Below are 72,089 nucleotides of genomic sequence, written 5' to 3' on the forward strand. Positions count from 1 at the left end.
TTATGCAAAAATGTGTAGAACAGGTGAATATGCATGTGACACCTGTTCTACACAATTTTACATAAAAGCATGAAGTGAAGGGATGTTCCTTTGTCTACCTGAGGAACTTTATATTTTGTCCTCTTTCTTTGTCCGTCATGTTCATAGTGATTCATGACTTTAAATACATTTACTTGATAAATGTCTTCACATAGAACGTCACGTTATCCAAAAAATGGCGTTGCCCATCCAGTGCTCAGAAACTGTACATTACTCTTGCTTTATGCCTCTCTCATACACTTTGGTGAGGAATCTTGTAGATTGATTGGCAAGAATTTAATACATCTCTTAGAATAAGTTAAGTTATTTCTTGGGGTGAGGTTTTTTTTTCAGCACGCTTTTCCTCCATCATGATCACGCAATATTGCCGTCCGTACATTCAGACTCATTCTGGATCAACAAATAAAGCATTTCGATCATTACTATTAGGAAGTTTTTCTTATGATTCCCATTAAAAAAAGAATAAGAATGTATTTTGCAAATATGTTGTATATTACAAACTTAAGTATGGATTTGTGAAAATTTGCTTAGGCTTTTAAACGTATGTGAAAATGATTAAAGTAATTATATTCATAAAGGAGAGGAGTATGTTATGGACATATAATTCAAAGATATTCATTAGTGTGTGTAGGGGCAAAGAGTCACGCTCAGTACAAAGTTTCTTTCATTGCTGTTTGTATATTTAAAGAGAATGTTAAGTTCTGGGAAGAGGTGGAAATAATTTGTGAGCATTAATATTTGTATTATGTAAGTGTGGAAGAACGAGAGAAAAAAAAAAATTCCGTGAAAAGCATGGATCTTCAAACACCTTAATATTCTAAATATGGCATGTAACATCATACAAATCGGGACGAATTGTTATGCAACATGTTCATGTAGTCCCATATACATCTTTTTGTGTCAAGTGCTTGTAACTTTACCAAGACTGGGCCAATTTCTTATCATTTTGATGATTCCAGAACCTTGCAGTACGTACCGATACTTATATGCTAGATGATCAACCTGTTCTAATCGATTCCACAACGTTTCTGTCACAATGCAATCACATGACCAGGACTCAACTTTATCTTTAAGTTTATAAAGATAAAACAAAAGCTTCTTACTTCTGATGTGTGCTCAGTATCTTGAGTTGTTCTCTTGTGATTGGATCGACCTTCTTTCTTGAAGGCAGGCGGTTTCCCTCAACGATATTATCATTGATGCTTGTAGCCACTGGGCCTGGTACCACGCTAGTTAATCTAAGTTATACAAGGAAAATCAAGTCAACATCAGTTTAACCCTTTCAAGACAGCCATTCAACATTTGGATTGGTTTAGCTCAATAATATTGGTTTCGGCACACCCTATAACCATACTTGTTACAAAACCATAATGGCCCGAATTCACGAAGCAGGTTTGTCGACAAACCTAGGTTTATGTGCGTCATAGACGCTTTTCGCTGCGTTTCGACGCGTTTCAAACCAAGGTTTACAAATCATGGTTTGAAACGCGTCGAAACGCGTCATATGACGCACATAAACCTAGGTTCGTCGACAAACCTCCTTTGTGAATTCGGACCAATACGTTTGAAGCCAGGAATATTTCCGTCCTAAAGTTTATAAGGTTTAAAATCCTTAAATTGTCAATACGTTAAGAGGTTCAAGATTTAGCTTTCTTCTTCAAGTGAAGAACTGACAACAGACAATGATTGTCGACTCTTTACCAGAAGGTGGAATATGTCTTTGGACAGTGCGTTTTAAAACGTGTACCCAACTTTGGTAGCTTTTAAGTAAGAAATAATAACCTATGTGACCGTTAATCATATTTCATGATAAAGCAGAACTATTACCCTGTCTAATGATACCATTTTCATAGTTGGGCTGCCACGGATGACTGGGGGTAGGCTTTTCAAAAAGTAATGTTCAAATCCTCTGGTAGCAAGTTTAGGCTAAAGCCATGATTGTGGGTCAATTTTTTGTGCTATGTCATTCTAAAACAATTGCTCACACATTTACATCGACTATTTGGTAGTTGGAAGAAAAAAATGTGTTAATATCAATTCAAACTCAAGGAAATGCTTACTATAAGTAAAATTTATGGTAATCTCTTCGTTATGATGATTATAATCTTGACTCCATTTGCATATCTTGTTAACCCTTCTCATTGAGTAATACAAGATTTATAAAGTTTATTTGGGATGTTATCTTTTTTATGAAATCCTATTTTCAGAGTATGTAATACTTATCACCATAGGGTTCTTTCTTGCATTTGGTTTATTAGATACCCTTTGATTTTTCATTCGCTATTCGAGATAAACACCGTATGGTCATTACGTTAGAAGGCTATTCAAAATAATTAAAGGTTATTCTATGGATTGAAACGAGGTTTTGTGAAAGCCTAAATTCCATCATTCCATCATTTAAAAAAATGAAGCACTGAAGCATGATGCATGATTTAGCTTTTAAAATGATTTAAGACGAAAGATGCACATTCATATCGCATGATCCACGTTGAAACAAGGCGATTTTGGCAACACTTTTAAAAGACCCTGGTGGTCGGTCACCCGTGGGAAACATATTATTAATATGGTATAATTAGACAGAAAAGGGGTTACTCTTTATCATGAAATTGAAATGAAAGTCATATTGGCTATGCCTATATAATTAGAAGCTCCCAAATTTGGGCAGACTATTTTCTATACGCACAGTCATCTTGCAACATGGAGATTATTTCCATCATGTTAAAAATTAAATATATTTCGATATCCTCTTATCTTCCTCGTTTTCTGAACTGTGCACGCGTAGCAAATTTGCAACACATTTTCAAGTCTTGCATAAATTTGTCCTTATTTGACGAATACAAAGCCAACAATTAGTATATTTTGCAATTCCTACGGCTGTTTTATGATTTCTTCTTCACTTGCCCATCTTTCGTCAACCGCCGCAGGACTATTATCATTTTTATTTAATTTTAATTTTGTTATGTTTATAACATATATATATATATATATATATAAGTGCGAGAATTCTCAACTCCGACATGACAACGGGTGTTCCAGAATATGTAGGCGTGAAGAAAAAGGTCTAGGAACGTGAGACGTAGCTGTCTTGTAAAGTACAGCTACGTCTCACGTTCCTATACCTTTTTCTTCACGCCTATATATATAGTACAAGTATATAACGAGAGATGAGAAAGAGAAGGGGATTGGAATATAAACTAAAGACTTACTTGACGTTGAATGCTTTCATCCTGATTGCTAATGATTCAGTGAGTCCTTCCATGGCGTGCTTTGAGGAACTATATGTTTCATAGAAGGGATGACCTACAGACAGAAAATAGATTGTTTGATCTCGTTCCATTTCATTTCATTCAATTTCATCTCACTTCTTTTTATTTCATCTAATTTCCTTTGAGTCCATTTTGTTTCATTCCTTATCTTTGATTCAGTCCATTTCATTTTGTTCAATTCCATTTAATTTTAACATTTTGTTTCGTTTCATTTCATTTCACTTCATTTCATCTAATTTCAATTTAATTTAACCTATTCAATTCTACTTCATTGAATTAAATTTCAATTCGTTTAATTTAATTTTAATTTGGTTAAATATCATTTAATTTCATTAAAAAAGATTTGATTACATTTGATTTTTGATTTTTGATTTTTCTGTAGAGCGGCAATCTCACAAACCGGGAGTAGTAATGCATTAATTCTCATTACCAAGTACCTCGGAGAGGACCTATAACCTCTCAAACGTTGTCTAAGCAGTTAGGTAAAATAAACCAACCCTACCAAAACCAAACAAAATTGGTTTAGACCGTGTACCTAAGGATCCTCCGATGGAGCTGACGTTAATGATATGTCCTGATCGCTGTTCCTTCATGTGAGGTAAGACTGCTTGCATCATCCGAACAACCCCGAAGAAGTTTGTCTCGAACACATCCCGAACGTCAGCCAGTGGAGTGTACTCAAGAGGGCTGAATGTGGCGATACCAGCGTTGTTAACTACATAATATAATAATAACACAGCATTTGTTATGCGCCATCGATCTAGTAAACTATTCTGAGGCGCAGAGGGATAGAATTAGAATGAAATACATAGAGAAATGAGAAGTGGGGGGGGGGGGGGTGGGAGAGAAAAGAAAAAAATGCATAGATGTACATTCAACACATAATTAACTAAAATAACATGCGAACATATATGACTTTAGATTCTTTTAAAATGTTTCTAGGGATTCTAGTGGGGGAGAAAAAGCAAAAAGTGGACAGAAGAAGAGAGGGAGAGAGAGAGAGAGAGAGAGAGAGAAGAGACAAATATAGACAGGGGGAGGTAAAGAAACAAACAGAAGGACGAGGATATACTCTCTTAAATATCGATGTAGTTCAAGTCATTGGAGCAGGTGCTTAACCGTTACAGTTCAGCTTTAAAATCCCCTTTAAATTCGGAAAACAAAAATATTTCTCCAAATTTGGGGAGTCCATTTCCCAGCTTACCTGCCCCTCGTTATCTCGTTATCTTTCTCTCTCTAGTACTCTATTTCAATCTCTCTTTCTCTTTTTGAATCTCTCTTTCTCTCTCCCTCTCTCTAGTACGCTGTTCCTCCCCTCTCACTCTCTCACTCTCTCTCTCTCTCTTTTTCTCTCTCTCTCTCTCTTTCTTTCTAACGCTATTTTTATCTCCATTATTCGTGACCAAAGCAGGGGCGGCGATTTCTTTTCATGACCGGGGGGACGAAATGGGAGATTTTCCACAAATATGTACTTGTTCATTTTGAAGGATATTATGCGAGGGGGCGTAGCGACCGAGCGATAAGATTTTTGCATTTTTATTAGTCTAAACGCTGCACTTTTGGGCCCTCCAGAGCCTAAAAGTGTGTTGCATTCTTTAGTCAGTATTTGCTATACTTTATTGGTGCACTGTTTCAAATTTTCCAGGAGCCGGGGGGGGGGGAGGGACGATCCCCCTTAAAGAAATGAAGGGACCCCGTTCCCCGGGATGGCCGCCTCTGGACCAAAGTAATCGTTTTTGTATTGGCTTTCTCCATTCATTGATAAAGAGGCTAAATATTAACAACGTACTTGTATTATCTAAATATCTGGTTTTCTCCAACCACCTTTTACAAAAATAGATCTCATCGGTTTATATCAATAGCCTTTAAACCTGTTTTCAAACATTGAATATTTTGGCGCGACGTGTTATACTGTCCTACTTCTACCATTGTTAATAATAATTTCGATTGCTCAGTAGAGCTACAAATAGAAAGTACCATAGCACTTACAAATTCAAAGAATGTGAAGACAAACCTTAAAATTCACAGAGTCACTACTAAGGTAAATCACATATATTACTGAAGTAAGAAGTTTGGTTTAAGTAATCTTTTGAAAGTGGTAATTCTCTGATATATCTTTTAACCCCCGTATATACCGATGAAACTAGGGCTCATGTATATCAGGTACCCAATTTCACCTGGGTGGGGAGTGGCAAATGAAGATCAATGTCTTGCCAGACTGAGACGCCAGGCTGAATTCAAAGTCTGTACCTTAAGATGTGTACCGATGTATTATCCACTATACAAAACCAACCCTACATAGGAAAACCGATTTAAAGGCTGAATTAATTAGTTTCGCGAGTTAACTTTGTCATATGCGGTATCTTTATTTCTTTCTGTTATCTTTGTAGAGGTGATAGGTTCCAGTCACGGGACAGTGAACCATAAACTACGAGTTTGACTCCCTTTCACGACACTAACTTCATTTGGCAAGATATTAATCTACATTTGCCACACTCCACTTTGGTGGGGAATTACTTCCTTAAAATGATAGAGCGCTGTAATGGCTGCCGAACTAAGATGGTGTGATGATGATGGAGCGCAAGAAGTTACAAATATCTACCCATAAGCGCCAGACAATACTCAAATATTAATATCATTATCATCATCATCACTCTGGTTGTCGTTACTATAATAATCATTATTATCATTATTAATTGTAGTAGTATTATCAGTAGAAATATACTTCTTGACTTACTGACTAGGTCGATTCGACCATGTTTGTCGACGATTTCGTTGACGGCATTTGTCACCGAGTCATCTTTGACGACGTCAAGAGGACGGATAAAAATCGTGTCGTTGAGGGCGTCACCTGCGGCAGTCTCGAGGGGCTCTTTCTTCCCAAGGTTCCTCATGGTCGAGTAAACCATATACTTTTTCGCTGCGTCCTTCCCAAGTTTGACTGCTATATTGAGTCCGATACCTGTTGAGCATCCCGTTATCAGCGTAATTTTCTGCGCCATTTTTTTGATAAGTTTGTATGCGTCTGTTTTTTGTTTTTAAAAAAGAGGAAGAAAGAAAATAGATAATAATTGAATTCTTTTGTTGACAACACAGATCGCATAGAAGGTTATGAAGAAGAGCCTACACGAATACTGATAAGATATACGTTATACAGTTTAGGTTAGTTCCCTCACACATCATGTTTCGTAGTCTGGTAGTAATCGGAAAACGTTCGTATATTACAATATTTTGTTATTTTCGTAAAATCTACATGCCTGTATTTCTTTAGTTCAAGTACAATTTGCTAAACAGTACCAAAAGTAATATGTGTCTTTATTTAAAAAAAAAAATTCCTTTGTAAAATGTATTAATCTATCACTGTTTACCTAATTATATGAATGTAAGTGCATATCACATCAAAAGAGTTTGCACGCCTTTTGAACAAATACAGATCATCACTGTAAACTAAAGCAATTTTAACATTAAGGAAAACATATATTTTTTAATGTTAACATGATCACATAATTCAAGTCATGCGATAATCAGATATACATGATAGCATAAATCGACTATCTCTGACTCTCTTCTCTCTTCTACTTCTTCTATCTCTGTCTCTCTGTCTGTCTCTCTCTCGGTCTCTCTTCCCCCCTCTCTCTGTTTCTCGATTTACCGTTGCAATGATGTTCCCCATGACACTGAATAGTCGAGTATTTTTCTTGGGTGAATATTATTCTCCTAGTTGGGGTCTAGTATTGAACGTCATTTTCATTAACACATTATTCTACTAGATGTAATCCCTACTCTTAAAGATTCAGCAAAATGTATAGTGTATTTTACATCATCGCTACCCCTGCTGTAGTTCATTTTCAAGTGCGCTATCATTCCTGGGCTTAAAGGGACTTGGTTACATTGTTCAGATGAGAGAAAGTAGTGCTAAGGTAGTGACTTCAATGCTAGATGTACAATTAAAGATAATCTGAAAGCTTGAGTGAAAACGGATCATTATTAAGGACATAAATTCGGAAAAACTGATCAGATCAATTCCTTAATTCTCCAAACTATATTATTACAATTTAATTACATTTTAATTTTTAAATGTAAATCGTCACAAAGCAATGAATTGGCTACATATACCATTCCAGACATTTAAGTGTTGACAGATTTTGTACAGCCTGTTTATGTCTTTTTTGTTCATGAAACGGTTGGGAAAATTCAAAAATAGTTGGGAGAATTTACTGTTAATCACTGTTAGCGGGTGTTGCACAGTGACACCTTCAAAGAAAACCGTAGATATCTTTGTGGTTTGAGAATTTTTTTCAGGATTTGTTTGCATGTCAGAGGGTTAGTACAGTAAAAGGAATATAAAAAGTAACATTTTTTACAAAAATCATGCAATTTTCTTGTTAAACTTTCAACAATGTCACCGAGTCACTTTAAGCATCATCTCGCACGAGTCATGCAGTTGATGATAGATTGTGAGAAAGATTAATGACTATTCGGGACATTGTGAGCAGCTACAGCGGCAACAGCAAGTGGCAATTAACGTTAACTTGAAGTAGTGTCAGTAGAATACCCTATATTTAGAACGTATGTTTACTTTAGGTTAATAACAAACTATATGGGGTTCGTCAAAAACAAAGATATATAATTTTGCCATAAAGACTCAAAATCATTTTCCAAATGCGATATGAAATGAAAATGTTCGTGTAGATATGGACAAAGCCAATCAAATAATGCGATCACCTAAATTGTCAACATAACTATTGCAAAGTAGAAATATATAATTTTTTTATTGTACCAATAATCTTGTTAAATGTATCAAATAATAATAATAATAATGATAATAATAAATTGATTGCAATATAATAACTACCGTTTAACAGTACCTTTTTTAATGCATTAAATCATTTGCTGAGTTAAGATTTGTATTGACCTACTATGTTTCAATGGACATTTTATAAGCTTGTTTCATGTTTTCTTCCATTTCCTTGTTGATATGACCATGTTAGTTTTCCTGACTTTTGCCTTGTTCTTTTTTTCAAACAGTAAAACCGTGATTGAATTTAATAGAAAAAACCGGATAAGAATTAAGCTTCGAGGTAGAATTGAAGGTTTTCGCAGAAATAAAATCTTATTCTCTTGAATATTTCCCCAAAACAATGGTTTTAAAGAGAAAGGTGAACGCTGGATGCTCTATTGCTTTCGGAAGAAGGGTCAATTAAGGGAAAAGGGATAAAAGTGATAGGCCTATCAGGGAAAAGACCACGAGGATAATAATTAATGCACACCACAAAGTTTAAAAATAGAAGAACATATCAGTAAACCATGTATATCCCTCCAGAAATGGAGGGAATTGCTGAAAATGTGAAAATCATCATAATATTATGAGGAAATAAAGAAGACCAGTAGTTGTTATTTTACAAAACAAACAAAAAATACCAAAATTAACAAAAGTACCAAATTACTCTTACCTGTCAGGTAATAATTTACTCTTTAGGAGCCGGGAGACTTGAAAATAGATGTCTAATCCAATCAAGACGAATCCTAGAAGTGCTGTTCCTGTGCCTTCCGCGAGGATAAAGACAGTTATGTTAGGATATTTGTGTTTCGTGTTCTTTAGAAAGGGGTCATTGCTCCATTGTATGCTGACGTAGAGGAGGGGTCTGTGATGCTCTGTAATTGGTCAGAATGCCGATTATGGTAGTGCTATGCTATATTGTGATTGGTTAATACCACTGCTTGAACACCTCTTAATGGCTCGTGACTTTATCGGATCGCATTAACGAGTTTCTTAAAGAAGAAGGACAATTTGGTTGTTGGTTCTTGGCATAAGTTGTGTGTGGGCGAGTGTATGCGAGCGTATGTGTGTGGGTGGGTGCGTGTTACCTAGTACTGGGTAGTGAGGTGTTTGGATTGTATCTAGACTTTCAACCCAAGGTTAAAGGTATAGACCAGTTCTGGTCATGCGATTGCATTGTGAAAAAAACGTTGTGGAATCGATCAGAAAAGGTTGACCATTTAGCATATAAGTATTCGTGTATACTGCAAGGTTCTGGAATCATTAAAATGATATAAAATTTGGACCAGTCTTGGTAAAGTTACAAGCACTGTATACAGAAAAATGTATATGGGACTACCCTATATCTTTCCAGTCCGGATAGATATGATAATTTATCAAATATATCAATTATTAGGCGGTTTCCCGGCAAAATTTATATCATCACGTATTAGTCAAAACATATTCTTTCACATGATTGGTAATAAGAGCTTCATTTTTTATTTTGTAAACGCTCGTGACTTTATCGGATCTCATTGACGAGTTTCCTAAAGGACAAGAACAACTAGGGTATTGGTTCTTGGCATATCAAGTTGTGTGTGGGTGAGTGTGTGCGCGCGTGTGTGAGTGAGTACGTGTTATTTCATACTGAGTAGTGAGGTGTTTGGATTGTGTCTAGACTCTTAATTCAAGGGTTAAGATTTCGAATCCTAGCCTGACCCTTACGTCCTTTGGCAATACATTAACCTTCATTCCCCATTATCCACCCAAATGTAAAAGAGTACTTGGCCATTGGAGGGCCCGTAGGAAGAGCAGCATTGATACTGATGTCTATCCTGTATCAATAAGATAAGACCCAAATATTAGTATGACTTATGTATCAATAATTCAATTACGAAATCACCTCAAAACAATAAACAAAATGTAACATAGTTGTTTTTTCTCCATATTACGTGTAACAAGAGCGTATTTTTTTTGGTAAGGCTTGTTAAAAATTCCTGAACTGTAAAGCTATCATTTCGGCAATGAACGACGGACGAAGCTTTGCACAATTTCGTCCATGCCCATATTTAATTTCCTTACTACTTGTTTATAAGTCACTTTGTTTGATGAGGAAAACTGAATTAGTTGAAGTCACAATTGGCCTCATTTCTTAACAGTTTTACAGGCGTAATGTAAACACTTCAAGTATATTTAAAACTCAAGTGTTTCTAAATTAATACACTGGAAGCTTAAAATAGGCAACAGGTCTGAATAATCAAGATTTGATATGGTTTTTATCTGAAAACAAATACCTAAAATTACGCTTGTCAAATATTACTCTAGTCAATAAAAAGGTTATCTGATCTGAAGAGCTCGGTTCCAAAAGGTACTACATCCATTTTTTAGCCATTTTTTTTGTTACATTAATGTACTTATTTTTATTAGCCACATGCACTGACACTTCCAAAAAAAAAAATCCAAAAAAAAAAAATGGCATTTAAAAATCAGTTCGGTTTCAAAGTTTGTTGCATCCATTTAAGTTATGCATTGTAACTTACATACAGTATGTAAGATTTCGGCTCCGAAACGTACTACATCCAATGTCTATTCCAAAAGGCATATAGGCTATTACTGTTTATCCACAAAAATTAAAAAAACGTAACTTCAAGAATACTTTGTGTGCAGACTTAAATTTGTGTAAAGAGTGGTTATATACTTGTGTCATACAATAGTATAATCAGCCAATGAAGTATTATTCCAAACTGACAGGGCTAATTATGGTAATTCGAAAATCGTGTTTTCTCAGAACTTGGATTTATGGATGTAGTACCTTTTAGTGTGGTTCGGCAGGCCACTGAAACAGCTCCCGTAGGACTTTTGTGCTAAAACTGATTTTTGTTTGTTTTGTTGCATTTTTGGATTCATTGAGGTTCAAGCTATCAGAAATTGATGTTTTTTTTTGTGAAGACACCAAATTTCCCTATTGCGCTTTATATAAGCCATTTTGGCGCAATATGGACCCCAAGAAGTGAAGGAGGGGTCTGAAAATTTAAACCCCATCATTTTTGGCCAATTGGGACCCTTTTGAAGCCAGAACAGCAAACAAAACAAAAACAAACAAAAAATAAATTTTGGCAAAAAAATCATACATGATTTCATGCCATACCGCACTATTTTGGAACGGAGCTCTACATACTGAACCAGACACAACAATATATGGTGCGATGTTTATACAATACAACAGTTGTTATCTGTAAACAAATATAGAGCTTAAATTTAGCATGTGAAATGATATTTATACCGCGTTAAATCAACAAAAGTCACCCTAAATAATTATAATAAGGAAACACAGAGAATACTATGCGGTGCAAGGCTTTTATAGCTATTATCTGTAAACAAATATATAGCTAAAATTAGGCTTGTCGAATGCTATTTTAGACAATGCAAAGTTCGTCATTAGCAATAATGCCTCTCAATATACATATACAGTGCGTCCCAGAAAAAACGAAACCAAGAATTATCGATGTTTTATCATAACTTAGCCACATGTATAAGTAATGAATGACACATATTTGGAGAGCTCAGAACCTCCTCTTTCATTTGATGCGACTCATATGATACCGTCCGCCAAATGAATTTTTGATTTCCTCTCTTCAAATTCATTTTAATCACTCATGCGTGAAATATGCATTATACGATTTACATTAAATGAAAGAGGAGGATCTAAGCTTTACAAATAGTGTCATTTATCAATTATAATTGTGATTGAGTTATGATAAAACTTCGATAATTCTCGGTTTCGTTTTTTCTGGGACGCACTGTATAATGAAGCAGGCACAACAATATGTGGTGGAAGGTTTATACAAAATGATTTGTATTGTTCTTACTTGGAAACACTAGTAAATTGCTACAAATTAGGCATATCAAATGCTTTTTATAACAAGACAAATCAACAAAAATTACCCTTAATATATAATGTAACACTGACAATACTATGCGGTGCGAGGCTTACACAATATGATATTTTTAATAATAGTTTTTTTCTAATTAGGCTTGTCAAAAGCTATTTTAGACAATGCAAAGTTCACCACAAGAAAAAAGGAGCCTACAACTATCATTACAAGTGAGGACACTGAGTAGTACCCGTTGAACTTTGTAGCAAAATTCTTCTCTTACATTTTACTTGATCGGTTTCATGTTATCAAACAAAACAAAAATACAATTCTTGTAGAAATTGTATTGTAGTTTGGGGAAAATAAAATCCTGAAAATTCGCAAAACGTGATTGACAGTAAAAAGTATTGAAAAGTGAACTTTTAATGAAGTCCACGTGTAATAATAAAAAAAAAAAGAAGGGAGTTGATTGTAGTCCATTAGACACGGGCGTTGCCTTATCGCACTCAGTGATAACATATTTAAAGGCTAATAATCGTTTTATGGTTATTGATTTTGTTGTAAATATCGTGGGCGCGCAGTATAAAAGCATTTTGCATAGTATAAAACAACTTTGCATTGTTGTATTAAACACAACTACGTTAAATAATCTATTCATCTAAGGATACCATGAAAGCCCAGGAGAAAAACCCAAACGATTCTTTGATGGAGGTCGAAAAAAATATCTTGAAGAGAAATTTAACTCCTCCACCACATAAAGACAAAGCCTCTACTGGGTGAAGAAAACAGTTATACTTCTTTAGATAGAGCAATGCAATTTAAATACACTGTTGCTCATAACGGTGGAATATTTTTTTTTTATCCCAATTTATGGAATTATTTTAAAAATAATTTAAAAATACTAGATCTAGATAATAGTATACAGTCTCAGATTTTATTAAATAATAATTTGCCAATATGTGTTTTGCGTGACTGCTAAAGCATGTATATTATGCTACTATGTTTATCAACTAGGGGACCTATGCCCTTAAGTCATAAATGACAGTAATGAGGATTAATGCCTCACAAAAGGGCTCTGATATAGCACATCGACACGGTGTTGATCCTGGGGCCTCACCGTTACGAGGCCATTGCTTTGTCACTGAACCATGACTGTACGCAGCGGGGGCTAGGGTAGGGGGCAGTTTCCATAAATTAAAAAAAAAACAGAAAATGCAATAAATATTCAATAATTTATTGCATTCTACCCCGGTCCCCAACATAAAAAAATCCTCTGGACGGCCATGCATTATGGCTCAAGGCATGGGCACACAGAAGATTTTTTTATGTTGGGGACCGGGGTAGAATGCAATAAATTATTGAAAATTTATTGCATTTTCTGTTTTTTTTTTAATTTATGGAAACTGCCCCCTACCATAGCCCCCGCTGCGTACAGTCATGGTTCAGTGACAAAGCAATGGCCTCGTAACTGTGAGGCCCCAGGATCAACACCGTGTCGATGTGCTATATTAGTGCCCTTTTGTGAGGCATTAATCCTCATTACTGTCATTTATGACTTAAGGGCATAGGTCCCCTAGTTAATACACATAGTAGCATAATATACATGCTTTAGCAGTCACGCAAAACACATATTGGCAAATTATTATTCAATAAAATCTGAGACTGTATACTATTATCTAGATCTAGTATTTTTAAATTATTTTAAAAATAATTCCATAAATTGGGATAAAAAAAAATATTCCACCGTTATGAGCAACAGTGTATGTGCTTACAACGACTGTCACCTACTCTGTTAAATTGGAGGTATAAACCCTAATAATTAGTTGGCAATAATAAAATCATAATATGAGAAGAAGGAAAAAAAAACCTAAAATTCGCAGAAATTAACCGTTATTATTGACAAATGAACGTTTTTATGAATTCCGGTGTAATAAAAGGACACGGGCATGGTGATGTGATGGTTACTTTACCTGACCGCTAAGAAAGCATAAATGCTTGTCAATATGTAAGTCACATCGCACTCAAAGACTGTCGCAAAGAGAAAGTACACCCCAATAATTAGTTGGTAATAATAAATTCATAACAACGATAGGAACGAACTAGTGAAAGGTTGAGCAGTATCCGATTAAAAGTAGGAAAGATGAATTTTCGTTGTCATCAGTTATCATCAGTGTAACACAAATAAGCAACGTACAGAAATGTCATAAATTTTCATTTTCCTAGTTATTGATGACTAAATTAAAAAAAATTGAGGGGATGTACACAAACATATTTACAATAATTTTATTTAGGGTGCATGTAGTATTGAATATTTTCTATAGAGCAAATAGAGATTTCTGATCTTTTTTTTTTATAGTACAGACCACATAGTGTGTATCTTGTCCTTCTACCTCTAATCTACTTGAATTGTTATCATATGGGACTGAATAGGTCTCAATCGTTTGTTGAATGACATCTTTAATTTTGTCCACATATTTATCATCCCTTATCAACGAATTATTCAATTTCCAGTAACGAGTGACAGTAGTTCAGTGGAGACCAAAAAATAATCCGATCTAGCCGCCTTAAAGGGAGTAGCTTGACGCCATGTAAACATTTTTTCCTGGACATGTAATTCTCTCCATGGGTCTATCAAATCTAAATCATTCTTCATTCGATCGACTTTTTTCTTGGCATTAGGATTATTAAGACGAATATAATTATATGTATCTTTATCAAAATCTTGGACCAAGTTCCAATCTCCGCATATAATTGTTAATGGATTATCAAAATCCAAAGCAAGTCTTTCAATATCTGCATACAAACTAACACTATCGTGATTAGGACCATACAAGGATATTAATGTTATGTCATAGCTATATACCTGTAGGTCTAATGCAACAAAATTCCCTTTTTTTGATCGCTCAATTTTATTTATATTAAATTGCACTCCTTCCCCAAACAAAATAGCAACACCTCTGGCATTTGACGCTTTATGGCTGGAAAAAACAATTATCTCCCCAAAATCGTTTTATAGAAGCTTCTTCTTCAGCTACAAAATGTGTATCTTGCAAGCAACAAATTTGGAACTTTTTTAACTTAACAAATTAAAAAACATCATTTTTTTTTCGCGTTTTCCCAAACCTCGACAGTTCAAAGAAATGATTTTGAAACTAGACATTGAATATCAATTTTACCGCGGTAAGTTATGGAAATCAAATCCTGTAGAGTTTTTCGTTTGTAACATTAAACAATTAACACTGACTACACTATGCGCTAGTCCACCGAAACAACTTATACTGCAACACCTATGACAATTACAGCGATGTCTAGCACAAACGAAACTACAAAACAATAACACATATGTCTCTGATAGTGAGACAAGACGCAATACCAAGAATGCCACAGGTGGCCACATGCCCAAAACCCCACCAATCCAACTAAAGAAGGAAAATGTATCAAACGTTTCTTCTTTGAAAGAAGGCACACCGGCTTAAATCACACACAATGCTGCTTATTGTATGGACATCTTTGTCATGTCCGGTAAATGTATACACTTAATTATTTTACATATTTACAAATGTGCGGCCTCCGATGATTCACACGGGTAACCTTAACACACACTCCCCTTCAACAGAAGAGGTCAAATATAATAAAAAGATCGATAGCTTGATCGAAACGATTAGCCCTTGATCATAGTCTTAATTCGTATCATACATGTATATACAGTGCTATATGATATTCTTTTAACCTGGCTTTGGATAACAAGATATAAAAACAGAGATATATCAAATATTAACCTCCATTTTCTCATTTACAATGATTATCAACGTATTTAAAATTATACAGTGGAACTGCTTCTTAGAATAAAAGAACAAGAAAACTGTATGATATCTTGCCTTTCATAAGTCTCACATCAATATTCTGATATCCTCAAAAAAGAATTAATCTGTCTAGAACACGTTGCTTTCATATGATTAAAACTATTGATTAGATAACGTCTTCTCTTTGAAAGAGACAGCAATTTTTTATTTTAATAAAAACCAATTTCTCTTTGTCCCTTTTTCCCGGAAGTACAAGAGAACAAAACATTCAGCTTCGTTCAAGAAGATTTGTGATTTTTCTAATATGTATCCGCAATAACAAGGAAAAAGGTCATTACAAATTCTCTTATTACATGTAAATCCTTTGCAGATTATGTAATAGACATAAACTAGTACTCACCATCAGTTTTTAGGCATCCGGCCAAAAGCAACACCAATAAGTACGAAACCCATACGTATATAACAAGATTAAACATATATAAAATCACTCTGATGACAATAATGCTATAACCTTTATTTGTTAACGGTTCATAAATTACATCTTCAATACCCCAAAAATATTTGCGTATCGAGTCTAGATATGGATGGGTAGATGTAAATATATACAAAATATATATTCGTGCACTTTTGCAAACGTATGTAAATTCGAGCCATTATTTTGTGTTTCCTTTTTTATAAAAAATATAGTTGTGACGAAGATCATGTAGATCAAAAGCTCAGAAAATAAAGGGAGACAGTACAAGCTACGGCCAAGTTATATCGTGTCATTTATTTCAGTGCAATACATCATGATATGAATAAACACACATGTTATCTGAACATCGTTGTGATATTTCGTATCCTTACTTTAGGTTTTATTTTCTCAGTCTTCATTAATATTATATGAAGGAAGAACAAAACTGAGTAGGACAAACAGACTTTACCTCATCAACTTTTGTAAGATATAGATTTGAATTGTACAATATATAACAAATATAAAATAATTCAGATGTCTTGGGTTTAAAGGCAGAGTATTCTACAAACATTGCTATCATACTCTTATAATGCATTTTCAATTGCGTTATCTTTCCGTAAATGTCTACATGGACCGATTTACGGTTCCTGTACCAAAGCATCATCACCGGGCATCATCATGTCAAAATAAAAACAAAATTATACAATCTTCAATACAGACATATATAATGCGATATCTGAAGTGAGAGGACCATGAAAAGCACATAAATGGCTCGTCAACAGTTATCATCACCAAAATAATATACAAAATAAAAATAACTTAACAAAACATAATTTACCAAAAATATGGATTACACAAAAAAGGGGAAAGATAAAGTGACTAGAGAAAAGAAGGAGGAAACATTGCATAAACATTGACATTGTAAGTCTTAGATTTTTTTTCAAAAAGAAATTGCTTATATAAAATAGTTGAATCCTCTTACTATTCTTAATTTATCTAGGAAGGTTATTCCATAAAATTAAGCAGTTATAGAAGATGGAATATCGATATATCGGGAAACGGTTAGATGGGAGATGAATATTTTGATCATTCCAGGGGGGGGGGGGTGTTTCATAAAGCTGTTCATACAGTTACCCATGACTTTACGAACGACTTTAATATGAAGTGCCAGATAGGATGCCCAAAGTTTTTCCTGATGTTTTAACAAAGGGTGACTATATTTCCAATAACCTCAATTAAATCATGGCAAAAAATGTACTTTGCATTAAAAATGATTGTTATAATTAAAATGTTAATCTACATCTGCACAGTTCAACTTTAGTTGATGTAGTTCAAAATGATTGAGCATCCCATTTGGCTTTTCTTATGTAAGTCATTTGTAAAGGCATGCGTAACTTTACGAACAGCTTTATGAAACACCCCCCCCCCGGTATTATAATTATGGACAGAACAATATAAAGTGAGATAAATATCAAAAACTTCAGGAAGATTTTTGGTGAGTAGTTCGAACATGAATATTGCAGTTTTAACGATATTAATTCATGGATATGTAACATTTTCATTTTTGTAAATAGAGATTTATTAGATGATAAATGCAGAGAATACATTATTAATTGAATACCACCTTTCTATAATTTATAAATTCTTTCAATATCTTTTTGTTTTTGCTGTAAAATCCTAAATAATATTACAACAGTTAATAATTTTATAAAATGACACACGGAAGTAATATAAAAATAAAACTTTTTGGACTTTTGAGGAAGAAATTGCAGTTTGTAACGAATTTTAATAGCCTACTTCTTGATATAGTTTTACAAAAGTTATTAATATGGTGGTTCCAGGAAAGTCTGTCATATTTAAATATCCCTAAAAGTGTTGGTATTGTAAACTTTATCTATTTTCATATTTCTATCGCTTAGGCATGAATTTTGGTCAATCTTGGATTGAGTACCAAATGATATATAATACGTTTTATCATTGTTTAAACACGTTTAAACAAATCTTTTTGTTAAGGAGAGGGGGGGGGGGGGTGTCTTTTGCTCCCCAAAGCGCCCCTAGTACCGCTCCTGTTAACAACCCGGAAACCCTCTGTAGGCTTTCACATGCAAAATATATGATCATAGTCGCTAATCGTTCCAAAGGAGTTGGGAAATTGTTTCCCCGGATTTCATGGTTTTTCCTTCGTTAAACGTTTTCAATGTACAATGGATTTCATCGAAATTCCTTTCTCTTTCCAAACCTACTACACGGTACACCTAGATTGAGAAAAGGGGAGTGTCGATTTATGCTTTTCAATTAATTCGCACGGTGGAGTGACGACTCGTGTGCAATCAGCATCACTATAGACAGTCTAATTTCATGATTTAACGAAAAGGTTCTTAGATCTGCGACTCGTCATGTTTCGGCTTGGAATCGGCAACGACCGGCTCCTCGATGATTTTCCGAATGAAATTCATCCACGTGACAGCTCCGATTTCAGAAAACTTCTTGGCGGTCCTCATTCGAACCTCCTCGCTGGTTAGAAACCGAACCGGTCCGTTGGAGAGGTCCATTTCGATGATTTCCTGGACGATGTCGGCGATTTCCTCCGTTGTTTGGACCATTTCCGTAAACCAGAGTCTGTGATATACGAAAATAATGATAATAATGATGATAATATCGACAATAATAATAATGATAATAATGATGATAAGCGAAAGGCCAAAGTCGAATATATCTTGCTTTCCACACAAACGACATATTTGCCCACATGTGTGTACTAGTGCATTGAGGACGAGCTTGGGGTGTTTACATCGAGTTTTATAGATAGTTTTAGGTTTGAAGAAAAACCTTAAAATCACCATTTGTTTGGTGTCATAAGATGGATAATTACAAATTCTCTTTAAAACTCGATTGAAACACACCAAACGCGTCCTCAATACACTAGTACAAGTTTATGCATATAGTGTACATGGGTGTATTGCTTTAAAGTTTGAGGAAAAGACTTCTCCAATTTTCAAAATATATTTCGATGTGGAAAAATACGTTTTTGATAAAATTCAATTTTTTGGAAACACAAATCACAAAGAAAAACAATTTTTTTTAAACTTAAAATTGTGATGTTTATTAGTCGAAATCCCGTTGAAATTGGTATGAAAACGTAGATAATAGAATTTTCTTTATTTTGACACAATTTCATGGTGCTTTAATGTTTCCTTGAAATAATGTTTACAAAATACTTCTTTTAGTCAAAATCGCCGCTTTTGGGCCAGTCCCCTCCGATCTATGGGACACCCCTGAAATATTATTTATTATGATAACACCTTTTGAATTAACAAGGTGTTGCAGGAAAACCTTTATTTTTAAACTTTAGTCCCCCGCTTATGATAATACTAATACTACTAATAATAATACCAACAATGAAAATAAAAATTATAATGATAATGAAACAACAACGACATTAATAACAATAACGATAATAATGACACATTATGGCAGCTGTGCATGCAGCTGTGATCCTTTTTCAATTGTAGCTAAGACGGTTGAACTCTGACCAACTTATTTATGCAATTTGCGTTCTGGCAATAGTAGTACAAAGATGATAGTAGGTGAATGAAATGCCTCATCACAACACATACCTGGGAAGGAAGCATTCAATAAAATTGAATACATTTACTTGATAAATGTCTTCACATAGAACGTCACGTTATCAAGAAAATAGCGAGAAATTGTACATTGTTCTTGCTTCATGCCTCTATCATACACTTTGGTGAGGAATCTTGGAGATTGATGGGCAAGAATATTATACATCTCTTAGAATAAGTTAAGTTATTTCTTGGGGTGAGGTTTTTTTTCAGCACGCTTTTCCTCCATCATGATCTCGCAACACTGCCGTCCGTACATTCAGACTCATTCTGGATCAACAAATTAAACATTTCGATCATTCCTATAGGGTTTTTTTTTCCTCCAATGATTCCCTTAAAAAAAGAATCAGAGTGTATTTTGCAAATTATATGTTGTATATAAAAACTTTAGTATGGATTTGTAAAATATGCTTAGGCTTTAAACTTATGTGAAAATGATTTAAGTAATCATATTCATATAGGAAAACAATATGTTATGGGGATAGAATTCAAAGATATTGGTTGTGTGTGAAGGGGCAAAGAGTCACGCTCAATACAAAGTTCCTTTCATTGCTGTCTGTATATTTAAAGAGAAGGTTGAGTTCTGGGAAGAGGTGAAAAACAGTTTGTGAGCGTTATCATCGTATTATGCAAGTGTGGAAGAACGAGAGAGAAAAAAAGTTCCGTGAAAAGCTTGGCCCTTCAAATGCAACATCATACAGATCGGGACGGATTGTTATGCCGCATATTCGTGTAGTCCCATATACATCTTTCTGTGTACAGTGCTTGTTACTTTACCAAGATTGGACCAAATTTCTTATCATTTTGATGATTCCAGAACCTTGCAGTACACACTAATACTTATATGCTAGATGATCAACCTGTTCTAATCGATTCCACAACGTTTCTGTCACAATGCAATCACATGACCAGGACTCAACTTCATTTTTAAGTTCATAAAGATAAAACAAAATATTCTTACTTCTGATGTGTGCTCAGAATCTTGAGTTGTTCTCTTGTGATGGGATCCATCTTCTGTCTTGGAGGCAGTCTGTTTCCCGCAGTGATATTATCATTAATGTTTGTAGTCACCGGACCTGGCAGCACGCTAGTTAATCTAAGTTATAACATGGAAATCAAGTCAATATCAGTTTAACCCTTTCAAAACAGCCATTCAACATTTCGATTGGTTTAGCTTAATAATATTGGTTTCTGCACACTATAACCATACTTTTTTTTCTCACTATTTCTTCTTTACTTGTCCATCTTTCGTCATCCGCCGCAGAATTATTATTAGTTTAATGTTATTTTTGTTTTTTATTTTGTATTATTTATATATATATATATATATATATATAAATGGAGAGAGAGAGAAAGAGAAGGGGATTGGAATATAAACAAAATATTTACTTGACATTGAATGCTTTCATCCTGATTGCTAATGATTCAGTGAGTCCTTCCATGGCGTGCTTTGAGGCACTGTACGTATCATAGAATGGATGACCTATAGACAGAAAATATATAGTTTCTTTGATCTCGTTCCATTTCATTTCATTCTATTTCATCTCACTTCTTTTTATTTCATCTAATTTCCTTTGATTACATTTTATTTTACTCCATTTTGTTTGATTCCATTTTGTTTTATTCGATTTCGTTTGATTCCATTTCATTTTGTTTAAGTCCATTTTATTTTGAATACATTTCATTTAGTTTAATTTGATTTTATTTTATTCCATTTCATGTCACTTTATTTCATCTAATTTAATTTAATTTTAACGAATTCAACTCTATTTAATTTAATCTAATTTCAATTCGCTCAATCTAATTTTAATTTCGTTTAAATAAATTTGATTACATTTGTTTTTGATTGGTATTTTTTGTCTGTAGAGCGGCAATCTCACTAACCGGGAGTAGTAATGCATTAATTACCATGACCAGGTACCTCGGAGAGGACCTATAGGATCCCACACGCTGTCAAAGCAGTTAGGTTAAATAAACCAACCCTACCAAAACCAAACATACCAAACAAAAGTAGTTAAGATCGTGTACCTAAGACTCCTCCAATGGTGCTGACGTTGATGATATGTCCTGATCGCTGTTCCTTCATGTGAGGCAAGACTGCTTGCATCATCCGAACAACCCCGAAGAAGTTCGTCTCGAACACGTCCCGAACGTCAGCCAGTGGATGGTACTCAATCGGGCTGAAGGAGGCGATACCAGCGTTGTTAACTACATAGATTGTGGGGGAGAGAAGGCGAAAAGTGGACAGAAGAGAGGGAGAGAGAGAGAGAGAAGAGACAAATATAGACATGGGGAGGTAAAGAGACAAACAGAAGGACAAGAAAATACTCTCTTAAATATCGATGTAGTTCAAGTCATTGGATCAGGTGTTTAACCGTTACAGTTCAGCTTTAAAATCCCCTGTAGCATATAGCTCCGTTTAGCCTCATTTGACAACACCCGCTATCGTCAGAGTCAGCAGCCTAACATGTTAGCCTATGGAATTTTACCCCCAAAATCGTTAAAAATTCATTTTTTGTTTAAACGAAAAGCACATCCACCCCGACGTACGTTATCACTAACTATTTCATTGGAACACTCATGTCCCATTGACGTTTGAAAGTTCACCCACTGTAATTTGATCAAAATAGGTTGCAAGCTCGCCATTGCCTATATAACACATGTGAAACAAGTCGAACTTTGGACTCAGTTTGCCAAGCGATTGTAAGGTTTTAGGTCCAGCACACGAAGAATAAGAAGCATGAATTGTAATAGATCAGTTCTGATCGGTTTATTATGTCCATTTTATCCAACCCCCCACCGTAATTTTCTATTAAGATAGGCAAACATTTTGCCGAGGTAAGCAAAATCATGAATATTCATGATCGCCATGGACTATTCGATTATTTACAGAGGGGTGCAATTGTGCACCACATCAAACTCCCTTACTTTAAGTCAAGTATTTCATTGTATTATGTAGTTTGGTAGGTTTATTTTAATAACTCTTTAATTATCAGATATCAATGATAGTTTAAAGATATGGAAATTGTTCTTGTATTTTATATTTAGCAAAGCAATCTCACATACAAATTCATTACCAAGTGTCGTCTTATTCGCCGATTGTCGTCTGCTATATACGTCAAGCGATCGAAAATGAGACAACCAGAACAATATGATTCGGAAAACAAAAATATTTTTCCAAATTTGGGGAGTCCATTTCCCAATTTACCTGCCCCTCCTTATCTCGTTATCTTTCTCTCTCTAGTACTCTATTTCAATCTCTCTTTCTCTTTTTTAATCTCTCTTTCTCTCTCCCTCTCTCTAGTACGCTGTTCCTCCTCACTCACTCTCTCCCTCTTTCTCTCTCTCTCTCCCTCTTTCTAATTTCAAATTTTCCATGGGGGGGGGGGGGGGAGAACGATCCCCCTTATAGAAATGAGGGGACCCCATTCCCCGGGATCGCCGCCCCTGGACCAAAGTAATCGTTTTTGCATTGGCTTTCTCCATTCACTGATCAAGAGGCTAAATAATAACAACGTACTTGTATTATCTATAAAAATTGTTTTTTTAACCACCTAAACAAATAAATCTTATTGATAATATCGGTAGTCTTTAAACCTGTTTTCTACAGTGAACATTTTGAGGCGACGTGTCATACTGTCCTACTTATAACATTGATAATTATAATATCGATTGCTTAGGAGAGCTAAATTAGAAAGTACCAAAGCGCTTACAAAATAAAAGAATGTGAAGAGAAATGTAAAATTCCGAGAGTCATAACAAATGTATATTATATTATATTACTGAAGAAATAAATATGTTTTAAGTAATTTTTTAAAAGCAGCAATTCTTTGATATCCACTTTTACCCCCGTTACCTAAGCAGGTACGGTTCAAGCCTATCAGTTATCCACTGTAACCTTGGTGGGGAATGGCAAATAAAGATCAGTGTCTTGGCAGACTCAAAGGCTGGGCTGAATTCAAAATTAGTGCCTTTGTGATGTACGTAATATACCCATGTATTATCCACTATAATACAAACACAACCCTACATATGAAAACCGATTTAAAGGCTGAATTATTTTGTTTCGCCAGTAACCTTGTTTAATATGAGTTGTATCATTATTTCTTTCTGTTATATTTGAAGAGGTGATAGGTTCCAGTCTCTGGACTGTGAACCACAAGGTACGGGTTAGAATCCCTTTCACAACGCTAGCTTCATTTGGCAAGATATGAATCTACATTTGCCACATTCCACTTAGGTGGGGAATGACTTCCTTAAATGGATTCCAAGACGGAAGGCCAGAGAGGGGTAATGGCTGCCGAACTAAGATGGTCTGATGATAATGGAGCGCAAGAAATTGCAAATATCTACCCATAAGCGCCAGACAAGACTTAAATATCAATATCATATCATCATCTTCACTCTGGTTGTCGTTACTATAATTATCATTATTATCATTATTAATTGTAGTAGTATTATCAGTAGAAATATACTTCTTGACTTACTGACTAGGTCGATTCGACCATGTTTGTCTACGATTTCGTTGACGGCACTTGTCACCGAGTCATCTTTGACGACGTCAAGAGGACGGATAAAAATCGTGTCGTTGAGGGCGTCACCTGCGGCATTCTCGAGTGGCTCTTTCTTCCCAAGGTTCCTCATGGTCGAGTAAACGATATACTTTTTCGCTGCGTTCTTCCCAAGTTGGACAGCTATATTGAGTCCGATAGCCCTGAGGAGCAGCCCGTTATCAGCGTAACTTTCTGCGCCATTTTTGATAAGTTTGTATGCGTCTGATTTTTGTTTTAAAAAACAAGGAAGAAAGATAAAAGTTAAATTGAATTCTTTTGTTGACAACACAGATTGCATACAAGGTAATGGAGAAGAGCCTACACGAATAAGAATAAGATATACGTTATACAGTTTAGGTTAGTTCCCTCACACCTCAATCATCATGTTTCGTAGTCTGGTAGTAATCGGAAAACATTCGTATATTACAATATTTTGTTATTCTCGTAAAATCTACATGCCTGTTTTTTTTTAGTTCGAGTACAATTTGCTAATATATGTCTCTCATTTTTTTGGTAATATTGCTTTGTAAAATAACTTAATTTATCACTGTTTACTTATGATATAAATGTACGTGTATATCACCTCAAAAGAGTTTTAAACGCCTTTTAAACAAAAACAGATCAACACTGTAAACTAAAGCAACTCTAAATTTTAAGGAAAACATATTTTTTAAATGTTAACATGATCGGATAATTCATGTCATGCGATAATCTGATATACATATAAGCATAAATCGACTATCTCTGTCTCTCTCTCTCTCTCCTCTCTCCTACTTCTTCTCTCTCTGTCTCTCTCTCTCTCTCTCGGTCTCTCTCCCCCTCCCCCTCTCTCTGTCTCTCAATTTCCCATTGCAATGATGTTCCCCATGACACTGAATACTCAGATATTATTGAATTGATCAGATCAGTTTTTCCCAATTTGTATCCTTAATAATGATCCGTTTTCACTCAAGATATAATTATTAGTAATAACAAACTATATGGGGTGTGTCGAAAACAAAGATATATCATTTTGCCATAAAGACTCAAAATCATTCTTCAAATGCGATATGAAATGAAATGTTCGTGTAGGTATGGACAAAGCCAATCAAATAATGCGATCACCTAAATTGTCAACATATATATTGCAAAGTAGAAATATATAAATTTTGTATTGTACCATTAATATTTTTAAATCTATCAAATAATAATAATGATAATAAATTGCTTGCAATATAATAATTATCATTTAACAGTACCTTTTTAATGCATTAATACATTTGCTGAGTTAAAATTTGTATTGACCTACTATATTTCAATGGAGATTTTATAAGCTTGTTTCATGTTTTCTTCCATTTTATTGTTAATATGACAATGTTAGTTTTCTTGACTTTTGCCTTGTTCTTTTTTCAAACAATAAAACCGTGATTGAATTTAATAGAAAAAAACCGGATAAGAATTAAGCTTTGAGGTAGACTTGAGGGTTTTCGCAGAAATAAAATGTTTTCTCTTGAATATTTCCCCAAATAATGATTTTAAAGATAAATGTGAATGCTGGATGCTCTATTGCTTTCGGAAGAAGGATCAATTAAGGGAAAAGGCGGGATAAAGGTGATAGGCCTATCAGGGAAAAGACCCCGAGGATAATAATTAATGCACACCACAAAGCTTACAGATAGAAGAAAATATTAGTAAACCATGTATATCCCTCCAGAAATGGAGGCAAATGCTGAAAATGTGAAAATTATTATAATTATGAGGAAATAAAGAAGACTAGTAGTTGTTATTTTGCAAAACAAACAAAATAGACCAAAATTAACTAAAGTACCAAATTACTCTTACCTGTCAGGTAATAATTTACTCTTTGGGAGCCGGGAGACTTGAAAATAGATGTCTAATCCAATCAAGACGAATCCTAGAAGTGCTGTTCCTGTGCCTTCCGCGAGGATAAAGACAGTTATGTTAGGATATTTGTGTTTCGTGTTTCTTTAGAAAGGGGTCATTGCTCCATTGTATGCTGACGTAGAGGAGGGGTCTGTGATGCTCTGTAATTGGTCAGAATGCCGATTATGGTAGTGCTATGCTATATTGTGATTGGTTAATACCACTGCTTGAACACCTGTTAATGGCTCGTGACTTTATCGGATCTCATTGACGAGTTTCTTAAAGAAGAAGAACAACTAGGTTATTGGTTCTTGGCATATTAAGTTGTGTGTGGGTGAGTGTATGCGCGCGTGTGTGAGGGAGGTGTTTGAATTGTGTCTAGACTCTCAATTCAAGGGTTAAGATTTCGTATCCTAGTCTGGCCTTTACTTCCTTTGGCATTACATGAATCTTCATTCGCCATCGCTTGGGTACTGATTGGAGTACCCGTAGGAAGAGCAGCATTGATACTGATGTCTATCCTGCGTTAATAAGACTCGATTATTTTATGACCTTATGTATCAATAATTCAATTACGAACATTTCTTCTCTATATTACATGTAACAAGAGCGTAATGTTTTTGGTAAAGCTTCCTGAACTGTAAAATTATAATTTCGGTAATGAACGACGGACGAGGCTTTGCACAATTTTTTCCATGCCCATATTTAATTTCCTTACTACTTGTTTATAAGTCACTTTGTTTGATGAGGAAAACTGAATTAGTTAAAGTCACAGTTGGCCTCATTTCTTAACAGTTTTACAGGCGTAATGTAAACACTTTAAGTATATTTAGAACTCAAGTGTTTCTAAATTAATACACTGGAAGCTTAAAATAGGCAACAGGTCTGAATAATCAAGATTTGATATGGTTTTTATCTGAAAACAAATACCTAAAATTACGCTTGTCAAATATCATTCTAGTCAATACAAAGGTTATCATGATCTTTAATATAAGAAGAGCTCGGTTCCAAAAGGTACTACATCCATTTTTATCCTAAATGTATTTTGTTTGCATTAATGTACTCATTTCCATTAGCCTCATGTACTGACACTTCCAAAAAACAAATCCAAAAAAAAAAAAGTAAAAAAAAAGTGGCATTTAAAAATCAGTTCGGTTTCAAAAGTTTGTTGTATCCATTTAAGTTATGCATTGTAACTTACATACAGTATGCAAGATTTCTGTTCCAAAACGTACTCCATCCAATGTCTTTTCCAAAAGGTATATATTACTGTATATCCACAAGAACTAAAAAAACATAACTTCAAGAATACTTTGTGTGCAGACTTAAATTTGTGTAAAGAGTGGTTATATACTTGTGTCATACAATAGTATAATCATCCAAAGTATTATTCCAAACTGACATGGCTAACTATGGTAATTCGAAAATCGTGTTTTCTCAGAACTTGGATTTATGGATGTAGTACCTTTTGGAACCGAGCTCTTCATAAACTGAACCAGACACAACAATATGTGTTGCGATGTTGATACAATAAAACAGTTGTTATCTGTAAACAAATATAGAGCTTAAATCAAGCATGTATAATGCTATTTATAGCGCGTTAAATCAACAAAAATCACTCTATATATAATAATGAAACACAGAAAATGATTTGCGGTACAAGGCTTTTATAGCTATTATCTGTAAACAAATATAACACTAAAATTAGGCTTGTCGAATGCTATTTTAGACAATGCAAAGTTCGTCATTAGCAATAATGCCTCTCAATAAACATGTAAAGTGCGTGCCAGAATGTTTTTATCATAGCTTAGTCACATGTATAATTAATAAATGACAAATATTTAAAAAGCTCAGAACCTCCTCTTTCATTAGATGCGACTCATATGATACCGTCCGCCAAATGAATTTTTGGTTTCCTCTCTTCAAATTCATTTTAATCACTCATGCGTGAAATATGCATTATACGATTTGCATTAAATGAAAGAGGAGGATCTAAGCTTTACAAATAGTGTCATTTATCAATTATAATTGTGATTAAGTAATTTCAATTCAATGCAATTCAATAAGGGTTTATTCATATGACGTTCTGGCAGCCGAAGCTGAATTGCAGGTCATTTGTACAAGGTAAAAGCATCATGATATCTAAAATACACTGAGCATTATACATGTTAACATAGAATAAAATTAATGACATATAAAAGGATAAATATACTAGATACATTTATACACATAATAGGCAACATCATTAAACATAAACATATACAAAAATAAAGCTTACTTTTTGGAATAATAATCGTTTAAGATACGGACAAAATAGGGAAAAGAGCTATTATTAAAGCGATTGGTTTTACAAATAAATTGAAAATATTTCTGTACATTTCGTAAATTAAATCTAACAATTCTTTGACTTGGTAGCCATAAAGAACACAATTCATGTTTTTTTAAGTTAATGGCGAAATCAAAACAAACTTTATTCCTACGTTCTTCTAACGTTAAGAAATTGCACAATTCTAGAGCATGATTATATGTTTTCATAATTAAGTCCCAAAATAATTCTACATGCCCGTTTTTGTATTCGTTCAATATTATCTGTTTGTTTACGCATTAGGTTGGAATGAAAAAGTGGTGCACAATACTCTAATATTGGTCTTATGTATCCAGTATAAACAATAACGAGATCACTAATAGGTAAATTAAAACGTTTCAGGGTACGTAACATATATAACTTTCTATTGCACTTCTTTAACATTTCCTTTACTTAAGGATTCCATTTTAAATCACATTGAATATAAACTCCAAGAACTTTGATTACATTTTCTTCATTTAAAAGTGTCTCATCAATATACAATAGTTGGTGAGTTTGATTTTTCATAAAAGAGACCGTCATAGCAATGCATTTAGTTGGGTTAAGTTTCATATTATTGAGTAAAGACCAATTTTCTAATAACAATAATTCCGATTGTAATTTTGATATGTGTGTATAAGTCCGTCTTTCTACTATAGTTAAATCATCTACATACTTATAAAAAGGGAGTAAACAATCATGACGTGCATCGTTAACCATAATTAAAAATAATATAGGCCCCAATTTTATACCTTGAGGGACTCCTACATTGTTTATTTTTTACATTTGAAATACAACCTTTATACCTTACTACTTCTTGGCGGCATTCTAAAAAATCTTCTATTAACGAAATGACACATGGTCGTACATCCAATTTAAAAAGTTTACAAATTAAAATATTATGATAAATCCGGTCAAACGCTTTAGAAAAAGTGGTTAAAACTATGGTTGAAATTGTTTTTTGTTTATCTGCATTTTTGTATAAATTATGTAACATTCCAATTAAAATAATGGCAAGTAGAAAGACCACGACGATTTCCATACTTGTTTTTATCAATCATATCACCAATATCCTCCCGCAACCACTTAGTAATGAAAGTTTCAGCTATTTTAACAAAGTAAGAAGTTAGGGCTATGGGCCGTAATTCAAGTAGAGTTGGTGGATATGATTTGGGTACTGGTATTATCTCAGCATACTTTAATACTTGTGGAAAACCCCTTGCTTAAATGCAAAATTAAGAATATAACATAATAGATAAGTTAAGTCATAAGCAAATTCAAGTAATATTCGGACAGGTAAGTCGCCTAAAATAGTATATTTTTGTAAATTAAGTTTACGTAACAGATCATACACTTCTTTCGGTTCTATTATTGGGCAATCCACAGGTGAAGGTAAATATGCTGGTAACTTTGATTTATCAAGTTTTGGTAGGTCTGCTGCCACAGATAAAAACTGATCGTTAATGCAATCGGCTACTTCCTTAAAATGTTCAGGCTGATCAGTTGCAATACTAATGATAAAACTGATAAAAATGATAAGACTTCGATAATTCTCGGTTTCGTTTTTTCTGGGACGCACTGTATAATGAAGCAGGCACAATGTAGTTCAAGGTTTATACAATATGATTAATATAGTTTTTATCTGGAAACACTAGTAAATTTCTAACAAATTAGGCATATCAAATGCTTTTTATAACAAGACAAATCAACAAAAATTACCTTAAATATATAATGTAACACTGACAATACTATGCGGTGCAAGGCTTACACAATATGATATTTTTAATGATATATATACATTTATATACCTCACTTAAGAAATCCAGCCATCTGATTGGTCGAAATTGCATTCATAAACTTTAACTATTCCTATAAAATTCCCGGTAAATTTCCAAACCCATCTAATAGTTCTAAAATCCCTGCAAAATTCCAGTTACCATGGTTACCGGGAAAATATTTCAGTCTTTGTGAAATACCCATAGGTTCACATGTTAAAAACTGGTTTGAGCGATCGAGGATACCGTACGTGTGCGAAGAATTGGTCGATATTTTTAATACAGCACGGCACAGAGCAGACGACCGTACGTACGGCATTCTCGGGCAAAAATGGCTGAAGAAACTCTCTCAAGATTTAAACTTCTTGATGATAATCAAATGCAAGACTTGCCGACAGCAAGAACATCAAAAGGGTACGTCAAATTCTCCATAATATATTGAAAATAGTAGTAGTGCTAAAATCCTTCCCATAGACTGTCATGAGTGCGCAATGCATAGGGATGTGTGCAATCTCTATGATAGAGATTGTACACATCCCTATGCATTGCGCACTCATGAGATTCAAACTAACATTGCTCGTGATCCTGAAGGTGATACTCAATAAGTGAGGTGTCATATGAAAGAGCAGATTTTTCTCCATATTCCCCACAGGGCCGGCCCACCACCAAAATTGTAAAAATATCTTACTTAGACTAGAATCTAGATCTAGTCTACTCTGAAAGATACACTCAGTCATAGTCATAAAAAAACAACCGTGCAGATAAACTAGAGAAAGGCCAAGGTGGTGTCATATGTTGACTCTTTTTTTCGGCATATAAAAGTATTAATGACTGCAGCTTTAATATTCGAGAAATAGTTTTTTTTTTCTCAAAGCAGTCATTAATACTATAATATATTTATTTTATATCGGTAAACAAATATATATAGCTAAAATTAGGCTTGTCAAAAGCTATTTTAGACAATGCAAAGTTTACAATATTAAAAAAGGAGCCTACAACTATCATTAATAGTGAGGACACTGTGTGGTGCACGTGGAAATCTGAAGCAAAAGCCTCTCTTACATTTTAAATGATTGGTGTCATGTTATCAAAATAATTATTTAAAGAAAATTCTTGTATTGTAGTTTGGGGAAAATAAAAGCCTGGAAATTTATAAAAAAGTGATTTAGAGTTAGTATTGAAGAGTGAACTTTTAATGAATTCCACGTGTAATAAAAAAAAAAAGAGTTGATTGTTGTCCATTAGATACGGGTGTTGCCTTTTCGCACTCAGTGATAAAATATTTAAAGGCTAATATTCGTTTTATGGTTATTGATTTTATTGTAAATATTGTGGGCGCGTAGCATGAAACCATTTTGCATAGTATAAAACAATTTTGCATTGTTGTAACATATGGCTCCGAATAGTCTCATTGGACAACGCCCCTATCGTCAGAGTCCAGCAGCCTAACATGTTACCCTTTGGACTTTTACCCCCAAAATCGTTAAAAATTCACATTTTGTTTAAACGAAAAGCACATCCACCCGATGTACGTTGACACTAGCTCTTTTATCGGAACCATCATGTCCCATTGACTTTTGAAAGTTCACCCACCGTAATTTGGTCAAAATATGTCGCTAGCTCGCCATTGCCTATATAACACATGTGAAACAAGTCGAACTTTGGACACAATTTGCCACGCGATTGTAAGATTATAGGTCAAGCACACGAGGGATAACAAGCATGAATTATCATAGATCAGTTCTGATCGGTTCATTATGTCCATTTCAGCCAACTCCCCACGGTAATTTTTCCATCTAGTATAGGCAAGCATTTTGCCGAGGTAAGCAAAAACCTAAATATTCATGATCGCCATGGACTATTCGATTATTTACAAAGGGGTGCAATTGTGCACCACATCAAACTCCCCTACTTCATTGTATTATGTAGTTTGGTAGGTTTATTTCAATTATTTTTTAATTATCAGATATCAATGATAGTTTAAAGGTATGGAAAATGTTCTTGTCTTTTATGTTTAGCAAAGCAATCTCACATACAAAATCACTACCAAGTGTTGTCTAATCCGCCGATTGCCGTCTGCTATATACGTTCAAGTCACATTTATCTGTGGACTGTGATGTAGATCGACAGTTTACTCGTTATCGTAGATTTATGATTAGCCATCTGCCATTATTAGTCTTTAATTGTTCACACATTACTACACACACGAACACTTTCACTTCCCCTTCCCAACACACCATTTCCGCACACCCGGTTCACCCAATGGCATACACCCTGCAATATAGTGGAACATTCTAGTTTGGTAGTTCCGTCGAACTAGTTACGTTTGTGCTGGCAATGGTCCAGCAAGCGAAAATGAGACAACCGGAGCAATATGCACAACTACTTTAAATAATCTACTCATCTGAGGACCCATGATAGCCCAGGAAAAAAAACCTAACGACTCTTAGATGGAGGTCGAAAAAAATATCCTGAAGACAAATATAACTCCTCCACCTCATTTTAATCGTTTCGAGTTGACATAAAGACAAAGCCTCTACTGAAGAAAACAGCTATACTTCTTTAGATAGAGCAATGCAATTTAAATATGTGCTTACAACGACTGTCGTCTACTGTGTTGAATTGGAAGTATACACCCTAATAATTAGTTGGCAATAATAAAGGCATAATATGAGAAGAAAAAAACCCCTAAACTTCGCAGAAAGTGACCAACATTTAAAGTTGACAAATGAACGTTTTTTATGAATGCCGGTGTAAAAAGAGTTAGGTATAGTCCGCCAGACACGGGCATGGTAATGTGCTGGTTATCAAGAATTACCATTGCTTTACAACAGAAAATCATTTCTAGATATCAAGAATTGAACTCTGGATATCAAGAAATAGGAATAAATGTTAAAACGGCTTGCCATGGACACACATGATAAGTGGACGTTCAGCCCGTTCTCGTTCACTCAATCTAAACGGCTTGCCATGGACACACATGATCAGTGGACGTTCACCCCGTTCTCGTTCACTCAATCTTCTTCTTTAGTCAGGTGGCGCTAGCTGCGCTGCTGTGGCCATCACAAGTTTACGCCATCTTCTCTGTGAGCTGTTACTCTTGTAGCGACAAATGTTACAGTGCATTCATTTATAATTCACTGGTATACATATTGTGTTTTTAATCCAAAATGGCCGCTTAAGAAGTCATTGAGAGTTCGAGGATTTGGTATTACGCCATGTCCTCAGAACTGGTTTTAACTCGATTTATTATATAACGATGTTTATTCATTAGTATTTTCATCACATGACCAATTAACATAGATGTACGCGTATTTATTCATAAGTATTTAGATCACGTGCCTTATTAACATACATGTGCGCTTGTTTTGAACCAATCGCGCTGTAGTTGATTGGCGCTCTTCTGATTTTTCCTGTGCGGGAATCAGTGAGCTGTTTTAATATTGGTATACACACATGCTGTTATTGTGTTGATATTTGTACCTAGAAAATTGTATCCAACGAGGATTGAACTGCTACGTCCCCCGACCATTCCCGGTGGACGTGCTCGACTCACCTATTTACATCTTGTACGTTTTGCAAGATATATTTTGACTCTCTCGATGTTCAGCATTGACGACACTTTAATTCACCAGCAGTGAGAATAGAACATTTAATATGACCTAACGTTTTTCTCACTTGCATTATTGTTTGACAACCTTTTATCATCGACTTCATATGATTATATTGTCTCGACATTTGATTCTTCGACCTGCATCGCAAGTCACTGAAGTTGATCTATTGACATTGACTGCATCATCATTGTATTCATCTGTATACTGATTCATCATCGTCGTCTTCATCGTCGACTTCATCATCGCTGTCTTCACCAGCGTCGTCTTCATCATTGTTGTCATCATCGTTGTCTTCAACATCGTCTTCATCATCGTAATATTCACCTAGCGTCGATCATCGTCTGCATATCCTACGCGATCGACAACCAGCTCATCGACCACCGTTTTCGACTAGCTAGTTTCTACATCTACCTAGAACTTGAAGAAGATCTACTTTGAATTCAACTCCAATGACTCACGTAACGTTAATTATATTGTGATTTATGCATTGCATTGTTTATCATTGTGATGCCTTATTTTGACTGACTGAGTGCCTGTTGTTGAGTGCGTACGCTTACTAACACATATTTTACATGTTTATAATTGCACTAGTTCTAGGCCTATGCCTGGTCTACTGATCTAGATCTGCTATAGTCTAGATCCACCGATATATTGTTGTATTCTCGTGTTGTGCATTCCGTACACATACACAAGTAGAGATTTGTTTAGCGGTTTCTTGAACCACCATATTTCGTGCCTATGTAAGTAAATCTAAACGCTGTCTAGCTTAGATTTGAGTAGTATTTTCTTGACTGTTATTATTCATGCAGTGTGAATGATATTTAACTGACTTGTTTTAGTACTGTTTTAAGTTGTACTGAACAGCTAGACTCCTGATATTTCGAGACTTGTATTCAGCGGTAATCATTAATAGTGACTAAGTTGAGTCTCCTTTACATTAATGTGCTGTTGGAAGTTATCTATGTTTGATTATTAATAGTAACTACCAAGGGCCTAGTGATAGTTTAATTGTCTGTCACTGTTGAGATAGACAGAAGAGGTTTCTGATAATTCTGTAATCATTGTATCTTATGTGAAATTATAGAATATAGAACCAGTTTTTAACTATAATCAATTTGTCTGGATGTGATCATTTATTAAGTGTTTTCTTGTCTGGAGGGATACTGCTTTTTAGTAGTTTAATTAAAAAAGGGAATTATGTGGGATTACTAGTTAACACGCAACATAGTCCATACCCCATGTAGTTTTCCAAACTCTCGTTGCCTCTGACAGCTTTTTCCCTGTCCATATGTGGATGTCTTTGAACCAAGAAATTACAGGTCTGCCTCTTCTTCGCCTGGCTTTCACTGTTCCTGTTATAAGGGACTTTCCAAGACCATCTCTCCTTACTACATAGCCAAAAAACTGTAGTTTCCTTCTGGCAATACTCTTTCTGAGCAACATCTCTGTATCCAGCTTGTCCAGTACCCATCGGTTTGTTCTTCTGTCTGTCTATGGAACCCTCAGTATTCGCCGATACACCTACATTTCAAACGTATCTACTCTCTTTTCATCTCTTTTGGTCATGGCCCATGTCTCACTTCCGTATGTGGCAATGGGAAATATAGATGTCAGTGCTATCTTTAACTTTAAACTGTTATTTATTCCCCGGCTTCTCCAGATATTCACCATTTTCTGAGTTGCATTCCTTGCTATTGCTAATCTACTCTTGATTTCTTTCTCACTTGATCCTTTGGCGCTAACAAGTGATCCCAGGTATATGAAATCCTGGACTTCAGCAATTTTTTCTCCATCCAAAATAAAATCATTAAAATATCTTCGATTCCTGTCTATCACTCAATCTAAAAGTCCCTATTATCCCTCCAGACACCTTAAAGTGAACCGGTAACATTGTTGACGGTTGATGAAAAAACTGCGCATTTTTTAAATGTTACTTATTACATTCCTTTTACTGTACTTACCCTCTAAAATGCAAAAAATCCTGAAAAAAATTCTTAAAACACAAAGATATTTATGGTTTTCTTTCAAGGCGTCACTGTACGACACCCTATAACATTAAATTCTCCCAACCAATGTTTGAATTTTCCCAACCGTTTTTCATTGAAAATTAAACATAAAACAGACTATTAAAAATCTTTTAACACTTAAATGACTGGAATAGTATATAAAGCCAATTTATTGTTTTGTGACGATTTACATTCGCCTAAAATTTAATTAAGTTGTAACAATATAGTTGGGAGAATTCAGGAATCGATCAGATTAGTTTTCCCCAGTTTTTATCATTAATAATGGTCTGTTTTCAGTTTTCACTCAAACTTTCAGATTATCTTTAATTGTACTTCTAGCATTGAAGTCATTACCTTAGCAACATTTTCTTTCATCTGAACAATGGTACCAAGTCCCTTTAAAGGTACTATGTCCCAATTGCAGGCCAAAAAAATGAAAAGGTTAAATTGAAAGATAATCCTAATTATGTTTATGCGTGTGTGTGTGTATAGGTGCGTGTGTGGGATGTGTTTGTGTGTATATTTGTATGTGGATTAAAGGTAATACAAAGTTTTGGTATGGGGTCATGAATTTGGTTCAAATGAACATATTGGAAGCATATGCGATCCTATGATATTCAGTGATCGTTGTCGCGGTTGAAATCGAGTCTAAAGTTATGAAATTGTTAATAATAAACCCTTTATGTTGTATAGCTCCCTCTAAAGGTCAATATATTAATTAAGCTATATATAAAACAATGTTTCTTGACTAAAATCGACCGATTAGCTATTTCCGTTTGGGAATTATATATCACAACTACACATTCTGAGATTTTCATGGTCGCAGCTACCATTGTACGGCCGTATGCGCTATTCGAAATTTATCAAAATTTACCGGGAGCACCGGTAAATTTTTGTATTCAATTTTTCTCGAAAGCAGAAGTGTTTTAGGGGCTTAATTTTCTAGTGCTTATAATACATCCACAGGGGTTTCCAATTATATTAAAATTGTAAAGAATCATCATCCACCCAATTTCAACATTTCCCGAAACTTTGTATTACCTTTAATGTCTTGCCAAACGATGTTAGTGACGGGCTGAGATTCGAACACTTAACCCATAGATTGAGAGTAAAGTGAATGCACCTCTCTCTCTCTCCCTCTCTCTCTTTCTCTCACTATCTATTTCTCTCTCTCTCTCTTCTCTCACTATCTATTTCTCTCTCTCTCTCTTCTCTCCGATCTCTCCTCCCTGTCTCTCTCTCTCTTTCTATCACTATCTATTTCTCTCTCTTTCTCTCTCTCTCTCTCTCTCTCTCGATTATCTAGGATATATGTTTTTATATTAAGTATAGGCGTTGATAGATGCCAGTTCAGAATTCAATATTCGTATAGTCACATGTTTATATACTCATGTAATTTGAAAAGGATATGCATAACCGTATACACCGTATATTAAGTGATATCAACATTAAGTTTGTTATGCATGAAGATACCGTAATAAAACAAATGATTATACGGATGGTAATTGTTCACAACCACTATTTACTTAAACAATACATGTATATATATTAATGTACGACATATTTGAATGTATTTTTAAAACAAATATTAGCAACTTAAATATAAATTTACTCTGAAGACAATAACGCTACATGTATGATCTTTATTTGTTACCGGTACATCATATGTATCTTTAACACACCAAAATATATGATGATATGTGTGTATAATATAGATCAATATAGATGTTAATATATAACACCTTGCAAACGTTCGTAACTTCAAGCCATGCAGATCAGAAGTTCGGTAAATGGAAATTGTTCACAACCACTATTCACTTTAAAAATGCCTATATATATATATATATATATATATATAGGCGTGAAGAAAATGGTCTAGGAACGTGAGACGTAGCTGTACTTTACAAGTTTATTACGAGCTTTCGGCTTGTGAGGCCTTCTTCCGGTTCTGAAGTACAAACACATACAAAAACAAATACATTGTATAAACAAATATACACGGCATACAAACTTAATATCACTCAATCATAGTCAAGAATCATAAACATATATATATATATATATATTAATGTTCAACATATTTGAAAGTATTTTGTTTTAAAATCCTAGCACCTTATTTATAAATTCACTCTGATGACAACAGTGCTACAGTCAAACCTGCTTAAGTGAACACCTGTATACAAAGACCACATTTGTTGTTTCCCTTTAAAATGGTTTCTCATTGAAACATGTACTAAAGGGACCACCTGTCTACACTGACCACTTTTTGTGTTTCCCTTAGGCGGTCGCTATAGACAGGTTTGACTGTATAACCTTTACTTGTCACCGGTACATAATACGTCTCTCCAATGACCCCTCAATATATCAGGACATGTGTATCTAATGTAGATAAATATTGATGTAAATATATAATAATATATTCGTGCACCTTTGCAAACGTATGGAAATTTAAGCCATTATATTGTGTTTCCTTGATTTTAACATTATAGTCGTCACGAAGATCATGTAGATCAGAAGCTCGGCAAATAAAGGGTGACAGTACAAGCTACGACCAAGTTATATTGTGTCATTTCTTCAAGTGCAATACAGTCTGATATGACATACCACATATTTCTGAACGACATTGTGATATTTCGTATCCTTACATTGGATTTTATCTTCTCAGTCTGCATTAATATTCTATATAACCCATAACAGACTTGAAACTTGTTGCATCCAATTTCTACGTCTAAGTTTTCTACTAAAAATTATTGTTGTTAGGGAGGGGGCGGGAGACTTGTGCACTGTAAAGCGCCCGTGGAACTGCTACTGTTAACAAGCCGGAAACCCGATGTGGCTTTCACAGGTAAAGTCCATAATCGTTGTAGCTAATCGCTTCCTAAGGAGTTGGTGAATTATCTCCCCAGATTTCAGGTCCTTCCTTCGTCAAGCGTTTTCAATATACAATGGGTTCCATCAAAAACCTCATTCTCTTTCCCAACCTGGGTCGAGAAAAAGAGTGATGATTCATGCATATCAATCATTTCGCCCGCCGGCGTGGCGACTCGTATGCAACGTGCATCACTATAGACCGTCTGATTTTATAATTAAAAAGAAGGTTCTTAGATCTGCGACTCGTCATGTTTCGGTTTGGAATCGGCAACGACCGGCTCCTCGATGATTTTCCGAATGAAGTCCATCCACGTGACTGACCCGAAGTCGGCAAATTTCATGGCGGTCCTCTCTCGTACATACTCGCTAGTTTGAAACCGAACCGGTCTGTTAGAGAGATCCATTTCGATGATATTTTGGACGATTTCGGCAATGTCCTCCGCTGTTTGTACCTTGCTCTCAAACTGGTCTCTGTAATAAATGATGATACAAATAATAATAATAATGAAGGCTGTGCATTTATCTGTGATTATCTTTCTTCTGCCTAAGATCCTTACCCTAATCCTAACCTCAATTGCAACATTAGCCCATGGTAAAGTCTTTCCCTATATATTTGTCAAAAATCTTTGATGAAAAATGCATGTCCATCTAGCGAATATAGTGAGACCTGTAGTAACGATTTTTAAGAAAACGAAAATATGGTCTTTGTATACAGGTGATCACTTAAAGATGAAGTTGAGTTCTGGTCATGCGATGACATTGTGAAAGATACGGTGTGGAATCGATCAGAAAAGGTAAATCATCTATCATATAAGTATTGGTGTGTACTGCAAGGTTCTAGAATCATCAAAATGATAAGAAATTTTGCCTTGTCTTGGTAAAGTTACATGCACTCTACACACAAAATATGTATATGGGACTACACGAACATGTGGCATAAAAATCCGTCCCGATTTTTATGCTGGTACATGTCTTATTTAGAATATTAAGGCATTTTGAAGAGCCATTCTTTTCAGGGAACATTTTGTTATCTGATTTTCTTCCACACTTGCATAATAACAATGATAACGCTCACAAATTATTTTTCACCTCTTCCTAGAACTCAACCTTCTCTTTAAGCAGGTTTGTCTGTATAAGCCTGGAACAAATGATGCAGTGTGGGAGCATAATTAGTGAGATATTAGGTAAACATTTAGAACATTTAACTGTTTTGTCAGCAATGACCTTAATTGTAGTCTTCAATGTCATTTCAGCTTACGTACAGGCTGACAGTAAAGGATTGGTAAACAGAGCTAATCAACGACCTAGTTTAAAATGCTATCTGGCAAATATTAATGTTGATAACGAGACGGGTTAATGAGGGGTCAAAAACATAACAGCGATTATATCTAACCAAAAATAGAAACAATCGATAGATAGTTATCTCAAACTGTAAGGTGAGTCAGCGCTATGTCTGGAAATAGAACCATGAACTACAGATATTCGGTTATCTCGACATCTCAAATATTGATATAGTAAAGGCCTAGGGAATATCGAAAAGGTGAGTATAAGTCCACAAACTTGCTCTTTGTGGTCCGTGATAGTCAGGGAACCTGTAAATAACGACCACTCAAGAGAGACAAGAAAAACTGTCTTCATAGTCAGGTGGTCTTTATGTACAGGTTCATGTAGTACAGTGAAACCTACGTATAAAGACCGATCAAGAGAGACAAGAAAAACTGTCTTCATAGTCAGGTGGTCTTTGTGTACAGGTTCCTGTAGTACAGTGAAACCTACGTATAAAGACCGATCAAGAGAGACAAGAAAAATTGTCTTCATAGTCAGGTGGTCTTTATGTACAGGTTCCTGTAGTACAGTGAAACCTACGTATAAAGACCGATCAAGAGAGACAAGAAAAATTGTCTTCATAGTCAGGTGGTCTTTATGTACAGGTTCCTGTAGTACAGTGAAACCTACGTATAAAGACCGATCAAGAGATACAAGAAAAACTGTCTTCATAGTCAGGTGGTCTTTATATACAGGTTTCTGAAGTACTATAAAGAGCACTCATGGGAGACAAGCAACGTGGTATTAATAGTCAGGTGGTCTTTCTATACAGTTGTTTACTTAAGCAGGTTAGACAACAGTACATGTACGTACATGTAGTTTGAACGACTACTAAAGGAACGGGTGAGGGGTGTAGGATGGTCTGTCGATTATGTCCCAAATATAGGTTTTCCCTGCCAATTTCGCAACTTTGCCAATCCAATTGATGCTTTCGTGCATTCAATTTAGACTAATTTAGCCCAGTCCTGCTGTTTGATACTTCAAATTCATCATCTGGGCATATAAATCCGCTAATACTCTGTTTAATTAACATGTTCCACATTCAAATTCATGTTTTTCGCTTTTCGTTGAGCATGATCACGTAATACTACCGTTCGTACATTCGGGACTAACCAATTCAGCATTTCGATCATTCAAATAAGGACAGTTTTTTTCTTATGATTTCCTTTAAATAAAAATCAGAGTGTGTTTTGCAAATACATGTGTCTTTATAGTACCGATTTTTTTATGTAATTGCTTGGACTTTAAACGTCTGGGAACATGATTACAGGACTTAAAGGCATGGTAGGAGAGGGGATAGGTTATGGGCATAGAATTAAACAATATTTAATGATGTGTGTAGGGGCGGGGGAGCCACGCTCAAGTCAAAGTTTCTTTCAATGCTGTTTGTATTTTAAAGGTATAGACCAGTTCTGGTCATGCGATTGCATTGTGAAAGAAACGTTGTGGGATCGATTGGAAAAGGTTAATCATCTAGCATATAAGTATATGTGTACTGCAAGGTTCAGGAATCATCAAAATGATAAGAAATTTGGCCCAGTCTTGGTGAAGTTACAAGCACTGTACACAAAAAGATGTATATGGGACTACGCGATATCTATCCAGTCCGGATAGATATAATAATTTATCAAATATATCAATTAGTAGGGGTTTTCCGGCAAAATTTGTATCATCACGTATTAGTCAAAACATATTTCTTCACATGATTGGTAGTAAAAACTTCCATTTCATTTTTTGAGGGGGGTGGGCGTTTCCAAAATTGGTCTATACCTTGAAAGTTCATGAAGATAAAACAAAAGCTTCTTACTTCTGATGTGTGCTCAGTATCTTGAGTTGTTCTCTTGTGATTGGATCTATCTTCTGTCTTGGAGGCAGTCGGTTTCCCTCAACGATATTTTCATTCATGCTTGTAGCCACCGGCCCTGGTATCACGCTAGTTAATCTAAGTTATAAAAGGAAAATCAATTCAGTATCAGTTTAACCCTTTCGAGACAGCCATTCGACATTTGTTTTTATTAAGTTAAATAAGATGCCCATTACTCATCTCAAGTGATATGGAGACCGGGCATTTTCCTCTATTGCTCCTCGCCTGTGGAATCCCCCCCCCCCCCCCATCATCTATTCGCGAAATTGACAACCTGGACCACTTCCAAGCTTCACTCAAAACTCACATCTTCCTTCAGACATTTAAATGCTAATTTTATTGGAGGAGCTCGCGCCTACGAATGTTTTTTTGAAACAGATATATGGCGCCATACAAATGCTGTTCATCATCATCATCATCATCAAATAACATGGTTGAGTGCTCTAAAAATATCCCAAAATGTGAGAAGGAAGAATAAGAGGTTATGCACACGCTGTGTTTGTTCTCGTTTGGTTTGTTTGGTTTAGTATGATAGCATTGGTTGAGAACCCTAAAAATACCCCCAAATGTGTGAGAAGAAAGAATAATAGCTTATGCACACACTGTGTTTATTCGCTTGACCATGGAGTCAGAAATAACTAAATTTCAAACGAGTATGGATGGTTCAAAATGCTTAAAATGACGACACTAGAGAGGTTCAAAACTATCTCCTTTTTACAAACAGAGTTGACAAAAGACTTATAACTCCGTTTCGTTCAGACGATCAGCCATGCACAAAAAAAGACGGAGACTTGACCCATGGCTGATCGTCAACGAAATGGAGTTAAGTCTTTTGTCAAATCTGTGTGTTGCTACGGCAGGCAGCCAGTGAAAACGAATTCGTTTATGGATATGCAATTCTTATGTTATAATAATTGAGAGCTGATTTGATGAGATAACCACATGTCAGTGACCATGCAGGGAGGTGTAGTCCCTCCTGGCCAAACTAGTGCAGTGGCGCTTTAAAGTAAAAAGTTCGTTTATTTTATATTTCCTACGGTTGTTTCATTATTTCTGTTTTACTTGTGTATTCTCCTCAACCGCCGCAGGAATTAAAATATATTTTGTTTGTTTTTGTATTGTTATAATAAAAAGAGAGACAGAGGCAGATCAGAGAGACAGAGACAGAGAGAGAGAGAGAGAGACAGAGTTAGACACGTTCAAAGAGAGAGGTGGAGAGAGAGAAAGAGAGGAGGAGAGAGAGAGAGGGGGAGAAAGAGGGAGAGAGAGAGAAAAAGAGAGGGAGAGAGAGAGAGAGGGAGAGAGAGGGAGAGAGAGAGGGGGGGGGGGGGTAGAAGGGGAATGGAATATAAACTGAAGACTTACTTGACATTGAATGCTTTCATTCTGATTGCTAATGATTCAGTGAGTCCTTCCATGGCGTGCTTTGAGGCACTGTACGTTTCATAGAATGGATGACCTACAGACAGAAAATAAAATATTTCATGTTATTTTATCTCATTCTATTCATTTTTTTTTTCATCTTGTTTCATTTTCTTTTCGTTTAATTCAGTTTAACTTCATCTAGTTTCAATTCATTCCATTCACCTTCATTTAATTAAATTAAATTTCATTTCACTTCATTCTGTTTTATATCTTTTAATTTTATCTCATTTCATTTTCATTCCATTTTTTTCTTCTATTTCCAGCATATTAAATTTCATTTAATTTTAGTTCGTTTCATTTAATTTAATTTAATTTAATTTAATACAGTTCCATTTCATTCTATTTAATTGTACTTCAATTTTTGTATTGGGGATTTTTGTTTAAAGGAGCGCGATGGCTCAGTGGTAGAGCTGTGGTCTCCTAACCGGGAGGTCCCGGATTCGAAACTGCGTCGGTCCCAAGGTCACCCAAGGTCACACATCTTATCAACCAAGAATCCCAACCAACCAAACCAAAGTAGTTAAGATCGTGTACCTAAGACTCCTCCAATGGAGCTGACGTTGATGATATGTCCTGATCGCTGTTCCTTCATGTGAGGCAAGACTGCTTGCATCATCCGAACAACTCCGAAGAAGTTTGTCTCGAACACGTCCCGAACGTCAGACAGTGGTGTGTACTCAAGAGGGCTGAAGGTGGCGATACCGGCGTTGTTAACTACATAGATTAAGGAAGAAAGAAGGAGAAAAGAGAAAGAGAAAGAGAGGGGGAAAGAGAAAGTTGAATAATTATACTAAGTTAGAAAATACCAAATGTGCGCTTAGAAACGCCCGTAGCAATCGCTCTATAGATGTAATTATTATTATTATTATTAAGACACAGAGAGAGAGAGAGAGAGGGGGGGGGGGGGGGGGAGGCATTGGAAGGGGAGCAGGCGTCACATAACGATACCATACAATTACAAGCTTCAAAAATAATAATCGGAGATTACTTTTATCAAATGTTCTTGATTCATTTCATTTCATTTCATTTCATTTATTTCATTCTCCATAAAAAACATTAAAACATACAAACATGATATATAGATAAAGATCGATAAAAAGAAAAATACAAAGGAAAGGAGCAAAACAAAAATTATGGGAATGTTGGGTTAACAAAAAGGGCAATTTGCCTTATGAACGTCAACCCCTTAAAGACCCGCTGCACTACTTGAAGCTACTTGCGCCCTCTCTATAATAAACAATGCCTAATCGGTGACCATTGGTCCCCCATGATCCTCTTTTTCTTATGTTAACTGAGAGCTGAGTTGATGAGATAACCACCTGTCCAGTGACCTTGCAGGGCAGTATAATCCCTCCTGTAAACGGTACAGATAAGCTTTAAAGGCATCGTTTAACAATGTTAAATCTGAGATACACGGTCCTACATGTTACCAGTGTCTTTGATATGGTATAATATTGAAGCCCTAAAAAAATCGCGCTTCAAAATGATCAAGAAATGCCTCAAAAAAGTAAAAATCTTTAAGTGACCGGTTTTACCATACTCGTTTTCCCCAATAGACTGTAGTGTTATGAAAACCGTTCGGCGAACGGATTTCAAAATTTGTAGTTCCAATCATTAATATCTTGATAATCAGACAGGCGATCGGCTTGTACAAGTTTATGGAGCTTCTGACTGACCAAAAGGTTTATAATTATCATTGCAGCATGAACTTAATCAAGGATTTTTTCTAAAGGATCTAAGACAAAGTTATCGGATCCCTTTAAAAAGTATACACTGTATTGTTGAGGAAAAAAAAGCAGAGAAAAGCTGTAAAAACCAATACAAACGGGGGAAAATAGGAGAAGGGAAGTGGAGGGGGAATACATTACAAGGTGCATTAACTGAAACGTGACGTCATTTATTTTGTTTTGAGATTGACCTTCGCACCTGATAAACACGTAATAGGATGCTGTTATCAGTACATTCTGCACAGTGACATAACGTTCGTTTACACAGCCCGAACACCGTTTTAAAAAATCTACCTGAAACACTATGAAGAAAAACAAACGTTGGAGTTTCCTCACTTTGATATTTTTGGTGTGTTGTGCAGCTATTTTCTTTCTCTATATTCATCTATCTCTCTCTCTCTCTCTGTCTATCTCTCTCTCTCTCTCTCTCTCTCTAGTACTCTTTCTCCCCTCCTCTTTCTCCCTCTCCATCTCTAGTAATCTTTTTCTCTCTCGCTCTATTTTTATCTCAATAATTCGTGACCAAAGTCATCGTTCTTGCATTGGCCTTCTCGATGCACTGATAAAGATGCTAAATACTAACAAAGTACTTGTATTATCTTATTATCTAACTATCTTCAAGTACCTCTTTAAACATCTTATCGGTTCTATTTTTAGTTGCATTTTGTTAAAAATAGATCATATTGCATACATCCTTATCAGAAGAATCGCTCACAGGGTGTGAGATAAGTTAAAGGTACTATGTCCCATTTGCAGGCCAACAAATGAAAAGGTTAAATTCCAACTCCTTTTGAAAGATAATACTAATTTAGAACTTCCCTCAAAAAGGGGGCTTAAAAATGTCTTTAAGTGGGAAAATAACGACTATTAGTATTAGTTGTTGAATCGACTTAAGAGCTTTAGAGCAAGTAAGTAATAGTCTGATTTTCAGCTCATTGTATGTATGCTATTACCAAAGAAGCAAGAAAGCCAGTCAGTCACTCAATAGTGTCTGCCAGTGAAGTCTAGCAAGTAAACGGGTTTCCTTGCATAATCTGAATATTAGGACACTGCTAACATTTAAATTTCACAGATAGGACACACACGACATATTCATAATTCCTGCAAAGTTCTACAAAATATGATGTTGGCTGCAAAAGAGACATAGTGTCTTTAATGAAGAAGTGTGTTTAGGTTCGGTACTTCGCTAGCATCTAAAACTGCTTCCTACAGTGAACATCTGGGCACGACGTTTACCATCAGGGGCGGATCTAGCTTTTTGCTAAGGGGGGGGGGGGGATTTGACCAAAATAATGACGATGCAGAGCATCGTCCACGAGCCGCGTAGCGGCGAGCCGATTTTTTTTGGGGTGTTTATTTGAACCCCGTAAGTGATGTTTTCCTGGCATCTATTAACACAATGGAGACCATAAAAAGCAGTGCATGATAACGTCTTTTTAAATCAAGTAACAGCTTAATACACAGTTATATCCAGCCTTTTTATCATGTGTTTGGTTAAGTTACCAGATGAGTTGAATATCTTCTCACAATATTTGCACTTGAAAGGGTTTCTCTCCAGCGTGCGTTCTTTTTTCTTTCTTTTTTTCTTTCTTTCTTTTTTTTTTTTTTTTTTTTTTTTTGGCCGCCCAAGGGGGGGGGGGTTTGAACCCCCTAAACCCCCCCGTAGATCCGCGCCTGACCATTCTTAACCCACAGACTCCTGAATTTCTCTCATTCCCATAGACTTAATACATAAACCACCAGGTTCCAGGGTTCAATGGGTTTAATGATATATACCATCGATTGCTAAGGGGTGCTAAAAACAAAACGTACCACAGCGCTTAGAAACTTACAGAATGTGAAGAGAAATATAAAATACATAGAGTTATAAAATATGTAAATCGAATCATATCGCTGAAGGAAGAAGAATGTTTTAATGGATCGTTTGAAAATGACATGTTAATTCTCTGATGGAAAGAAGAATATTGTTCCATGTTTTAGGAGCAGCCATCGTAAGTATGTTGATATTTTACTCATTTTGCCGAAGCAGCTAGGGCTCAAGCCTATCAGTTATCCACTTTCACCTGGGTGGGGAGAGGCAAATCAAAATCAATGTATTGCCAGACCAGAGGAGAGTACACTCTCCGTTGCCAGACTGAAAAGCCGTGCTGAATTCAAAGCCCGTGCCTTGTGATTTTACAGACCAATGTCTTAACAACTATACAAGGTAACCCTTTATAATTATATGCAAACTGATTGAGAAGGCTGGATTATTCGTGTTATCTATATGACTGTGCTACAAGTTCAACTTTTTTGTTTTTCGGTGTTAAGGTGGTATGGTCTTCGGACTGATACTTTACTGTATTATCTTATACGGAACGTCTATTTATACAAGTTGAGGCTTTGTACTAAACACACAAACTTGTATTATGTAAGATACAAAGGATAGTGTGTAGCTTAAGTTGTACCTGTATTCAAGAATTCATATGTATACACATTGTTAAATGTTAAGATACTGTACTTTAAGGGTACCAGACATGATTAGCATTTTATGCTATTTTCAGGTCCCTAATATTCATTCGAGATATTTGTTAAACATACATTTATTATTGTTATTATTGGTATATTACTGTATTTTAACTTTTGGATAATAAAACCTTAACTCAACTCAACTCTACTGTGTACCACAAGGTACAAGGTACGAATGCCTGTCGCAGCACTAACGTCCGTTGGCAAGACACTAATCTTCATTGATCACACTCCGCCTACGTGAGGTTAATGAGAGCCTGGAAAGAATTCTTAAAATGGTTGAGCGTTGTTATGGCTGCCGAGCAAAGATGGGGTACTGATAATGGAGCTGAAGGTATTGCGAAGCTCAAATAATGATATCATTACTATCATCATTATTACTATCGTTATTGATATTATTATTAGTACGAGTAGTATAAGTAGTAGCACTAGTAGACTTAGTAGTAGTAAACTTTCCTGACTTACTGACTAGGTCGATTCGACCATGTTTGTCGACAATTTCGTTGACGGCATTTGTCACCGAGTCCTCTTTGACGACGTCGAGAGGACGAATAAAAAGCGTGTCGTCGAGGGCATCACCTGCGGCAACCTGGAGTGGCTCTTGCTTCCCAAGGTTCCTCATGGTCGAGTAAACCATATACTTTTTCGCTGCGTCCTTCCCAAGTTTGACTGCAATGTTGAGTCCGATGCCTGAGGAGCAGCCTGTAATCAGTGTAACTTTCTGTGCCATTTTGATAAGTTTTTATGCTTCTGGATTCTGTATGAAAAATTAAAAAACAAAACGGATAAGTGATTGGATTCTAATTTTGTTAGAAATATCGCTTTACTCATGATACGAATGTACCTGTATAATACATCAGAATGCTTTACGAGCCTTTGAAACAAATACAAACTATTCACTGCTAACTAAAATCAGCTTTTCAAATTATGAAAAACATAACCTTTTTTTTAATGTTAACATAATCATAACATTGATGTCATGCGATAATCAGATATATAAGTAAACATGAATCGACATTCTCTGTCTCTGTCTCTCTTAATAACCTATTCATCTTGTGAGCAAGTGACAATATACATTAATCTGAAGTAGTGTCGGTAGAATGGCCTGCCTTTAATGATTGTACTATTCAGAACGTTTGTTTACTTAGTAATAAAAAAACACAGAGGGTTCAACGAAAAGAAATTTATATCATACTACCATAAGGATTAACAAATTATTCTTCAAATGCGATATGAAATGAAAATGTTCGATGAGGTATATAACAGAGGGAAAAAATAATGCGATCACCTTAATCGTCAACAAAAATATTGAAGTAGAAATACATGTAGATAAATTATTTAATGAACATCGGATCAGAATCAAGCTACGATAAGAAAGCAAAAAATGAATGACGGATGGTCTATTGCTTTCGGGAGAAGGATCACAAGGTTAGCGAATAAGGGGAAAAGACAATAGACTGGTTTACTACCATATATATTCAAAGCTTATGTAGACTTTTGTTAACCAATGTTGCTTTTGACAACCCGAAGGCTTACCCAAGTCTTGCTCGACATAACACCAAATAAAGTATGCAGACTGCATCCTTTATAGTATTGTAGTCCATTCACTAATTACAGGTTAATGGAATACCCCGTAACTAGGTCCCTAGAAAAGAAACACCAATAAATATGAATATGTTAGTTAACTAGTCTATTACTCTTACCTGTCACGAAATGCTTTACTCTCTGGTAGCCTGGAGGTTTGGAAATAGACGTCTAAAGCTATCAAGGTGAATCCTAGAACTGTTGCCTTTGTGAACTTCCTCAAGAATGAAGACAGTTATTCAGAACGTCCTCACTAAACAAAGTTTGGGATATTCGTGTTTCTTTCGAAAGGGTTCATTGGTCCATTGTATGTTAACGTTAACGCGTGTGGTGCTCTGTAATTGGTCAGATTGCCGCTTAGGCTGAGTGCTTTGCTACACTGTGATTGGTCAATATCAATATTGAACGCCTGTTGGTGGCTCGTGACTTTATCGGGTCTCATTGACGGTTTTCTTATAGGACAAGGTCAAATGAATATAACTAGGTAATTGGATCTTGGTATACGGTTTGTGCGTGAGGGTGTGTGTGTCTCTCTCTTTCTCTCTCTCTCTCTCTTTATCTCTGTCTGTATCATTCTCTTCCTGTGTGCGTGGGTGTGTGTGTTTGTGTGTGTGTCTCTCTCTTTCTTTCTCTCTCTCTCTGTATCTCTGTCTGTATCATTCTCTTCCTGTGTGCGTGGGTGTGTGAGTGCGCGCATGCGTGTGGGCGTGTATGTGCTTATGTGGGCGGTTGCAATTGTATGTGTATTTGTGTGTATGGTTGTACATGCATCCTGAAGCTTGTGGAAGATTCCTCGAATGTTATAAGAGGTTTTTTTTTTAAAGGTCAACGAATAAAAAATGAAATGAAAATAAAAATTCGAGTTTTGCATTCATTGTCTTTAGATGTACATGATTAACCTGAATTTCAAGTTGTGTAAAGTTACGTTGTATTAAAATCAAACCATGCAGTCAAAGTATTTGATTCTTAAAAGTGACAATTCTGGACCTCAAAGAAGAACAGAGCCATTTTAATAATGACTCTGTTTAGAGCATTTCAGCCGTTTTTAATTCTTGATTTGTATTATATTTGTAAAATGTATTCTTGTATGTATTTGACTTTTTTCGGAAAATAAAACCAAACCAACTAAAAATATCGGATTTTGTACAAGAACTACATTATACATGTACCATTTGATTATAATAACTTTATGTTAATCATACAGATGAAATTTCATGTTCCAATTTAATAACAACCAAATAAACCACAACATCGTTCTGCTGGAAAATACTACAGCTATTGTGTTTCCTCAGGAGGTTTAAATAACACGTGGTATGGAACAGTTAAAGCCGCCATTACCCTTGGATTTGGAAGCCAGGAATTTTTCTCACTTCTGAAAATTATAGAGGGAAGAGTTTGAGCTTTACAGTGACCTGTCTGTCACAGCAGATGAAACGAATAGGGTAAAAACCCTATACCTGGTAGGAGCAAAGGGTAGAGAGTTGTTGAAGACACTAACGATAGAGTCAACCCCTATTACTGAAGAGTCTCCAGAAGTACATGAAATTATCTATAGTATATCTGTAAAGCGATAAGAGACATTTGTATTAAGCGCTAAATAAAAATTAATTATTATTATTATTATTGTTAAAGGCAGTGTGTGAAGCTTCTGAGAAACACTGTGATCCATTCTAGGAAGAAACTGTTGATAATTTTGTTTTCACGTGCGAGCAAGTTTGTGCTGAAACACTTGAAGCATTACGTGAGAGATTTGAAGTTGCTTGGAGCCAATTGTAATTCCAGTGATCTCCACGATTCTATGCTGATTCTTGAGAGAATCATTTGTGGCATCCGGGATGATGAGTTAACCCTTTGCCTACTGGAAACGGGTGGCCCCTGTATTAAACCTACGGCAATGAATACATTCAGTAGTCAACGGGTTAAGAGCGAGATCACTGTGTGATGTGACGCTGGACAAATATCTTTAGTTTCGTAGAGCAGCGGCATTTTCGAAGGAGAAACAGCAATGTTCAACAGAGCTCAGTCCCAAGATCTACACAGAGTTCGGAAATTGAATCCCAAAATGAGTGTTAAGACTACCCTTCATTGCAAGTACCGTGTGAAATCTCATGCGGCTAACGAGAATAAGTGTCCAACGTATGGCAAGAAATGCAACAGAGACCAGAAGGCGATTTACTTTGCCATTCTTTGCAAGACATCACTATCTAAACCAGCAAAGAAGGGCAGAAGCTATTTGTAAGAAGTGAGTGCATGCTATCGATGCTGAAGATGAAATGCAGGATTTCTTTGTGGATGTCATCAAGTCATCAGAGAGCTCAGAATACTGGTTTGTTGATCTAAAGTTTGGCTCCAAGAAAGGAATTTAAACTGGACAATGGTGCCCAGTGTAATATCAAACCAGCAGTGCACCACTGTGGTACACCAAAAGTTGAGATCGCTTTTGCGGAAGTCAAGTTCAAGGCTGGTGGTGTACCCAGAGCATGAAAGTAGAAGCAGTCAAAACATGCAGCAGCCGACAAACAAGAAAGAACTACTAAGGTTTCTAGGAATGATTAACTATCCGGGCAAGTTATTTCTAACTTGTCCGAGGGGAATGCACCTTTGAACAGACTGGAGCTTTCGAGAAATTGCAAAAACCGTTGACAAAAGCTCTCATACTGCAATACTATGACCTGCTTGTGTCTGTCGTAGTAGGTGTGCAGATGCATCGCAGAACGGCGTAGGGGCAGATCTCCATTAGAATGAGAAGCCGGTGGCATGTGCATCCAAGGCCTTCACTGAATGTGAGAAACGCTATGAACAAATAGCAAAAGAACTGTCAGCGGTGGTGTATAGAGTAGAGAAATTTCACCAGTACGTGTTCATGGAAATATTTGTATTAGAGTCAGATCACAAACCACTGGAGTGGATCATGAAAAGGCCTCTTGCAGATACTCCACCACGTCTACACAGAATGCTGCGGAAACTGCAGAAACATGACTGTGTTTTGGGATACAGGAAAGGCGCTGAGATGATCGCTGATGCTCTTATCAGAACCTTCATCCCAGAGAGTGAAGAAGATGAGGAGGATCAAGACATAGCAGTATGCATGGTAGATTATCTTCCAATGTTTTCAGCTACATTATATGAGTTGCAGATCAACCTTAGCAGACCATTTGCTGTGTTTTAAAGCTGATGGAGAGAGTCAAAGAAGGCTGGCCAAACAGACGTCAAGCTATAGAAGCAGATGTCCGGCAATGCTGGCAGTTCAAGGATGAGATCACTACCAGCTTTGACATACTCTTCGAAATGCAGAAAGTGATCATAACTAGGAGGGTGAGAGAGCTCATGCTAGGAAAAAAAAAACTCCATGAGAGTCACCAAGGAGTAGAAAAGACCAATATCTCTGGCAAAAGATGAATGCTGAAATAATAGAGAAAGTTGAAATATGTGAGATTTGCTGCACATAAAGAGCCAGAAACCAGAGAGAATACATGCATGGTCATGCACTACCTGAGAGACCGTGGCAAATAGTCAGAACTGATCTGTAAGGGATTGCCAGGTCTAGAATTCTCATCCTGGTTGACTTCTATTCCAGCTACTTTAAAATCAACAAGCTGACAAGTACATCAAGTACAGCTGTGATAGTAGTATACAAGCAGCAGTTCTGAGTCAATTATGAACTGAGGCACATAACATCTTCTCTGAGATACGCACCGGCAAATGGAAAAGCCGAAACAAGCTGTGCAGTTAGCTAAAAACCTCTTGAAGAAATCGGCAGTAGAAGTTGAAGATGTACATTTAGCTCTTCAAACCTATACAGTGCGTCCCGGAAAAAAACAAAACCGAGAATTATCGATGTTTTATCATAACTTAATCACAATTATAATTGATAAATGACACATATTTTCTCCTTGAAATTCAGATACCGTCCGCCAAATGACTTTTTAGTTTCCTCTCTTCAAATTCATTTTAATCACTCATGCCTGAAATATGCACTATATGAGTTGCAACAAATGAATGAGGAGAATCTAAGCTTTCCAAATATGTGTCATTTATCAATTATAATTGTAATTAAGTTATGATAAAACATCGATAATTCTCGGTTTCGTTTTTTCTGGGACGCACTGTATACACACAAGGAGACGGCTACCATCGCATGTACAGACGCTGAATGGCAGGAGGACCAATCACACGTTACCCACTTCGGGCAGGCTACTTGGGCCACAACCTGTGCGTCAAGAACTCCAGGGGGTGTTTCACAAAGATCCTAAGTTGAACTTATCTTTAAGTTGGACTTAAAATTATAGAAAGCTGTTAGCATCATTGAAAATATTTTAAAAGGCATGAAATGTTGATTCAAATCATTCATATTTTCTATTATCAAGGAGATTTCATATTCTTGATGTGGAATTTATAAAAAGTCTAAAATACTTGAATTTTTGCTTTTGAATATATTTTGTTTTAAGGCTACAAATGGCTCTCCATAATACTTAAATCCAACTTAAAGTTAAGTTCTACTTGGAATCTTTGTGAAACACCCCCTGCTCCTGCAGTTCTGTGACAGGGATTCAAAAGATCTGTCACCGTTGCAACCTGGTGAGTGAGTCTTCTACCAAAATGGTAAGGTGTGGACACCAGTGGTCGTCACCGAGAAAGCCTCATCATCTCGCGCATACACCATCGAAGGTGAAGGAGGGAGTTGCTATCGACTAAATAGACGTCATCTTCAGAAGCGACCAAGACTGGAACAAAGCATGTGCGTTGGTGACTACGAAGACAGTGAGATCGCAGCAGAATCTACATCCAACTCATCAGATCGTGAACGTCGCTATCTTCTGAGAGTACGAAGACGAGCTGTAAATACATGTAGTAAACTGTACAAGTAAAGAGGGGCGGAGTTATCTCCTTTAGTACAGTTGGAGTATTCGGTAGTCCACCTCTTCACTCATATTAGTTACATAGTTATACATAAATGTGCGTGCATTTAACTGTTATTTTAGTGTTTAAATAGGAATCCAAGAGCCAGAATAATCTTCTGGAACATTTATTTATAGTAACTGATCTCCTTATGACATGTAACAAGGGTGTCATTATTTTAACAGCAAGATTGCCTTATCTCCTTAACCGAAATGGACGACGGATGAAGCTTTACAAAATGGTGTCCATGACCATGTTTAATTTGTTTAATTCTTGGTTATAAAGTCACTTTGTTTGATGAGGAAAACTGGATTTGTTGAAGTCGCATTTAATTGGCCGCACTTTTACCCTTTTACAAGCGTAACGTAAACACTTCAAGTGTATTTAAAACTCAAGTGTTTCTAAATTAACACACTAAAAGCTTAATATAGGCACATGTCTGGATATCCAAGATATGATATGGTCTTTATCTGTAAACAAATACCTACAATTATGCTATTCAAATATCATTCTAGACATTGCAAAGTTCATCATGAGCAACAAAAATCCTTCATACAATAATGAAACAGAGGCAGTACTTTGTTGTGCAAGGCTTACACAATGTGATAGTAATAGTTTTTTTTTTTTTTTTTTTTTTTTTTTTTTTATTTTTTTTTATCTGTAAACAATAATTAAGCATGTCATAATGCTTTTGTAGACATTGCAAAGTTTATCATGTGCAAAAAGGACCCTAAAAACTATCATAAAAAGTGAGGGCACTGTGTGGTGCACGTTGGACTTTGTAGCAATAGTTTATTTCTTTGTTTTCCTGTATTTTTTGTATGTACAAAAATTGCATAAAGTTATGTAGCTTTTGTAAAATACATGAAAATGTCCTAATAATATGTAAAAGCGGTTCTACAAGGATAATTGGGGAGGGGGAGGGGGGGGGTGATTCTTGCAGCTCGAATCTTTACGGGGAGGCCGTTGGCGGAGAAATTGGGGGTGCCTCATCCCACCCCCTAGAACCGATGATATATCAACGATTATAAATTACTTCAGAAAACTAAAAGTATATTGCAGATTCGAATAGTAGAAATAATAAATTCACAAGAAAATGGTTTCAGTTCAAGAATTTGTTTATATAAAAAGATATTTTTCTGTATTTTATTTTACTTTCCAAGAATATCAGAAAAGAATTATTGAAGATTTGTTACTTTTCTGTTAACTAAGCAGTTCAACAATACTTGTATCTTGAGAAGCCAATTTTATTTATGTTATAAATGTAAATTACCTTGAATATATATTTGTTAATTTGTTTTAAATGTAAATTAATAAAATCCCTGTGAAGGGAAAAATATGGGGAAAAAATATCAACGGCATCTCTCAAAATTAATGTTTACATAATCAGATAAACTGATGGTGAGAGAAAAATCTGCATAACTACTTTTTTGTCATGCCTCCTCCCCTCCTTTTTCTTTTCGATTTGCTGTTTTCATACCCCTTTTTTGTTGCTCTGATACACCCTTTGCAAAGGGTCATTGCAGTTTAATTTTACATGACATGAACGAATCGATCAATAAAACATTATGGTTGTATACACCATAGATATCATTAACAAACGCGTAATGCCTTCTTTATTGTACGTTAAGTTATAAAAACAAAAATATTCAAACTTTATGAGCAACAGTGTATATATGCATGCAATGTTTTAAATTGTTAGTGTTTAAGTAGGAAAACTGTACTATCCAAGAACTATTCCCCTGAACTGTAAAATTATTATTTCTGTAATGAACAACGGATGAAGCTCCGCAAATTTGTGTCCATGCACATGTTTAATTGTCTTACTTCTTAGAAAGTCACTTTGTTTGGTGAGGAAAACCGAATTTGTTAAATGCACAATTGGCCTCACTTCTTAACAGTTTTACAGGCGTAATGTAAACACCTCAAGTATATTTAAAACTCGAGTGTTTCTAAATTAATACACTGAAAGCTTAAAATAGACTACATGTCTGAATATCCAAGATATAATATGGTTTTTATCTGAAAACAAATACCTACAATTTTGCTTGTCACATATCATTCTAGACATTGCAAATTTCATCATGAGCAACACAAATCCTTAATACAATAATGAAACAGAGGTAGTGCTTTGTTGTGCAACGCTTACACAATGTGATCTTTAGTAATAGTTTGTATCTATAGACAATAATTAAGCATGCCATGAGGCTTTTGTAGACATTGTAAAGTTTATCAAGTGCAAAAAGGACCCTAAAAACTATCATAAAAAGTGGGGGCACTGTGTGGTGCACGTTGGACTTTGTAGCAATAGTTTATTTCTTTGTTTTCCTGTATTATTTTTATGTAAGAAAATTGCATAAAGTGAAGTGGGTTTTGTAAAATACATGGAAATGTACTAATAATATGTAAAAGCGGTTCTACAAGGATAATTGGGGAGGGGGAGGGGGGGGGGTGGTGATTCTTTTTATCATTTTCCTTTTGTGCAGCTCGAATCTTTACGGGGAGGCCGTTGGCGGAGAAATTGGGAGTGCCTCATCCCACCCCCTAGAACCGATGATATATCAACGAATATAAATTACTTCAAAAACTAAAAGTATATTGCAGATTCGAATAGTAGAAATAATAAATTCAAAAGAAAATGGTTTCAGTTCAAAAATTTGTTTACATAAAAAATATTTTTCTGTATTTGATTTTACTTTCTATGAATATCAGAAAAAAATTATTGAAGATTTGTTACTTTTCTGTTAACTGAGCAGTTCAACAGTTCTTGTATCTTGAGAAGCCACTTTTATTTATGTTATAAATTACCTTGAATACATATTTGTTAATTTGTTTCAAATGAAAATTAATAAAATCCCTGTGAAGGGAAAAATATGGGAAAAAAATATCAACGGCATCTCTCAAAATTAATGTTTACATAATCAGATAAACTGATGGTGAGAGAAAAATTTGCATAACTACTTTTTTGTCATGCCTCCTCCCCTCCTTTTTCTTTTCGATTTGCTGTTTTCATACCTCTTTTTTGTTGCTTTGATACACCCTTTGCAAAGGGTAATTGCAGTTTAATTTTACATGACATGAACGAATCGATCAATAAAACATTATGGTTGTATACACCATAGATATCATTAACAAACGCGTAATGCCTTATTTATTGTACGTTAAGTTATAAAAACAAAAATATTCAAACTTTATGAGCAACAGTGTATATATGCATGCAATATTTTAAATTGTTAGTGTTTAAGTAGGAAAACTGTGCTATCCAAGAACTAATCTCCTGAACTGTAAAATTATTATTTCTGCAATAAACGACAGATAAAGCTTCGCAAACTGTTGTCCATGCCCATGTTTAATTGTCTTACTTCTTAGAAAGTCTATTTGTTTGATGAGGAAAACCGAATTTGTTGAAGTCACAATTGGCCTCACTTCTTAACAGTTTTACAGGCGTAATGTAAACACTTCAAGTATATTTAAAACTCAAGTGTTTCTAAATTAATACACTAAAAGCTTAAAATAGACTACATGTCTGAATATCCAAGATATAATATGGGTTTTATCTGAAAACAAATACCTACAATTTTACTTGTCAAATATCATTCTAGACATGCAAAGTTCATCATGAGCAACAATAATCCTTAATAAAATAATGAAACAGAGGCAATACTTTGTTGTGCAAGGCTTACACAATGTGATCTTTAGTAATAATTTGTTTCTGTAAACAATAATTAAGCATGTCATAATACTTTTGTAGACATTGCAAAGTTCATCATGTGCAGAAAGGACCCTTAAAACCATCATAAAAAGTGAGGGCACTGTGTGGTGCACTTTGAAATTTGTAGCAGTTGTTTATTTCTTTGTTTTCCTGTATTATTTTTAATTTAAAAATATTGCATAAAGTGATGTGGGTTCTGTAAAATACATGAAAATGTCCTAATAATATGTAAAAGCGGTTATACAAGCATAATTGGGGAGGGGGTGGGGGCATGACTACGTATAAGTACGACTGTAAATTTGTTGATCTGTGGCGTTACGGAAATGTATTATCAGAACTCTGAAGATATTTATCAGGATAAAATATTTAATCTACTTCAAAGTATGTTTCTTCATGTTTAGTATGGCGCGCATATTGAGCGACGCGGTGAGTACAGTTATGTACAATCGGGATGAAGTTTACTGGTGGGGGTACAGATGCGTACAGGGGGGGGGGGGGAAGCCCTCGATCCCGGATATTTTTAAAAACGTAAAAGGGATAGTACCGTTTTGATTTAGAGGGCGCTTCAGATTGTTGTTTAAGGAAAAACTAAGTGTAAACTTAATAAAGCACAAGATCCCCTGTCAGCTTATATCTTTCTATTAGTATGCTCCGAAATACTAGGTCTTTTGTTTAGACAATCCTATCCCACTGTTGGTATGAGCTTACCTGATAGACAACTTAAAACAATTCAGTATGCAGATGATACTCTTCTAACCTCTCCTTCTCTCTCACTACAGTATATCATCTTTCCTATCTCTCGCCGGGCGTCAGCTTGCTCCACCTGTCCCATTTTTAAAACATGCGTCATTCAGATTTGTCTAATTTCCTACTTATTAACTCTTTACAAAGGGAGATTGTTTGGTTTGTTCGTTATTTGTCTATTATTTGTTCGTGTTTCGTCGTTCGGGGTTTGTTTGTTTGTGTATTTGTTGTTGTCGTTGTTGTTGTTGTTGTTGTGTTTTTTTTGGTTTTTTTTTAGGGGGGCTGGGGTGGGGTGGGGTCCACGCAAGAAGGGGTTTCAGTCCCCAGAGCCGCCCCGCCTCTGGACACGCTAATGATATGACCCCTGAGATCTCTATACATTAAATGATTCTGTAACAAACATCGTTCTTGATTTCGTTCTCGTAAGGTTAAAAACTAAGATGAACAGACTAGAGGGGCAGCAGAACAAAAGAAGAAAGAAAGGGAGACCCATGCAGAGGTGGATAGATTGTTTTAAGGGAAACGACAGAGAAATTGACTTGGAAGTGACTACATACAAAAAGAGAGCCATAACGAGGGACCCCCCCCCCCCCACAAACCCACATCCCATTGAGGGGACCCACGAGATGATGGGAATAATGATGAGGTTCCATTGTAAAGCCTAACGTACATTATTAAAGAGTTTCATCTGGATGGTTGTGATTATGATTTTAGAGTTCTTTATATATCACATCGAAAAAGAAAATGCCAATTCGCGTCTGAGGAAGATGTCTGAACTTTAGACATCAAAATGGTTAATTTTCCTTTTGGATGTGATAAAAGAACTTTAAAATTTAAAGAATAACAGTTTGTATAGATGTTTCGTTTCTTAGATAGTTTTAAAGCCCCACTGTACTACTTGCAGCTACTTGCTCCCTCTTTATAGAAAATAATGCTTAATCAGTGACCATTGGTCCCCCATGATCCTCTTTTTCTTATGTTAATTGAGAGCTGAGTTGATGAGATAACCACCTGCCAGTGACTATCCATGGGTGGTCTAATCCCTCCTAGCCAATCTACTACAGACGGCCTTTAACTGAATGCATTTCATGCTTATTTCTTGGGCATAAAATAAATGTTTGATAACAATGGGCTTGTATATATATATAATACATGTAAATTATATTTTGGATATGTGAGTAGCCTTGCATCATTCTGTTTCGATTTGTTAATTGGGGCACATGAAAAACATAGCTAATAATTAATGGACACAGTGTAGGTCGTGATTTCGATAGAGGTTACCGATAAAAGCCAAAATAAAATCGAACTAAAGGTCCGTTGATATTTTGCTCAAAATTTGAGATTATCATTGTGTCAACAAGGCACTGGGGTCAACATATCATTACTGTGTTTAAGACAAGTGGAAACCATGACAAGATATATTAGAGATAATAGTAAATTTATCTTGATAAAGGCCTCTCTGTGACATGGCGTTTTTGTGAACTGTAAACTCGCTCTTCATGCCGACTGTTCATCAATCAGATTGATTAAAAGATAGCTCATTTGCATCAATTTGCATATAATAACTTGTACATCAAGTAAGGTTATTGTCAAGGTTGTGGTTCTTGCTATCTTTAGAAACAGGGGCCAGTTTCTCGAAACAGGTAACAAGTCTAAAATCGTGGACATCCTATACAAATGCGTGTTCATTCTATAAACCATGTTTCAATGGAATGTCTAAGAAGTTAGACTTATGACGGTCTTGAGAAACGGCCCCGGGCCTCTACAACTGTTTAGATAATGCAAACCGAGAAGGGGGTGGGTATCCCGGAGTAGAGGCAAGGTTTGAAAGTCATGGGGTTAGTGGGTATACATAACTCGATTACAACCAATATTAACACATAGCCTGCCATAAGGCTGCATCACGCTATCGTTATACTGCTTTGTCCATGCGAGAGAGCTATCGCTTGAGTGCCATGTGCGTGCAATGCAGCATTCGTAATAGCAGTTATTGTTCATGCTCATTGGACTGTGCTGTGTGTTTTGCACTCGCTATTCATAGAAACATGTCGTTAATCAGATTATCTCCAAAACAACCTGGCACGAGGGGATTTGGGGCTTGGCACAATGGGGATTAGCCATGTGGCATGATAAGAGTTAAATATCAAATATGGACAATTTCAATAAGTATATCACATATAAATAGTGTTTGGATGACGGTTGTATGTTTGCACGTTCATAAGCAAGTGATGGACAAAGTTATTGAAATTGCTAAAAGTGGATTGCGGAAAGAACATACCCAAAAATGTAATGAATGTAACAAAAGTCATGTTTTATGTAAATGATCATTGTAATTATGTCCAAAAACGTGAATCGTTTTAACGAACAATGTACTGTTAAATTGTGGTTGTGGAAAAAAAACCACCAAGATTTATGTATGTGTATAGGTCTGTATGTGTGTAATGGCATGGGCAAACGAATTAAACATCATACCCCCCCCCCCCCCCCCAAAAAAAAAAAAAAAAAAAAAAATATATATATATATATATTCCTCTCCTTTCTTTTTCTCCCATTCACCTTGTATTCACCACTCAGTGCCCGCCCTCATTATATCTACGCCACTAGTCCCTTCCCATTTGTAAGGACATTTACCCCTGGACATCAACCCCCGGATAACCAACCTAAGTCAACTACCTCTAGGCCACTACCCTCTAGGACAACTACCCCCGGACAAATACCCCTTGGACAACTAACCCCTAGGACAAATTGCCCCCGGACACCTGCCGGGCGAGAACATTAGCGTGCTCAACCAATCAACGGGCCGCTAGCTCGGTGCGGGCCGGCTGGACGGGGAGTGTCTTTATTTCTTTATTTCTAAATCTAAAATGTCAAAATCACTTGTCTCAATCGAGGCAAACAAACAATCAATCAAGAAATATCAAATAATAGGTTTAATTCTAAGGAATAGACCTACATGAGCAAAATCGACGCACCTCATTCAAATAGACATAACCAAAACAAACCAAAACCATTCCGGCATGACTAACAAACAAACAAACTAACAAAACCAAATTACTATACAAATTTACCCCCCCCCCCCCCCCCACTATTTTTATTTATTTATTTATTTGTATTTTTTTATTATTATTATTTTTTTTTTTTTGGGGGGGGGGATCATCCCCCCGGCAAATTTGAAAAAGTGCACACACAAAATGTATAGCAAATACTGACTACAGATTACAACAAATTTTGGTTCTGGAGGGCTCAGGAGTGCAGCATTTAGATTAATACAAATGCAAAAAATCTTCTCGCTAGGTCGCTACGCTCCCTCACATAACATCCTTCAAAATGTACAAGTAAATATTGAACGGAATACAGATTTCCCCTCACATTTCGTCCACCCGGTCATAAAAAGAAATCGCCGCCCCTGAATGGCTCTAGTTGGGTGTAGGGAGAGTGTTTATTGTTTCATCTTTACATCAAACAAGACTATAAGGTCTCATCACAACAATATGATAACCCCAAAATACAAGACAAGCAACGCAACATGAAGTCTCAATCAAATAATTCACGAAGTGGTGAACTGCGGCGGTTTTTATTTGTGATGACGTAACGTGTTTTATAATTCACAATTCTGTATTTGGTAATAAATCAGAGCTTCAAGAATAAGCGTATTATCTTTGTTGCACGTAGTTTCCATTAATTTTATTTACACGTAAAAAGGAAACCTCAGCGGTTATTTTATTATTATCTTTACAGCATCATTTGTCACGAAGAGCACACATGACTATGGACGTGAATGCTACACGTTGATGTATCAATAGAAGTCAAAAAAAATTTAACACAGAGGAAAAATTCTGAATACATGTGACTGCTGATGCAATGTTAGTGAAAAGTGAAAGTACTTACATAAGTCAAACATGTACATCTCTATCACATGTGGTAAATCGTTTACAAACATTCCATCCACATCCTTTACTTTATCAAATGACGTAATTCCATGAAATAAGTGGGTTCTTAATTAAATCGCTTTCTAATAAGAAGACCAAACAAAATTGAAGGCAATTGTCAAAATGTATCAATGTATAACAAGCAAATATTACGCTCTTTCGGTGCCCATAGACTTTCTTCCTACCATATGCCCCTGTACTAGACCTTAGTGGATGATGCTAAATGTGGAGCAATATGTTTCCGAAGGAAATTACGATGAAGAACAATAGGAAAATAAGATAGTAAACTAACGAAACACACACAAATCAGCTGGCTGCAAAGCTAAGAACATGAAGTTGGGGATATTTGACGTTTTTAGTTGATTTAAACGATGAATAAAGCGTGTGGTAGAAAATAAAAACTAATCACACTACTGATAGTTTACAAAATGTATTACACAATCTCGAGCAATGATTTCCTTTTTGACCCGAAATTACTACAAACATTAAAGTTTTACATGTGCTGAGTTTTGTGAGCATAACTTATGTAACAAACGAGAAAAGTAAGGTTAGAACAATTTATTATTTATATAGAGAGATTAGTTTTACAATAGCATTAATACGATAAGGTATTTTTTGATTTAGTAATTTAGTGCTGGTTTGATAATGCCCAGTAAAGCACATATTTAGCTACTGGTACATGTACATATTCAGATTATATACTACGAAGAATACAACATAGGAATGAATGCCAGTGGTGAGTTTATGTCACTAAGCGTTGCAATTGTTAAGAAAGGAGTAAAGTAGCTTTTATAAATCACAACGTGTTTTTATGCCATTTCATTAGCCTTCGAACGTACAATGGTATAACTGGTCAGTCAAACCAAAAATAGCGGTAGTCTGGTTCAATATTGCCTACCAAAGAAATAAAAAACAGTCCTTGAAGAATTGGAGATTGAGCAAAAGTTTTTAGAGTCGGTGAGAACTGCAGGCTTTCTGGACACGTCATTAGAGGCCAGAGTCTCCGTACTCACATCCTTGAGGGTGTAGTCAAGGGGATAAGGTTAAGAGGAAAGGGGAAGAAAGAGTTGAACAGGGGGGGGGGGGGGGGCGTTTCATGAAACAATTAGTCAGTGGTTTTCACCGACTAATATCATTTTCACCGACAACTCTATTGTCACTGACTATTTTCCAGGCCTCTGACTGGTCAATTTAGTCATTGCTGACTAAATTGTCGGTGAAAATTATATTAGTCGGTGAAAACCACCGACTAATTGATTCATGTAACCCCTCCCCCCCCCCCCCCCCCCCCCAGATGATAAGACACAATGGACAGGCAGATCCCGTACAGAATGCACAGAAACATTGAGAGAGACAGAGAGACAGAGAGAGAGACACAGAGAGACAGAGACAGAGACAGAGACAGAGAGACAGAGAGACAGAGAGACAGAGAGAGAGACAGAGAGACAGAGAGAAGAGACAGTGGATAGGATGAACCCCGACCCTCAGTCGTACGGATGGGAGACGACCGAACGACGATCATCTACTTCTTGAAGATGGCCCGCTTGACTTGTCTGAACATTTCTACACAATCCTGACGAAAACCTCTGTTCAGTTGCCAGTAGACGAATAGGTTGATGGTTGAGTTGATTTCATAGAGGTTGAAGAGGACTGAGTAAATGGTATGATGCACATCGGACCGGTTCATGAAGGCTCGTCGGGTCTCGATGGGTATATATCGACCGATTAGCAGCGGAGTTATGCTGATAAGGTAAATACCAGTGATGGTGCCGAGCATTAACGTCAGTTTCTTTTCTGACAGTCGAATGTTAGTGTTGGCATTTTGATCATATTTTGTTTCCGTTTGCGATGAGGGTATGGCGATGACCGGTGCTGTAACTGTCGCGTCGGGAAGAGCGGTCGTCTTACGATGTTTGCCAGAGACGACTTCAACATTTCCAGTGTGCGGGGAATCACGACTTGTGAAAACTGATAAACCGTCTGCCTGAGATTCATCGAGGCCTTCGCAGTGCATGCTGCCTAAAGCGGTGTGAACAACAGATTGATCTGTTTGGTCTTTTGTCTGTCCAGTCCCATCCTCGTTCAGTGACTTTGGATCAGCTGTCTGTCCACCTTCGTTGCAAATGCTAGATGATGTCGTCGTTTTCGGTCCTTTGGTATAATCCTGTTGACTTACAGCCATGCTGGTACTTGGAGGTGCTGTTATGCTAGTTATATTGGTGACAAGCCTTGCGTGAACCTTCGACAGGCGACGAAGGACGAAGATGACCCGACAATATAACAAGAACGAAGTAAAGACACAGGTCATGACATACCCCTGTCCAAAGTATTTGTCCCACTTAGTAAACCAATTGATATCCGACCTATACATGCAGTCTTTGATGAAGTCGTCATAGCGTATCGCCACAATATTAGGTGCATTGAACAGAAACCCCAGCAGATAATTGATCACGACAATGATGACGGCTCGACGCACTGTCGGTCGGCGGTAGACGGGGAAGCACACCGCTAAGTACCGGTCAATGCTAATAACCATCGTCATCATCATTTGACAACTAAAGAAACAAATGTTCAAGTACCATTTTGATTTGCAATACAAGTCGCTTGCTACCCATACCTTAAATTTAAGGAGGCATATTACCGAGGACAGCAAATCGGCGATTGCTAGCCCCATAATGAAGATATCTGTCCCAATTTTCTTTTTCTTTTTCGAGTAGCCGGCCAAAATAACAATATTGCTCGGCAATCCGATAGTGAATACGATTGCGTAGAGAGCAAAGAAGACGCTGCGAATGATAGCCATACTTTGACAAATGGATCCGTTGGTCGGTGATCGGTTCCAACCGCAATGTGTTACAAAGTAGAAGTCCGAGAATACTTTAAGAGCATCATTCTGTGTCTTCATTTATAGGCTGAAAACCATTGACGTAGATGTTTTCAATCACTAGGGATTTTTCCTCCTTAGGGGATTAATTTCACATTCAAATCTGACAAATCAATAGAAAGTTAAGCTTGCACGAATAACACAAAAGGTAACTATTACATCAAATTAAACTTACACATGTCAGTCCAATTTTCAAGTATGCTTCAAAAATCCCTTTTTAAGTCTTTATTTCGTTTTGTTTGTATGCTTCCCTCTTTGCTTGATTTATTTTATCCAAGCGGAATCCCTTTTTTTAATGCACTTGTCCTCTTTTATTGAGTTTCAAAATAAAGTTATGTCCACTCCAGAATAATATGATCAGGGGAATGTTTGACAAAGACTACGATCAACTTTAAGTTGGACTTAAAGTAGATATTCATTGATTTTAAAAATTAACTTTATTTTCATTTTTGCAAAGATTATTATAAATTACAAAACGCTTCAATACAGCCCCGGCATAGAACCTGATGAGTTCTCTGAAAGCTACTGAGATGTGTGAGATCACAAGATGGACATGATTTGCACAAGCAGACGATGTCCCATGATATCTCATATGTTTTCACTGCCTGTTTTTCATCTTCTCTTGAGTTCTTTCTCTTACTTCTGTTGGCATCTACATGTAGGTATTTTGTATTTCATATTCTATGCATGTATATATTCATATCCATTGCTTGTTTCTTTTCCCTTTGTTGTACAAATTTGAAACTATTATTATGAAGCCTCCAAATCACTCTCTAGCAAATGGGGACTTTTTTTTTCACAAGGCCAATCTGGCTTTATTTTAAAGTTCTCATAATTCATTTTCTTACAATGTAATAGGCCTACTTATAATATTTATTGCTTTTTATTTCATGACTTGTAAATATGTATGTTTTTTTGTCACGTACAACTGTCTGTACATTTTAGAAATGAATTGAATAAATGAACTGAACTGAAACTTCACCACCGTCAGGCTAAATGTACAATCTATTGCCTCACTCTAAACCCCGCGCATGGTTTTATTTTGATGACAAATGCAGCGATACAAAAATAAAGGAATCTGTCGCTTGTAAACAAAATAAGACGCCATTGTATATTCAGCTGCACACACCGCGGTATGTTAAGAACCATTTCGGGTTATACAAGCTACATCATATTATATGAATATCACACAAAATACTCCAAGCAATCTACAAATAGTATTTCCAAAATTAACTTACTTAATGTTGTTTTAAAAGAAATTTGTTCAAGTGAAGTCTAAATGAATACAATTATCTTACTAAAGCAAAGAAAACTACAAAGTTTATGGCCATTTTAGAAGTAAAAACAATTATATTCTTACCAACTTATACAAATCATGTGTTGTTACATTAAGCTCAAACAAAGACAAATTAATACCTCCCCTGTTTCTTCTATTTTTATCAAGAGTAACAAAAAAAAAGTAAAAACGCTACATAATACAATGAAAGCTATTACTGTAGGCCTACTCTTCTATTTCTTCGTGTTTTTATATTAAAGTTCGATAAAAAAAACTTTGTTTGCGCGACAAACGAATATCAATAGCGATATTATTTCCGATACTATATCCGCAATGAGTTATATATTTAGCATTAAACCTTTTTTTGTTGGTCATTTATGTACTTCTTCAATAAGTGCTTCAGCCGTTCCAAGTACTTTAACCGTATCACCATTTTTTGACAAAATTAATTTCAGCGAAATAATGAATCACGCCATCATCCATTTATTTTGGGGGTGTATACTAGAGAAGAACAATGACCATTCAAATACAGATTTGAAAAGAAAAGGATTAGTATTTTGTATAACCTGGCCTATTGAAAGACTCAATGAAGAAAATGCATTAGTTTCATTCTATTTGTGGGGATATTGTATGATTGTAATAACAAGCTTTGTCATGTGCATGATGCGATTCTACTGTAATCGTAGATTTAAACACTGCGACGTAGAGATTCTTTATTCAAAATGCACTTTAAAATTTTTTACCATTAACTATGAAAGCCTGGATATAGAAAAGAAAATTGTCGCTGTATATCGATAACGTGCAGAAATCACTTTAAATCGTTGTCAATGTACATTTTATAACCTTATTTTATGATTTCTTGTATTTAACTGTAAATATGACTATGTTAGTTCTATGTTAGTTTTGCCAATTTGTTTTCAGTTGGTTAAAACATGGAGTGTATTCTGTTGTTTTGTCCTTGCCCAACGAAGCAGCATTCGTCTTAAGCCTCAGTCACAAATACTATTACGAACTGCCACGAACGCCTAACAAACGATTTCAAGACCATTTCGTAAGATCTTCTTAAGAAGGCCGTACGAAACCAGCGTTCGTAGACCATTCGTAGACCGCTCGTAATTTCGCAGACTGGTCGATGGTCTTGTCCAAAAAATTTGTCAACCTCGTAAGGTGCTCGTAAGGTGAACGTACATAGTTTTTGCAATTTATCGAACGCTTTTTTTTTTGCAACCCGACAAAATATACAAAAAACTCGTAAGATCTTCTTACGAGTGACCTGAGAGTGCCGTCAGTAACACGTAGGATCATCTTGCGAAAATAAGATGGCAGTAAGTCTGTCTTAAGAAGAACTCATGGCATTCTTACGATAAAAAAAATTAACGGCGTTCGTACGAACTCTGAAAGAAGGACATAAGAAACTATGCCCCATCTACGAATCTCTACGAACTCTGGAATTTGTAGAACCTTTGAGCACCGAGCAGGCCAGACTCTCCTAATAAACGCCGCTTACACATCTGAATTTGAAGTAGCCTTATCGTGTGTGATCATTTGAAATAATTAATTACAGACGGGTGTTAGATACGTAGTGAAGTATGTCAATTCATTTTTACATCCAATTCGAATCTTCCTACGGTAAAATGCGGACAAAATTAGGACATTGTGTTAGTAGTTAACCAAAAATAGTCATTGATGACAGACAGAGGATGTCACAAGGGGAATGAGATCTGGAGGTTTTTGGTGGTGGAGCTTTGGAAGTTTGACGAAAAAACTATTTCAAAAAATATTTAAATTCAGAAGTTTACATATCAAAATATGAGATGTATGCAGGACTGCACACCAACAGGAATACACTTGTATTTCGATGTCATGGGCCCTTTAAGATAACTGCTAACAGACAATTGGTTTTATCGAGAAGAAATGTTAAAGGTACTATGTCCCTTTTGCAGCCAACCTCAAATGCTGTAGAACTTTGCAGGAATTATGAATATGTCATGTATGTCCTATCTGTGAAATTTAAACGTTAGCAGTGTCCTCATATTCAAATTATGCAAGGAAAACTGTTTGCTTGCTAGACTTCACTGTCAGACACTATTGAGTGACTGACTGGCTTTTTCTTCTTTGGTAATAACATACATGAAAAGAGTGTAAAGGGTACATGAGCATTTGTCTACATCAATAACCCACTTCTTGTGATGGTCAAGATTAAACTGATTGAATCTTTGCGCAGCATAAAACGTATGACCATTCAGTACAATTGTCTGAAAATCAAGACTATTACTTTTGGGCTCTTTAGCCCTAAAGTCAATTTGACAACTAATATTCGTTATTTTCCCACTTGAAGACATTTTCAAGCCCCACCTTTTTTAGGGAAGTTCTAAATTAGTATTATCTTTCAAATGCAGTTGGAATTTAACTTCTTCATTTTTTTGGCCTGCAAATGGGACACAGTACCTTTAAGATCCACATTTCATTGATCAATGGCTCCTAACCATTGCTAGCGTAAGGACGCCCTCTCCCGACATCGAAGTTATAAGTTAGGATATTTGAGAAAAAACTTTCAGCTTTATTTGTTTCTTCATTGATTTATTTCGTCTTTTCTTCCTCCCTTCGTTAATTCCTCCCTCTCTTTTTTTTCTTTCACTTTGCTGGGTTCCTTTTTCAGAAATACGGGATTTCTATGAATAAGGCCTAGCAATCTTCGGAATGTATAAATACTACAAAATACAATGTTCAGCTCAAGTTTGTATCATGCTGATATTCTCAAAACAACGACCACCACGAAAACAATAGGCCTAATGATGAATAAATAAATGTCAACATTTTATTCTAAAATAAGAGGACTGTACCCCTACCTAAATGTTGTCTTCTGACAGCTGACATCCTTGTATAAGTAAAGTGGAAATTATTGTTTTGGATTGACCAAAGCAAGACCAACTTTAATAAGGTGTTTGTACACAAACAATGAATTCATTATATAAGTACACGGCAGCAATGAAACAGATGATTCATTTTTGTTTCTTCGTCGACTTCTTCTTTCTTGTTTCGGAACTTCCCTTTTGTCTCGTTTTTTTGTTTACAGCAGGTATCGAGTTGTCTTTTTACCAGACCAATGTGTATAAACTAGCGTAATTCTGTGCAAACATTTGTTTGATCGCAAAATAGTTTTCTTTAAAAACCGCTGTCCTATAATTAAGACTATCATTCACTTTCCAGCTATCAAAAGAGATCGAGGGAGCAGACGGCCGATGGGTTTCAGTATATAAATATTGACTGCTCATGAGGATGATGGTGGAGATCATCATTCCCAAGGGGTGGTGTTCTAACCGGCCCACAGTGGGCCAGGGAGGAACCAAAGTGCGCCAAAACCATTTTTGTGATATTTTTTTTTCTTTCTTTTCTTGCCCTGTTGAAAGATAAAACATTGAAGAATACCTCAGTAAAATATTTAATTCCGGTATGCACGATAAGGGTATAAATTTACTCCTTCAAACAACAAAATCTTACATATTCACAGTTTTAGTGCAAAGGTGACTTATTTTATAAATCTTTCAATTTAACATGAAGTTTCAAAGTTATTGATATGAAATATTTCTCACATACTCCTGATAGTCATATTCATTTCACTACATTAGTGGGTTAAAAATGGATAGAAACACAATCTTCATAATCTCTCATCAGTGAATCGGGGAAATAACGCCCCCTCCGTACGCCCCACCCCCCTTCCTCTCAATCGAAGATGAATGTTAAAATGTATAGGGTATGCAAATACAAAGTCTGTCTACGAAATAAGTTTAATGTATCCTGGGCAAAGGAAAGCTTTTTTTGGAGGGGGGGGGGGTGGAAGGGGCATGTACCATAATCTTGATGAGAAAAATAGATTTGCAGTCTTTTACACTGTAATATTTTCCTCTGGCGTTGTTCCCTCTGGTATTTTTTCCTCTGGCATTTTTACCCGACGCCTGTATTATGTATGCATGGGCTTATGTGCGTGTGCATTCGTGTCTTTCTGTGTTTGACTTCACATAGTTATTTTGTGTGAAACAGTTTCAATAATAACAAATAGTTCAAGCAACCTAAAAGTACGATAAACGGATAGTTCTGCTTCTCCATCCTTTTTTTTAACACACACTTTCGGCAAAAACGGGGGGGGGGGGGGGGGGGGGGGGGGGGGGCTTTGGACGAATTATGGTCGCGTTTCAAGTCAACGCGACGCTACCCACCCTTTCGGCATAAGCCATAATTTCAAAACGGGAATAGCTAATCGGTTGATTTTAGTCAAGAAACATTGTTTTATAGCTTAATTCATATTTTGACCTTGTGAGGGAGCTATACAACATAAAGAGTTTATTATTTTACAATTTCTTAACTTTACCCTCGATTTCAACCGTGACAACGACACTGAATATTGTAGGATCGCATATGCTTCCAATATGTTCATTTGAACCACCCCATACCAAAACTTTGTATTACCTTTAATCTGTGACATGGCGGTTTTGTTAACTGTAATCAATTACCCCTCGCTCTTGCCCACTGTTCATCAGCTTTTATTGTTTTAAAAGATTGCTCATTTGCGTCAATGTGCATACAATACCGTGTACATAAGGTAGGGTTGTCGTTAGGATTAAAGACCTTGTCGGAAGTGAAAAAAATGAAATAGATGAATTATAATTATATCAAAGGAAAGCTTACACGCCATAGACTACATCATTATATGCTACTTGAGTGCCTGTCAGACGAGTAACAGCTCTCTAAAACTCGAAATTCAAAGCGTTGAAAATCGGGAGTTGTCAACCTAAAAATTAGCTATCGAAACTATGACATCATCTTATGTGGGTAAGCATATTCACAATGGCTTTGCATTTAATAATTAAGGACGGCTCATCGCCTCAGCTATATAGGCGAGCCGATCATGAGGCGCTCATATTATGTCGTCACTGTTACTTCGGCAAATTTGACCCTCAGTGACCTGTAATTTTGATTACGGAAAATAAGTTTTTTGTGCAATACTGAGAGGGAGGGAGAAGGAGAGAGAGAGAGAGCGATAGACCGATGGAGAGAGAGAGAGATAGAGATAGAAGGAGAGAGAGATGGAGAGAGTGCCATTATGCTATCAATGGTTCGATCCAATGACTTTCTTCTTGAAGTTCTTCTCGATGATTGTCTGTTACCAGGGATGAGGAAGTAGGGAAATAGAAGGAAGGAGAAGAAAAGAAAAAAAGGGGGGGGGGGGTAAGGTTTTTTCATGAATCCTAAACCACTGAACTGGAATATAGTGATCCTAACCCATTTACACTAGAAATCCTTTAACATATTCTAATATATAGGATCTTTACACCAGCAACGGTTCCTATCAATTGAACTTCAATTCA

General features: G+C 35.9%; 4 protein-coding genes across 5 annotated transcripts in view; all 4 read right to left on the minus strand.

The window, feature by feature from the left end:
* Window positions 1-3,332, minus strand: part of LOC115925296 — a 6,356-nt gene extending 3,024 nt beyond the window's left edge. Inside the window, exons 1-2 of the mRNA XM_030988971.1 lie at window positions 3,246-3,332; window positions 1,143-1,277 (exon numbers count right to left, since the gene is read on the minus strand). Coding sequence (XP_030844831.1) covers window positions 1,143-1,277; window positions 3,246-3,298 — 188 coding nt within the window. The 5' untranslated portion in view covers window positions 3,299-3,332. The remainder of the gene's footprint in view (window positions 1-1,142; window positions 1,278-3,245) is intronic.
* A 443-nt stretch (window positions 3,333-3,775) lies between these two features.
* Window positions 3,776-6,323, minus strand: LOC115925475 (retinol dehydrogenase 8-like). The gene is made up of 2 exons (XM_030989403.1): window positions 6,043-6,323; window positions 3,776-4,020 (listed from the first exon to the last, which is right to left on the minus strand). Exons 1-2 carry the CDS (start codon window positions 6,305-6,307, stop codon window positions 3,776-3,778), a joined length of 510 nt encoding a protein of 169 aa, XP_030845263.1. The 5' UTR covers window positions 6,308-6,323.
* Window positions 6,324-21,833: 15,510 nt separating this feature from the next.
* LOC579735 (retinol dehydrogenase 8-like) lies at window positions 21,834-24,463 on the minus strand. Its single transcript, XM_011676825.1, has 2 exons — window positions 24,307-24,463; window positions 21,834-22,027 (listed from the first exon to the last, which is right to left on the minus strand). Exons 1-2 carry the CDS (start codon window positions 24,461-24,463, stop codon window positions 21,834-21,836), a joined length of 351 nt encoding a protein of 116 aa, XP_011675127.1.
* Window positions 24,464-38,728: 14,265 nt separating this feature from the next.
* LOC765012 (retinol dehydrogenase 8) lies at window positions 38,729-49,517 on the minus strand. Of its 2 annotated transcripts, XM_001201811.4 has the most exons (6): window positions 49,399-49,516; window positions 48,161-48,452; window positions 43,995-44,174; window positions 43,401-43,494; window positions 41,979-42,113; window positions 38,729-39,316 (listed from the first exon to the last, which is right to left on the minus strand). In XM_001201811.4, exons 2-6 carry the CDS (start codon window positions 48,423-48,425, stop codon window positions 39,076-39,078), a joined length of 915 nt encoding a protein of 304 aa, XP_001201811.2. In that variant the 5' UTR covers window positions 48,426-48,452; window positions 49,399-49,516; the 3' UTR covers window positions 38,729-39,075. The 2 variants fall into 2 exon arrangements, with proteins under 2 accessions (XP_001201811.2, XP_030844950.1); XM_030989090.1 differs by lacking the exon at window positions 41,979-42,113 and having other exon boundaries at window positions 49,399-49,517.
* Between the last annotated feature and the right edge of the window lie 22,572 nt (window positions 49,518-72,089).

This window comes from Strongylocentrotus purpuratus, unplaced genomic scaffold, assembly GCF_000002235.5.
Source record: "Strongylocentrotus purpuratus isolate Spur 01 unplaced genomic scaffold, Spur_5.0 spur5_scaffold_18, whole genome shotgun sequence".
Lineage (NCBI taxonomy): Eukaryota > Metazoa > Echinodermata > Echinoidea > Camarodonta > Strongylocentrotidae > Strongylocentrotus > Strongylocentrotus purpuratus.

Bases quoted from the DNA above. Each gene is read 5' to 3' on its own strand.
- LOC115925475 (XM_030989403.1), bottom strand. From the start codon at position 6,307: ATGGCGCAGAAAATTACGCTGATAACGGGATGCTCAACAGGTATCGGA. The intron at 4,021-6,042 runs GTAAGTCAAGAA...TATATTATGTAG, and splicing joins TGGTCGAATCGACCTAGTCA to TTAACAACGCTGGTATCGCC.
- LOC579735 (XM_011676825.1), bottom strand. From the start codon at position 24,463: ATGAGGAACCTTGGGAAGAAAGAGCCACTCGAGAATGCCGCAGGTGAC. The intron at 22,028-24,306 runs GTAAGTCAAGAA...CAATCTATGTAG, and splicing joins TGGTCGAATCGACCTAGTCA to TTAACAACGCTGGTATCGCC.
- LOC765012 (XM_001201811.4), bottom strand. From the start codon at position 48,425: ATGGCACAGAAAGTTACACTGATTACAGGCTGCTCCTCAGGCATCGGA. The intron at 42,114-43,400 runs GTAAGTCTTCAG...TTTATAACTTAG, and splicing joins ATGAAAGCATTCAATGTCAA to ATTAACTAGCGTGATACCAG. The intron at 39,317-41,978 runs GTAAGAAGCTTT...CATTTATTACAG, and splicing joins ATACTGAGCACACATCAGAA to AGACCAGTTTGAGAGCAAGG.